The sequence below is a fragment of the Trichoplax adhaerens genome, genomic scaffold (assembly GCF_000150275.1).
Source record: "Trichoplax adhaerens TRIADscaffold_11 genomic scaffold, whole genome shotgun sequence".
NCBI classification, from domain to species: Eukaryota; Metazoa; Placozoa; class Uniplacotomia; order Trichoplacea; family Trichoplacidae; genus Trichoplax; species Trichoplax adhaerens.
Window position 1 is genome coordinate 1,870,582 of NW_002060953.1, and position 72,089 is coordinate 1,942,670.

A 72,089-nucleotide genomic window follows, 5' to 3' on the forward strand; every position below is an offset into this window, starting at 1 on the left:
AGCCTGATTTTCACCACTAGCAAGATTTAAACTACTAGTGGATGGTTATTTTCTGTACATTGTACAACTTAGAAACGCTTTATATTGATTTGAATGAATATTGCTGTTGGATGATTTGTTGTAATTCATCTGCTGAAGGTAGCCGTCCTGAATTTAATTTTGACCAAACATTGATACCTTCAAAGTATAGATTGATCAACGACAAAACGTAAATGATTAGCAAAGGTAAAATAATCACATCAGTACTAAAATTTACTGTCAACATGACACTTTCATATTTTATTACCAAGAAACAATTCATTAAACTTTATTGTGTACGCAACTTTATTAAGAGTCATGCTAAATAGCTAATGTAACAAATATAAAGCAAGTTAATCTGCAACATTCATTCATGAAGGTATCATCATTGTCGGTGCCTTGAATAATATTACATACTCCATATAAAAATAAAAGTAGTGCTAACGTTGACAGTATATTTACCATTTAATGTTACTTCAAAGGCCCCAGTTGATAAAAGCTGCTGTTCCAAACTGTTCAGTAAAAAAAATATGATCATGCAGGCAGTTATCTAGATAGAATTAAAGATAAAAGTGTTTAGTCTAATTCCCAAGCGGACTATTGTACTTATATAATCTGACTTGGAAGCGCAAGCAACCCTATTTTGATGAAGATTCTTCAAAAAGAGCAAATGGTTAGAAAACCTCCAAAAAACGAATATTTCGTGTGACGTCATTGATACATTTGACATGATAATTATGAAATATGCTGCTCTTATTTTACTAAACTCTATCGATTTCGAGGATATATAAATGAATGTATAAATTAGACTGAATGATAAAGACACTTGTGAAAGTTGAATGCTTAGACAACCTAAATCGTATATACTTTATCTATGGTCAATCGATACATTTATTACCCTTTACGATCAAAACATAACAATTGTGAAATAAGCTGGACTTATCCTACTAAACTCTATCGATTTCGAGGATGTACAAAATATTGTATTAGCTTACATGATGACGACTCTTCTAGATAGTTAAATCGTTACATAACCTAAACCGTATATTTGTCTATAGTCGATTAATGCATTTTACTACCCTTTACGAGTAAAACACGACAATATGAGAAAAGTTGGATTTATACTACTGAACTCTATTGATTTCGAGGATGTACAAAATATTGTATAAATTAGACTGAATGATCAAAACTCTTCAAGAAAGCCAAATGGTCAGATAAACTAAACCGTATATTTTGTCTGTCGTTAATTGATACATTTGTTACACTTTACGAATAGAACATGACAACGATGAAATACACTGCATTTATCCTACTAATAATATCAATCGATTCCGAGGCTATACAAATGATCTTATAAATCAGACTGAACTTCAGAAAAGAATATCCATAAATATACCTATGCAAACCTTTGTGAGTTACGTACTACCATACGTTATCGATACAATAGCAGCATAATATACTATGTAGTAACAGTTAACCGCTAACAAGGCATCACTTTCCATCCCAAACATGTCGTATCCTGCAACTGGGAAAAAGGAATAGTTTTACTTACTTTATTTTCGTTTGCCCAAAGGTAAATAGAGGGACGTCCTAAATTGAATCCATCTAACAAACGCTCAGCAAATCCACTGACTAGTAAACCAATCAGGGCTAATTTAAACGTGTTGATGAACCGCGATAATAGTACACGACTTGCCGGTGGGGGATAAACGTCTCCTTCTACATTAATGCTAGGAAAACTTGATTGCAGAAACTGAGAGTACTGCTGGAATGCATTCCGGTAACCTCAGGAAGCACTATCCATTGCAAATCGTTGATATCATTGGAACAGATGGTAAAAAAGGAGAAAAAAATAAGATTTTTGTCCTATACGCCGAAATGATATCGTTCATCACATCAAATTTACAATCTCTTACATAACTTTATGTCAATTTATTACTTTAACGAAAAGACGTAGTGGTTACATTACGTCATTTCAAACAGTACATCCTAGAGGAATTATTGTAGAAATTTTTAACACTGTTGGCAGCTATTTGATCCATAAGTCGAGAAATATGGATAATTATTATATTAATGTTATCATCTATTGCTCACTAATAATCAAAACACTAGGCATACACACAACAATAGGCAATTATTCAGTATTCATTAAACCATTGGTAAATTTCATGTCTATTTCCAAGATATCTATTAGAAAATCATGCTCACTCAAGGCTTACGCTAAATCCCCTCCAATCGATATTTCGTTTTATTTTATACAAGAACATCTATCAGTCATAAAACTTTCAATTTCATCAATAGTAGAGTAATCCATGGGAAAATATTGGGTTCTAGGATCCTACTTGTATTGTGACGACAAGTACAGTCTGAGGAATTAATTTGAATTCTATTTGATCAGCTCTCGCTTGAACGTTGCTATAACTATTCTATTGCTGCATGATGACAGGTGCTTTCAACTGTAGCCTACTGTATATTTAGGGTATTTATCTCTATCTGGAGCCAATTTCATTTCTGCACTCTAAAAATGTGATTATAATCATGACAAAAGTCTAACGTGGCTAGACGGCGTATTATTAAAGGCTTAAATGAATAAGACGGCGGGCAACGATATTATTCCACACCTAGAATAACGACACTGAAAGCAGGCTTTTGTTGGTATTGTAGTCTAACACTTTAATTAAGGGGAAAGAAGTGGCAAGTAGTAAAGGCCAGATATCAATTTATCAAGATTGCGGTAAATCTTTTCAGGCGTAGAATTCAATCTTGAGATTGTTGATGACTTGAGCCAATACGTTAACCTTGTATTTCAATTCATTCTAATGTTGGGCAAAGTCGAAGTAGACTGTTTACTCAATTATTCTATTGAGAGTAGGCTGTTAAAAAAGTAACCTAAGCAAAGAGGAAAAACTCTTTCTTTAGAACTACCCTTTGGAGTTGAATGCTTACTCTCGCCAAGTCTCTCGAGCACTAGCTGTAGTCGGTATGGTATAGGTTGACAAGATTTTTCTCCATCCTCTGTCCACTATCCAATAAACTACCCCCATATGTGTCAAGTTCAATAACAATTAAATTGTTCTATTGCGTGTAACCATCCAATTTACGTCTCATGATTGGGTCTATCTCCCGTGAATATCTAAAAAAGAATACTGCATCATCCATGCTGACTAAAGAGTGAATAGATACAAACTATCTATCCTGTAATTCATTGACAAGGCCTTGGTTGTCCCTCCATATTCCCCTGTCACAATGTCATCACTCACAACACGTTCGCTGGATATCTCCTACTATAAGATAGGATAGTACGATAAAATGGAAAAAGTTCAGCTTTGAACTACTGTAATTCATTGAAAAGGCCTTGGTTATCCTCAATATTGCCCTGTTCCAATACGCGTGTCATCACTATTTCTCTTGCAAAACGTTCACAGGAAATCTCCTACCATGGGATAGGATAGTACGATACAGTGGAAAAATTTCAGCTTTGAACTACTAGGACAAAAAATAGAGCCGATATTCATGCCATGAGTAGTGCAATGGATTTTTGATTTTTTTTATTACCACAAAAAATGGAAAAGTCCCTGGCAGCGCTTATGAAAGAGTCAATGAAAATTCTGGACAGGCTCTTTGAAAATTGTGGCAAAAATGACTCAAACAGGCATCTATGAACGACTTTTTCTTAGCTAAAACTTACCAGTATAAGATTTTAATGGTAGGTCCAACCAGTGAATGATGTCTTAACGTACTTTTCCTATCCAAAGTGTCCTGGCTTGCTACTATCGAGCAGCAAAGGATTAACATGGCGATCCATCTCGCTGGTCGTGCCATCGCCATGGCGAATCAGTGAAAATTGTCTTTGAAGATTGACTGGGGAGAGTAGAGTACCAAGACTAAATGGCGTTTACTGCGAAGGCTGACTACTCAAACAGGTTCGTTGGTTGGGTTGCATTGTATGAATTTTCTGCAAGCCTATTTTCATTACTAAGACTTCACATTGCCTACAGTGCATAGGCATTGTTGGTACTGTACACTCAGCAGTATAGGTAGGCACCCTGTACAAAATGAATGTCACCCTTTGGTGATACACATAGCACAAGCTTTGGTTAAGGTACAACTACGGTAAAACAAAAGTGATAGACCAAGCTGAAAATGGCCGCTACCCAAATCACGATTTCATCAAAAGAAAAATGAGTTGCTTTCATTTCGATTATGTCTAGTGGATAGGGATGTTTCATTGAGTTAAAATCGCTCTTAACAACATCGTCTTTGTCATGAAGAACGAACTTTTTCCATTGGAACTGTATGAATGAAACACATGGTGGCTCTGTAATCCTGAGCAAGACCTATTGTCAGTTAAAGGATACGCCAATATCTTGATAGTTTAATTTGGCATAGCTCCGTCATCTCCTTTCATCCTTTCAACTTTTATCGATCCATTGGTAGCTTTTCAACCGTTCCTCCAGTATTGGCCTACTGAATGGATTGACCAGTAAATAATGACACGATTTAAAGTAGAGAGCGACTACTCTACCTTCATCTTCCATGTTATAATTTGATACTGGTAGGATACTTTGCCACACCGGCCTCCATTGCTAGCGAAATAAATGTCACCTTATTGACGCACTAGTGGCAATTCTTCGTATACTGTACTATCAATCTATCTATGATGAGGGTGACGTCCATTTTTTTATATTGCCTACAGTACTTTTGTCACTTACAGTATTTAAAGAAAATAATATCGCCTCAGTACTGTACTGTATACTGTACTATAGGAGAGATGGATGTGGTGGAGTAAAGGTCGTACTGTAGCTACAGTGCAAAACTCATGACACTATCGTGCAAAACTCAAGGTGCTTACATTATTTTTAAAATAAAATACTGTGATATGGTGCCAGAATATGCTGGACTGTACTTCGCCATGGATAACTAGCCTGTCTGTATACAGTAGCTTTCTTCTAGCACTGTAGTCACACGGTACCCAAAAGTGGCGATAGATAATCGATACAGTCCTGTAGTGTAAAGCTCCTGTATGGCAAGCAAATAAGAATTTCAATTTGAAATGCTACTATACGTATACCCTCATTTACATGATCTACACTAGAGAGTAGAGACCTTAAGCTTAGCAGTAATCGATACCCTTTAATGATATGCTGAGTGCATGTACCATGGTGCATACTGTCATCACAACTTGCAAAGGGATCGGCTAATAGTCAATCGTCCACAGACTATCAATACTACTGTACAGTGCAGGCGGTAAGAAAGGCATTACTATCAATTTGATTATGGCAATAGCATCACCAAACATAAATGTAAAGACAACAATGAAAATGATCCATCATCACCAAGTCAAATAGTCCAACAAAGCCAGAGTAATTACGTCTGCCAATAAACGTACCTTCAAATGTGTAAAAGTATTGATTCCAATTGTTGAATCAGTACTGTATAATCGTTGTTGCTTACTATTTTTAATACATTTTTTTTTCAGCCTTACATTAAATTAGTGCAAAAACGTTGGGAGAACAAAATGAAGATGAAAATGCTTCAATTATTCCAACGACGCACTTGAATAAAGACTTATTGTAGGATAACGATTTGTTACTGCAGTATAGACTGTTCTATAGCTACCTAACTGATAATTTACCATGGTAACCCAATTTTCAAAAAATCTACATAGGTATATCACATTACATGTTGAAAATAATAATGTTATATTCAAATAGATTGTCGAATCCAAACCAATAAAATCAAGATGATATAATAATAAAATTTTCATGTACCTAATGATAACAATTTTTCCTTATACTGTAACACCGTAACAAAAATCAACAAATACATACTCGCTAAATGATATTCCGCAATTAATATATCTTTTATACAGTGACACAAAAATTGTTTTTATAACATCATGTAACCACAAATGTAATTAGTAGTATTACTAAGGTATCTAGCAACTAAAATTCAGTTAGGCATTTACAATGCAAATTGTTAACGTCTCTAGGCCGATCTTCTTCGTTATTGATAACAATAAATGAATTGACGGTTTAGCCTCTTGCAAGAATTTCTATTATTATACACCATATAGTTATTTATTTCATGTTGCCATATAGAAAGAACTACTGTATCCTGCATTAATTTCCTAAATTTCTCCTTGAGCCTCTATTTTCTTCATCAGAATTTTCGTGCCGCGTCGATTCGCTAGCAGCAAGATTATCGTCAGATTCCGGAAAGTAACGATTAGGGGCTGCGTGATAGCGTTTGTTACGCTCATTTTGAGCGTTAAGTTCATCGATTTCTTCAATATCATCATATTCACCCTATGGAAGACATCTATATTCAGTTATTGATATCATTGTCTATTGCATAAACACTCTAATACACAGCTACGTTGTCAATTGCACAACCCCATTGATATACTAGTATCTCACCTCATCGACTAATTCCAAAGCTTTCGCGTAAACAACACGTGCACTATTAGATCGTTCCAAAAGTGATCTAAAGCATAACAGAGTAATTCAAGTCGATTATTTTATTACTGATCATATACTTAAAATGGTTAACTCATCTTACCCAGCCGAAGTTTCGTTCGATTGTGCAGGGGGAGACCAATTTGTATAACCATAGCCGCTACCGGTAGGATAGGTATTCTAATGTCATAAATACAAGAATTTTATTTATATCGATTCTACCATAGAAGCTTGACGTAAACTGTAATGATAAATACAGTATATCAAAGAAAGATACTGCCGTCCTACATACCCTATCCAATTCGTCTCCTAGCCAGTTAACTGCTTCAGTCCACTTTTGCTTCCAAACATGATTATCTTGAAATAATTCCAATGCCACTCTATAGCTGTCGTTAATTAAAAATTCTTTAAGCAACTTCTGTCATCTTACCCTAATCCCAAATTGATGGCACGATTTCATGTACGTATGTTTACAAATGCTTATCTCACCTAGGAATAAATGATACAAGGAATTTCATACACAAATATGAGCGCTTTTGATGACGACCACGAGAGTTGATAATGATATCAAAGATACCAAGTCGTTCATCGGAAATACCTATAGGAAATTAAAGATATATTAAATTGTTATAAATATAATATAGCGACATAAAGGCATCGAGCTCAACTAGAACCTTGCATAGCTAGGTGTATACGCTGTTGTTGCCAAGAATCTTCTATGGTCAACACACTAACAAATAAATCTATGTAAGGCTTTAAACGATCCCCAGACGGAGCGTGCTGGATCTATTTCGGATAGATCAAGAATTAGCTCTAAGATTAATCTGACGACATCTATCTATAATAACTGTAATATCTGAAATTGAGGTGAAATTTAAGCGTGCATTACTACTAATGAATATTAAACACATACATAATAGAGCAGCTTGGAAACAATCAGCCTCGAGAAATGCTCATTTTCCCAAGAACAAAACTGAAACGATAAAAAGCGATAATAAATCAGATTCCCTAGTAAACATGGCAGTATTACAGTATATGTTATCAATTTGCAAAAATGTGCTCTAATTTTGAAACCAGAATACCTCGATCAACTTGGCGGTTTCTTCATTTCCAGGATATTCTTCCAAGATCTTCTTCAAATATCTACAAAAAAAATAGCAAAAATACTTTAACATCAGTGGGAGACAAATATAGCGTATCAATGCAAGTAACAATTAAAACAAATTTTCATATATCCTCACATTTTTCTGATAAATAACAACATTTCTACTTCTCGAGGTAACGGTAGAATCCATTTTTTATGATCATGTGGTGAGAGCTCGGTATATGGGTTTTCTCCATAATTGCCAGGCTAAAATTGCATCAGTAATCACGGAAAGTAATTCAGTATTTTATCACAACTTAATGAAACTTGACAATTAAAACGAATAGACTTTACTAAAAAACGTACCATGGTTTCACATTGTTTTTCTTTATTGGATATATCACAGCTGCGAATAAGTATCGAAGTAACTGCATGTAGTTTACTAAGATCCTGAGATTGGTATCTCAATACCGATCCCGTATTTTCGTCCGAACTTAAGTTCATAAAGACATCTGCAACGCCTAAGCGTAGCAGTTGAATTCTCTATAATACGTAATAGCAACATTATTTAAAGTTAGTAAGTGGCAAAAAATATACAAATTAACAACCAACAATTATTGGAAAAGTAATGCTATTTATTAACCTGGCCCATTCCAAAATTAGCATACATTAAAAACAACTGAAAATACTGTTGATAATATCGGCCATGTTCAGGCAAATCTCTATTAATTAGCGATAAAACTGCCTTAAGAATGTTATCACTAATAGAATGCGTATATTCGGTCTCCTCGTCATCTAAATAAGACATAAATGGAAATATTTTAATTAGCATTGTGTACATAAACTACTAAAAAAAACTACTTCAGTTAATGCTGTATTTGCCTCTTTTACATACCATTATCCGCTGATGATAATCTCAAAGGTGATGTCGGTGTTTCTATCAATGTCAGATGGCATAGTGTAACAATAATTTTGGCAAATGTGTACCGCATCTATAAAATTGAATGCACTAAATTAATTTCCATGTATAAAAATTGTCGAGGATCAGTTGAATTAGGCTGATAATAATTAACACAGAACCTCCCCAACTGGACATTCCAATAGATATTCTGTAAATCTTTGAGGATGCGCAAATAGCACATTCCGTGCAAACCATATTCTTGCATTTCTACTATGGCGAAATATTAACGCAATAGCATCGTACCAGTCGTTATATGAACCCCTAAATAAGGCAATATACAAAAACTATTGATCAAGCATGCACACCACTTAAACCATCAAACAATATCAGAGCCATACCTAATGCCCTTTTTCGTTCTAAATCCTATACTAAATAAAAATTTACTAGCCATCTCGATACTTAAAACACCAAATTCTTCCAGATCAGGTGGCTACAAATAATTAAATATTCATTAACAAAGTATTAACAAAGTTGAGAATTGTTGTGTATAAATGTAGTAAAGTTAGAAATCTTCAAGTTTACTCTTATACAACTCTACCGTACTACTTACTTGATTATCCCGGCTAAGGTGCTGAAAGTTGGCAATTATTAGCTTACGAATGAATTGAAAGTATTCGTAGCTATAATGCATTTGTTCGTGCAAAAAATAGATATTTTGTCGAATGACGGCACCGTGAATTTGTTTAGGTATATTTACAGCTTGCTGGAAACCATCTACAATGTTAGCACAACAAGAACTCTAAACAAATGGATCATGCTATTGACTCTGAAAACTCTGTAGTTTTTTGAAAGTAACAGCTTACGCATATTTCCATCATTATCTACAATGTCTTTTCTTTCATAAAAAAGGATATAGGAATTCCACCATCTTTTTTGACGTCGGAATGACATTCTGTGTAGATAAGATAATTGAAAAATATTATACACGTATATTAGTAAAGAAAGTAATCCCTTACGAAGACAGAAATATTCCATCAATATTACCTTTTTACTACTTGATCATATACCTCACCCATGTATTCACCACCAAAACACTGAGATTTCAATTCCTTAATTGATGTATACGCGAAGCAACATAAGTAATCAATACTACCGCTATTAAAATAAGGTATTGATAGAGAATACCTCGTCGTCGTCCATCCTACATTCTGTAACATCTCCGTCATCAAATTTAAACCACTGACCACCATTACCATCTTCACCCCTATATTCAATTCATCCTTAAATACATACTTCCAATACAGATAATAATTTATAGAATTTTTAAACTACCTTTTTATTATATAAGAATAATAGTGACCACCATTAGCTTGACCACTGTGTACAATCATGCCAACTAGCCGGTACTGAGTAACTGGAGAGTCTTCACTATCAGTTTCGATATCTTCTATGCTTTCATCTAAAATGGGCATATTTATAATGCGCTGTTATCAGAGTAAACTAATTATTAGCACTCCATGCTTTAAAATATCGAAAACGATACGTTACCTTCAATTTTAGCCAGTCCAGCCACAGTAAATGGCTCCATATCGAATTCACGTGGAAACTCAAAATAATCGTTAAATTTTACAGCGCAATCCCTTCGAAACAATGTGATATGCAGTTTATTATATTATTGTTGTTATCGTTAAAGCCAAGAAATAGAAACGATAATACCTTTCCCAGTCGTAATCAAATCTTTTCAACTGAATTGCCAAAATCTTTGGTAACTTTTTAATACACATCCTCTTCACGGTGTCAACCTTATTTAAGATCGAGTGAAGGCTGCTTATTATAACATTCAATACTCGATACTACTACTAAATTTAGCATGATCTAATGCATGAATATTTCGAGAAATATCAAAACATACCTTTTTATCGCATCTTTCACAATAATATGCATTAACGCCTTCGAGCAAATCTCCTTTAACATATTGCTCTAAAGATTCAACCATGTTCTGATGGTTACGAATATCAACGCTGATTGCGGTGAAAGATTCATCTCGCGAATAACGGTGAGGGCAACCCTTACAGATCTTTTGATCAGCAAATGTACCACCAAAAACATGCGACAAAAATGGCGGAAAACCTTGATCTTTCAATGCTTCATCCAGTGTATCCACTAAACTATTAAAGAATTCGTAAGCGTCCTGTTGTTCTCTTAAATTAACTGGATTACCTTGAAGACTATCGAAGAAAAGCCCAAAAAAATTAATTAATAATTATTCTAACAATCCGCAAATGCAGCAGTAAAAATTACAAACCGAAACATTTTCCAGAAACCACGAGGGATATAGTATTGTAAAAGACTTTCGGTTAAATGCGCAAATATACTCTGTACTTGCTTTAACAAACATAAATTATATTCTTTTATCGGCATATCTTTTCTACTATCTTGAAACCTCTGCCGATCTTCCCGGATATAGGGGTCAATATTCAACTGCAGGAGAATAAAACCATCCATCGAATGACCCACTGTATCAGTACTATCAATCCAATTGAAACAATACTCTTACCTCGATATCGCCTCCCTTATCAGAACCGTCGTAAGCGTCTACCTCTTCTTTTTCAAAACTTGTCTGAACGTTTAGGACACTTTTACATACCTCCGGTATCATAAATAGCTGAAAGTATACTTGGCATATTTAGGAACTGCATTTGAGTACAATAAGAAAATAATATAAGCAAAACAAACCTGCTGTAGCACAGAATTCATATAGCATGTAGCACCACCATTTTTTAGTCCAACATAACCATTAGAAGGTCTACATCCAACGGTAGGAGAATACTCCCAGACATCCAAAGCATTAGAAATTTCCGCTAATCAAAATTTTGATAATATTAGAATCAATAGTTCTAATAATGAATTAATCCAATTTTATTCCATTTATAGATAAATACTTACGGTAATTAAACAATTCAGATAAAATATTGCATACAAGGTGGAAGTTCGATATTGAACCGACACAGAATGCGACTAATAGATCCATTGCGGCATTAGTAGTAATAGGGGTATGACAAATTCGCTTCACCTGTTTCCAATTTATGTCGTCTATATTGTAAATACATGAATTTAAAGAATGATCTCCAATGATATATAAAGCAATAAAGGTTAACCATGTAGACATGTATTACATATACCGATCGTTCCTTAAGGAGTAAATTTTATTCAAAACTTTACTTATACGCGACGCTTTATCATCTCACCTTTCTTGGATCCAATATCATGTAGCAACTTCGAAGCAGGAAACAAAAATTGGTACATGAGTTCCTAAAAATGACATATTTAAAATTAGTAATACTATTTCAGAATGACAAGCCAACTAATGATATCTTTCGTATCACCTCTATGAAACTAATGTTGTCATATTTGCAGCCAATGTACGATTTCTTTTGACCGGAGATAAAGGATAAGAGCTCTTTGGTGACGCTTAGATGGCCGTCTAGTAATATTTGATCAATGTCACCAAGCACGTTATTCTTTTTAAATTTCTCCTGAAAGGGACAGCGAAATATCATTAATATGATTATAAATAATCATAAATAGCCGAATTAGAAAATCACACCTTTATATTTCGTAACCAACTAATTTCATTAAGAAGCAAGTTCTCCGCTTTAGAAACTGGGACCTTGGTTACATGGCCGTAATTTAACAGCCTACAACAAGTAATATCATAATCACACACGCAATCATAGATCGTAATAGGCTTCACTTTCACTGGCAATTAGAGAAATTGAATGTTTACTAAATAGCACATTACATTGTATATACCTGCATGAAAGCAAAAAGTATTCTCCAGAAAACAGCGCAAATTCTTCTACAGCAGTCTAAAAAATAGCATACAGTGATTATACCAACTAAAGATTACATACTCTGTAAATAATGGTGTTTAATATAAATCATATTATCTGAGTGAAGTCATACCGTTAAAATTGAAAAAAATAGTTCTAGAAAATGTAAGAGACATCTATTTCCAGGGCTACACTTAGTAGCGATCGTTAAAAACTGCTCAGCAGCACAAATTCGAACAGACCTAAATAAAACAGTAAATGTTGAAAGCATTTTGGCTAACAGTTAGCCTTAGTAGTGCATAGATACGAATGCATGTTTAGCGCATAATAATAGTGACCTGTTTCTGCATACTAACAACACGTCTACGATAAACAGCTGCCATGACTTTTCACGACTAAGTGTATCCAAAATTGAAGGACACAGCGCCAAGGATACACCTAAAACCTGTAGAAGAGTAAACGGAATCATTGTAAAAAGTATAACCAAAACAAGAGCGTTACATATTTCTACAAATACCTCAAGGGCTTCCATTGCAACAGGACCTTCGTCAATACACGATGTAACCGTCGAGGTCTAAAATAGTTTACCATTTATAATTAATCTTTATTATAGCTGATCAAAAATTAATATTATTTTCTTAGCGTAAAGATGACAGAATTTCTTTTACCTTTCCATGACGGAAAGCCTTCTGTAATTCGTCGATAGAGATATTGATGCAAGACAGGAGACCGCCAGCGGAAGTCCAAGCAATCTTGATGAAAAGCCGTATGTCTTCAATACTAGGCATGTACCTTGTAGCCTAAGTATAAATTGATGTATGAATTGATATCACTTTATACACTTATTACACGTAAATATTTTTATTTGTACCTTCTCTTTCATAATTTTCCCCATTTTTGCGGCGATATTTATTAACATAAACTCAGATTGAGGACATGGAACTGTCTGCAAAGCTTGTTGTAAAACTAGAGCAGCCGAGTGTGCAGCAGGCGTAACAGATGAATTTCCATTTTCACGAACAGCATCAGCAACGATTGCAACCTGGGCATGACCAGTTACGGTCAGCAAAAATTTTCCTATTTTCAAACACAGATGGCATAATTGCCTATAAAAAAAAAAAATATTAAAAAGATACAAATCCACGCGTATTTTTCCTTTACCATTTATATATTTTACCTCTGTATCATTCTATTACACGATTGCTCAGATATATTTTGCCGAAGAAAGCTAAAAATATAGCTTAAACCACCAGATTTAATAAAGGATTTCTAGATCAACAAACAAAATGCATAAATATGATATATCAACTGGGTTGTCTAAAATTTAGGCTGCTTAACATAGGACAGTACTGAAATTTAAATAGTACAGAATACTTTATTGATCTTAACCTGAAAATTTTCAGTGCTTTCACTTTGTGGTAAAAAAGCAGGCATCAACATAGCGTAAATTACCTGCAGTAAAACACAGAAGATGAATATTTTTATTAATATCACAAATTTGCAGATAAAATGCCTACCTCTAACGAATACAGACTGCGTAGAGAAACGGTCTCCCCAAGTTGGTTTTTCAACATTCCTCCGTCATGAACTTCATCATACTGTTCAACTATACCTTTACACACCGTTTCTACGTTCTTTGTAATAAAATTTGCTATATCGCAAATATAGAGATAATTAGTAAATAGAATATGAAATAATGCACCAGAAATACACAATGTAACTTGCGCACATGCCATCAAATCATAGCATCTTATGGGCAACCTACCTGAGGGTAATCGTTGCAGCAAATCATAGACACCATTTACTATGCCATCGGTTGCTTCGAAAATAGCACCCACATCAGCCAGGTCGAACAAAAATTTAACATGGTTTTCCATTCCAGCAAATACCTAACACCATAAAATAGTTAACGATAAAAAGACAGTACTCATATAATAATCAATTTGCTATAAATGACAAACCACTCCTGGTAGGCATTTTTCTGCATCAATATTTGGGCCATCATAATGCCCATTAGGATAGCCAGAAGAAGATTCTGAAGAACTGTCTGGCGACGACGGTACAGAATTAATTCCTTGATTTACTTTCGCATATATGATCTAAGCATGAGCAGTTAATGAAAATTACTTAATAAGTCATTAACGCGAGTGATGATGTACTGTATGTATAAACAGTAGAGGACTGAAACTAAGAGAGTATTTTTGCTTACCGATCTATCACGTATTGGCATATCACAAACCAATTTGTTATCATCAGCCGGATTTAAAATTTCATTATTTACATATAAATCCGTACGATTATTACCACAAGACCTTAACCTAACATACAATATTAGCCATTTGCGTTATGTCCTTTCCAGTCGTAATAAAGAAGCTAAAAATGTTATCAATACATAGAAACGAAATCTTCACCTATTTAAAATACGTCGGCGAAGGGTTCCTACGGACTCGTTAGAATGAGTGTAAAAGTCACTATCTTCTACACCTCTAAGATGATTTGGCAGCCTAATCTGAAGGGTTATGTGCTTACCGCGACAAGCTCTATCACCGTAACAACGATTTTATCCATTATTGCTAAGATCGGTATAATTATATCAATATTTTCAATATACATTTTATATTTACCTCCCATGCGGTAAGATTGTCCTATCTCCAGAAAATTCATCATCACAGTCTGCAAAGTAATCCTTTATTACTTTCAGGACTCTAACGTTACGAGTAGCTTCTCTGACAATCATGTCTTGACTTTCGGTGGAACTACTTTCGGTCATAGCAAAAGACCTTAAATTGTTGCATGACACTTGCAAGCGTTTCATGCAAGTCTCTATAAATTCGCTATCAGCCAAAACCTACACCATAGAGTCAAAATTAGCATAAATTGATTGGCTGTTTAAGTATATTAGCTACGAGCTTGGGCATTTGCATCAACTATTCGTACCTGACTATTCTGTACATCTGGATTTAAGGTTATATAAGTTTCCTTCAATAACTCAATCGCTTTATTTGCCACATCCTCTTCGCTACATAATACAACCTAAACAACATAGTTAGTTAGTCAAAGAAGGTGGATTTACAACGAAAGTCGATATCATTTTAAAGAGTAAGAATTAACTATCCTACCCTCCAGATATAATCTACACCAATGAGCTCTTGGTCATGTTTGTATATCGGCTTTGTTTCATTATTAATTTTAGTACCTCCGTTAACAGCACGAAAAAATAATTCAAAGCACCTAAAAGCATTCATTTCCAAATAAAATATCTGATTAATAAGTGCAAAAAGTACAATAACTTATATAATATCCATAGATACCTGACGCCGTTTTCTGTAAGAAGGCTAGGGTCGAACGTCAGAATATTTTTTTCAAAGAACTTCTGACATGTCTCAGGTTGCATTACAGTGGTATCTTCTAAAATCTATAACGGATCGTGTGTTTAGCTTCCATAATCTTTATTGTCGTAGTCCACTAAGAAATATGTGAAATGAATAAACAAATACTACTACTTACCCTAGAAAACCAAGTAAAACAAGCTTCTCTATCACTTAAGTGGATTCCTTTTTCAGCCAAGCAAAACCAAATCTATAACAAGCAGACGTTGCTGTTATGAATACTACTCATACATACTGAAAATCAGAGCATATTAAGTCGCTTACAAGTTCGGCTTCAGGCAATTGTAAAATTAGATGGCCGTCTCTTAAACAATATCTTCAGCAAATAAAAGTATGTAAGGGTTACCCCAGAATTAGTATACGACAAATAATTGCACTTATTATAAATAGACTTCTACGATCAACGTAATAGCATCTCTACCTCAAAAATGTAAGTCTTTCGTCAACTTGTTGAGAATGGGAATAGTGCGAAGCAGGCATAACGTCTGAGGTGGAATTCTCTCGAAAAGCTGTTAAGGATAAGTTGGAAATGAATATTGATCATCTATAAATGTAATCCTTAACAAATTCGACTAACCTTGAAAATGTGCTCTGGCCTTATTCATATAAATCGATAAGTTTTCTGCGGTTACAGAAACAATTTTGTGTTTCTGTTGTAACTGATTTATAACTTCATGGCGATAAAATAAATGCGATAATGGCTGAGAACGAGAATAATCTCGAGGTGCCTAGGTGATCGTAACGATAAAATCAAAATTAAAATTCAAAAAACAGTTTAAAATCATTACAGGGGTAATAGTACCTCATAAAATAGCTGACAAATTTCTTGGATGTGCTTGACAGCTGGAATGACCCAATTACTTTCTTTCAGCTCTTCTACACATTTATCGATCCAATTTGTCTTTTGTACATCGCGATCCTGTTATAAGTTAACTTTAGTATAATCTTGTCTAATTATCACAGTCATCTACAAATAAAAGTAATTACCGGTGAGCAATTGTAGTCCAAAATTTTAATATGTGCAGACAAGGCTAAATCCATAATTTCAATAGGGACGTCCCTGTCGTGAACTAAATTCCACAATAATTCTAAAACCTGTAATTTTTCATGTGATACCATTAGAACTCCAGCACAGTATATTCTAAAGATCAATAGGTAACAAAGTCAGTTATATTTATTACTAAATTTACTTTTTGGGCCATGAAGCCTTCTTTATCATCTTCTGCAAGACGTCTAATCAATTCAATCAATTTCTCTCTTTGTTTATTAGATGCATTGGTCCAACTTTTCTATTTTTGCAATAATATGTAGAAGTGTAAGTACGTTACCAGACTTTAAAAAAAAGTTGTAATATCAATACATTACTTGAAAACAGTCGAATAAATAATCCAGTTGTTGCGCGGAAAAATCCCAAGCTAGCTTTGCTAGCAAATCATGCACATTTTTTACAATGGCTTCGTGTTTTCCAGCCTAAAAGTATAGAATGTCATTTTTTATTTCATTTTCGTACAAATGATAATAAAATAAGAAACAAAAATTTTGGCAAACCTGGGCCGCCCATATTAAATCAAGATCACGAAATGTAACAGCCTTTTCTTTAATCGCAAAACGAAGGATTTTCTCTAATTTTTCAACGTACTAATTATACAAAGATGATATCCAAATCAAATGGTTGCACTCTAACATACATGTAATTATATTAATTAAAATGAAGCAGATATTAGCATCAATTTACTTGTGGTTGATGTAAATTGTCCCGTAAAACTACATTAAGAACATCATTTTGTTGTATCCATTCCTGAAACATCAAAGCAATTTTAGAAAAGCAAATAAAATTTATAGTATTATTAGCGAATCATTCCATAACGCAAGAACCCAGTAAATCCAACTTACAGCGATTCGATCCGCTGTTAGCCAATCATCATCTGGATATGAAGAGCCAGTATTACGATGAGTAATGTACGATACGTTCATTATTAATCTGTTCATCTGCAAGAATAGCAATGTAAGGAAAGATCAGATTTATTCTATAATGCCTTGTTCACATAGTACCTTATCTAATTTTCTTACCTCGTTTAAGGCACTCATTTTGCCATTGAAGGAAGACATCTGTAATAACCTAATCGGCAAAGAATAGGTCAATATGGTAAGTGACATTAAGAATAACCTGTGATTAGTATTTGAAAGAGTACCTTAATACAATCTTAAGTCTAAACAGTTCAACAGTTCGGATTACTTCTTCTTTGCCTGGCACCCTAACAGACAGATTCTTCAAAGCCTAGCGAGATATATAATTTATCAGCGTGTTATTTTTTCGCAATCTATCATACAGCTAAAATATTAGGGTTTAATGAGCGCTACGTTTCAGTGAACGATAGAAGAAAAGAGGCACTATCGACATATCATACCCTAATAATGCTAGATATTGCGTCACTTTTCGATTCACTCTTGGATTCTTTCTTCAACTCGTCATCGCTGAGCTTATCCAATAACTTGGTGATATGATCCTAAAAAAATAAATACAATACGATCAAGCAAAGCTCTACTCCCGTCAATTAAAAAGTGAAGCAAACCTCACCACAATAGGCATCATGTAATTCCGAAGGGTAGTTTCCGTTAAGAAATCGGCACAATTTCCGAATGGCCTGTTATATGTTAATAGCAATAACTAGATCTTTTTCTACGGATTACAGTTCTCTAACAATTTGGTTAATGCTACTTAATAACGTACATACCTATAATCATAGCTATCGCTAATTACCTGATCAAGGACGCAATGATTGGCACAGTTAGATTGGGTCCATTCAGCACGCGATCCACTACCGATTCAAAGCCACCCAACATTCCAAATTTATTAATGACATCAACAAGCCAGCCCTGTGTCAGTAAAGCAATTGGAGTTTAATGCCGTTGAATACATACATTAAAGGGTATAAAAAAATGTTCATTTTATTAGTTACTTTTGGGAATTTTGAATCAACAGATCTAGCGAATAATTCATCGGCGTTATGGCAGGATGCAACGGTTTCAGACGATTTTGTGCTGTTATGCTGATGAAATCTGAAAGAACAGCATTAATTTAGATATTGGGTACTTGACAGAAAACGATTACTAGCAATAACAATTGACAGAATTTACCTTGAGCTCGGATTCATTGCTACAGCTAATAAATCAAGTAACGGCAAAATATCTTGATGAAACGTTACAACGCATAATTCTACCAGTTTCTCAATGTTTTTCACAATTGATCTCTAATCAATACAGAATTGAACACTATAATAAAACGCCATATCCAACAAGTTGTGTTACGAGGTCAATATTGCCACAACTTGCCTGAATCTCGAATTTCCATCCACTCACGGCATCATCGCATAAAATTTTAGTAAAGGATGAAACTAGGCCATCTTTAATAAATCTCTGACAATATTGATGTGCTTCATCTATGATAGTGGATAAGAGAGCGTGTGACGGTAAGTTCAAATGTAAGGCAAATACTGTAGATAATATACACAAATAGAGTTCTCTGCCAAGTAAGGCATTACCTGTACATTCAAATATATCACTTTGTTGGCCAATTTTAATGGAAGACTCTAATAACACCAGTAATTCACCACCCGGTAAAACTGGAACTACCCAACGTGTTTTATTTATCATTTCCTCCAGTTTATTAAGTTCAGCGATTGGAAATGTGATTTCTACCTTTGTCATTTCATCACTATCAACTAAGTTGAAAATTAAACAAAGACAATCAAGCTCCACAGATCAATTAATGGTAAGCGCAGTGAGTAATTTATGCAGCTTGACTAACCTGTTTCGGTATTATCTTGTTTTTCACCTGAAGGAGATTGGATAGTGCTAATGGTTGTGTTACTGCTGCTCATGGTTGTAGTAGTTGTTGATGTTGTCGTAGTAGTAGTGGATGTATCACTGTTATCTTCCGTTGGGACATCACTAGTTGTATTATTCCCAGATGAGTTGGCAGGCTTTGAATTTTTATTATTTTCTGAGCCTGTTACAAGTACTGACACAGTCATGATGCTTTTAATACTGAATAAGCAGTGACTGATTGCTTAATTTACAATCAAACACAACCAGATCCTGATAAAAGGTGGTCATGAAAGATAGTTCAACAAATTCAGTTAATAACTTGGTGTAGAATACGTTGGTAATAATTTTCCAAAGATCCCAAATCCACTATGTCAATTCTGCTAAGTCTTTACCTATGATTGAGAACATCACGAGACAAGTTAATCAAGCCTGTGCAGATATTGAAAAAACAGGTTTGTATCACACTATTTGTAAAGGTTAGCCGCTCAATAGTAATTAACCACCAGGCTATACACCAGATAGCATAACAATAAGGAATATTGAGCATGGATAAGAAATTAAGAAGGTAATCGATTTAACACAATTGTCCAATTTACAGGCATAGCAAGACATTAGGGGATAATACACCTGTAACTGCATGTAACCACAACGATTCATAAAATGATAGAACATCTTTCCCGTTAGGGCATGGAAGACAATGGAATGATGAAGAAAGATGTACCGAGAAATGTAGCTCTTACTAACTTTTAAGCTAAATTAGTCAGCAACCAAAGTGAATATACCATTAATTGATTGTTAAATAGTATGCATCGTTTCCATGATATATACCTACAAACTACCTACGTCAATGTACAATGTTTAAAGGCCAAGATAGCAGCTATATTGCAAGGTCAATAAAAGATTCTCTAATTATGTCCAAATCATCGCTCGTCCAGGGGTGTTTATTGGCTTAATTTAGCACCTATCGGTTGCTATTTCTCAAACCTTTGTAGATGATAGCAGGGGATGAAAATATTGTAACCTTGACAACTCTGCAAATCTTCAACATTACTACAACTTGATTGATCACTTGAAACGTAAGAGTTGTAGCACTAAAGTACGCTATTGAAATTTTGTAGTCTTGTCAGAAGAGTCTTAATTATCATTAGCCTTGGCTAATGATTATTACTCCATGTTGACATCACTATACTTGACTTTCAAAGTGAGAAGTATTACACTCTTCACTTTTTCCATCATACTAAACAAAACTAAGAAAAAAAAGAACGTGAGAGAAGCATTCAATCCTCCTGTCAGTCTCTTTCATCTACTCCTCATCATGTCAGTAGCCATCTCCCATGATTATTCGTTAATGATGAATTATTCTTGATCGATCTCTTCAACGTGACGTATTGTCCTTCATGAGAAAAACTGTAATCATTGCCATTGGGAGAAATTGGCGTCTTGTAACTAAACTTCATCCGCAAAAGGAAGAATTATCCAATTACAATACTACTCTACTTGGTCATCTCATATTACCCAAGTAAAAATTCATCATGATACTGATTGTCATGATTTGCTTGATTGATTCATTCGTTGCAACGTATTTGTTGTATGCAATACTAAAACACGACGCCTATAAGGTAGTGGTTTAACTTTTGTAATGTACACGATTGCAATGACTCTAGACTAGATCATAAAGAGTAGAATCATGCTAGGCAAAAAAAGAAATACTTGTCGATTATCAAGGATATCAAAGTACTGGTTGGCAAGGCATAAAATAATTCAATCCGATGACGAAAACACTTCTTGAGGCAATGGGCAATTTGTTCGGACTAGACGTTACAGTCATGATGGCTTTGGGGTACCAACATACGTACACTGAATGGGATTCTCTCTCGTTACTACAAGTTTACGTCGGTCTAAACTAACCTTTCAAGTTTGTATTGCTGGGGTTCTACTCCGTTTAAAGTAGTTGGTTGGTAGGAGAATTGCATCACTAAGATCCATTCATTGATCGAAGACTTAGGCCGATGTTGATGGAGGAAGAAAACAACACTGCCCCATGATGTTGGGGGTAACCCTGCAAGTACCGTTGTTGACACGGTCGATGCTATCGGTGACTCTATGGAAGCGAAAGAAAATAAAAGTTGAATTGGAAGTGGTTCTTCTTCATTGGACAGACAGTAATGGATAGAGACTATTGGAGAAAAGAATTGACCCTTTACTATGGCGTCATGAAGACGAATGAAAAGTGAAATTAGAATAAGGCTTAGGACGAGTTGCGTCAAGATTCACCAACAATGTTGGAATCCCAATGGAAAGCAATGAAAAATGGCTGCAGACGAGCCAGTCGATGGCCTATACCACCATTGACATGAATTGAAGAAGGTAACATAGTATGGTATTTCAATCACTACGATAATCTTTATCAAGCGTATTGGATACTTTATAACCTTGATCCAGTAGCAGTAAGAGGATTATTTGGGGGTAAAAATGGACAATCATTGATGCAAGGTATTGCAAGTTGTTGGGCCATGATCAAAAAATGATCAACTCATTTAATGAATCGCTTAGCGATTGATTCCTTTTCGACAGTAGTCGATGACTACGCTCCATTTATCCTATCTTTGGCCTTGCTGCCATCAACTCCAGGTCGATACCCTGTCTTTCAAGGCAAAAATAATGGCTAAATGCAATGGATAGCATGTCAAAGCAGCCATTGCTTTGGCTGCATCTAGCGCCTTGAGAGTGTCGAGATCGCCATTCGTATCGATTGCCGTCGTTTTGACTCTCTGTTATCCTGCCTACGTCAGTCAGCGCTGTATGATACATTAACCTCTTCCTGCAAGGCCATTCTGAGTCCGACTGCAGCGACAAGGTCGGCCCATGGTTTGATACCCACTGTTGGGCAACACTTTCAACGGCAATCTACTCCTTTTTCAAGGTGCAACTTGAAATCAAGGCATAACGTGAAAACTTACCTTTAAAATAACATCAATTCTCTTCAACAACGTCGACTCAAGCCAAGCAATGGAAAGGAACTGAATCTCCAGTCGTCATGGAGGTGCTCGTCGCTGACAAGAAATGGAGGAAAAGTAGGACAGCAGTCAGTACAAGCCCAATTCAACACAGCGATTGTCCAAGGGGCCGGCAATGGAAACAGCCCATTTGTATGGCTTTAAGCTATGTCTTGCGACATACCCCTATCGGCCAGTCGACTACAGTCCACTCATAACAAATGAATTCTACAGTCCATATCAGTGCTGCACACTGTAAAATGATAGTACATTGTACTGTGATGGAGGTACTGTAGACTAGGAATGGACTGACCGCTTGCTTGCCCTACAATGGTACAGTACTAATATCCGTGCTGCACACTGTAAATCGACAGTACATTGTACTGTCGATTTAGGTACTGTAGGTTGACTTGGAATGGACTGACCGCTAGCTTGCACTGCTTAAACAGTGATACTGATATCAGTGCTGTACACTGTAAACCGACAGTACATTGTACTGTAATGGAGGTACTGTACTGTAGGTAGACTAGGAATGGACTGACCGCTTGCTTGCCCTGCTTAAACAGTGGTACAGTACTAATATCCGTGCTGCACACTGTAAATCGACAGTACAGTACAGTACATTGTAAATTGACAGTACATTGTACTGTCGATTTAGGTACTGTAGGTTGACTTGGAATGGACTGACCGCTTGCTTGCACTGCTTAAACAGTGATACTGATATCGGTGCTGCACACTGTAAACCGATAGTACTGTACATTGTACTGTAACGGAGGTACTGTAGGTAGACTAGGAATGGACTGACCGCTTGCTTGCCCTGCTTAAACAGTGGTACAGTACTAATATCCGTGCTGCACACTGTAAATCGACAGTACAGTACATTGTAAATCGACAGTACATTGTACTGTCGATTTAGGTACTGTAGGTTGACTTGGAATGGACTGACCGCTTGCTTGCACTGCTTAAACAGTGATACTGATATCGGTGCTGCATACTGTAGACTGCTGCACACTGTAAACCGACAGTACTGTACATTGTACTGTAACGGAGGTACTGTAGGTAGACTAGGAATGGACTGACCGCTTGCTTGCATTGCTTAAACAGTGATACAGTACTGATATCAGTGCTGCACACTGTAAATCGACAGTACATTGTACTGTAACAGAGGTACACTAGGAATGGACTGACCGCTTGCTTGCACTGCTTAAACAGTGATACTCTGACAGAACTATACCTAATTTGAACCCTGGTTACGGTATGGTTTGCGATGGTGTACCGTACTACTGTCCCGTCCGTAGTCTACGGTCGAGTTGAATGGCCACAAAGAATCATCAGCCTCGGCACTATTTGACACCGAAGGTACCGTCGTTTTGCCCCGCTCTCTTCCTTTCTTCCTTTTTTTTTGAAGAGCCCCTGTAAACAACTGCTGTGGATTTTTCTCCATCGTAATACTGCAATGGTCCACCATCAACTTATTGTGCGCCGTGAGCAGTACTATGTGCATTTTGAGAGGGAGGATGCAGTTGAAATGACGAGCGGCAACGAGCTAGTCGGCACATCCATCATTGAAGGAGCAAGCGCTGGCAGCCGCCTTTTCCTTCTTTTTTCAATGTTTTATATACAGTACTGTACAGTACAAGATATTGCTGCATGGAGTAGTCCCTACACTCCTGTATTAGACCGCATCAGGATACTGAGTAGGAGTAAAATGGACTGGATTAGACCTGAGAAAGGTTCGGTGCAAACCCTTGATGATCTACAATTCTACATGCGTACAGTACTGTATATCACTGGATCCTTTCAATTTGTTTCTGTTTTGATCCATTTTGGGATTTTTTTCTACAACTGTGCTAGCAAAATGGACTGATTGTTTTTCACCGTACTGGTACCGTACTGGTACCACGGACTTCCAACAGTGCTCTACTGTTTCGTCTGTTCGTACTGCTTACAGTGTACAGTGTACAGTACCAACAGCACTTTTACGTTTTAGTACTGTACTCGACCGAAAGAAGACAAACTCAAATCCTTCACTCGAACAAAGGTGACGTCAATCTGACTCAATCATCGACGAAGCACGTACTGTACAGTACACTCGTACAGTCCAAGGTGACGTAGTACTGTCGTATCAACTAGTGCGCAGAAGCACGGATTCGAGGCAGCTGAAATAGCGCTATTGCGCCTTTTTCTCCAAGAAAAAATGGCGTTCCTCGACGATCAATAGCGCAGTACTAGATTGCTGTAGTCAAAAAAATAAACTAACAGTAAAATTAATCAAGCTGATTTCCCTTTGCAGATTCTTTGCAGTACAGAAATGGACTCAGTAGCTAAATTTGGTATACATTATGTTCAGTAGTCTACTCAAGGACGAGCAGAACAAGACTCGGTCTCCTCAATAAGCTCAACGTTGAAGGAATGATTATGTTCTACTTAGTCCATCATCACTCGCCCTCGAGACTGTACTTTTTACCTTCCTTCACTTTCCACTGTCTGTGTAGAATACAATAAACTGAAGACAAAAAGAAGTCTATTATGAGTCTCCTTCTTGTAGTCCTTAAATGAATTCCATAGCAAAGAACAGAAATATGCATCCATATAAATGCATTCTTCGATTTTAGGCGTTGTTGTGCATACCACGATGGATGCAGCACTCTGTCTATCATCATAAAGCCATTCAGAATCAGGAACGGACAGCCATAAGCCAAGGCTACTAACAGAACTCGTCGTCTTCGAGGTCTTCCATTTTAGTAGTCTTTCAGAATGAAGCTCAATGTCGGAATTATAGGATCATCGTCTTCTAGCGATCCATAAATAGAGTATGGCCAAAATAGCCGACACTCCAATACTCTACTGTACAATACTTACGATCAGGATGGCCGCCTAGTTTGACTGCGATGTACATGGATTGATTATTTCTTCGCCACAGAGCTCAGCCTACAGTTTGTACAGACTTTCCAGCATAGCATGTATTTGGTATGCTTCAGTCCAAAATAGATCATGACCAAGGTTGTAGGTCTCCACAGACTCCACTGCTTCCCCAATGTACGTGAATATTACCTTAGCCTCTGCAAAATTTCCACGACCGGATACATCATTGAGGCGAATAAAGCAGAGATGACTAAGAAAAATAGGATAAAGACCCACTCCTTAAACGAGAGCACTTTTATAAAAATAGGCTGGTAGCCTGCTCCAAGTCTCTCCCTATCGCAGAGTCAAATTTTCGTACGCCAAAATGGAGTTGGCTTTTCAATAACGACAAAAACCCGCTCATAGAACGAACATTTTTATAAAAAAAAATAGGCTGGTAGCCTGCTCGAGGTCTCTCCCTATCGCAGAGTCAAATTTTCGTACGCCAAAATGGAGTTGGCTTTTCAATAACGACAAAAACCCGCTCGTAGAACGAACATTTTTATAAAAAAAAATAGGCTGGTAGCCTGCTCGAGGTCTCTCCCTATCGCAGGGTAAAATTTTCGCATGCCAAAATGGAGTTGGCTTTTCAATAAGGACAAAGACCTGCTCGTAGAACGAGTACTGTTTATAAAAATAGGCTGGTAGCCTGCTCCAAGTCTCTCCCTATCGCAGGGTCAAATTTTCGTATGCCAAAATGGAGTTGGCTTTTCAATAACGACAAAAACCCGCTCGTAGAACGAACATTTTTATAAAAAAAAATAGGCTGGTAGCCTGCTCCAAGTCTCTCCCTATCGCAGGGTCAAATTTTCGCATGCCAAAATGGAGATGGCTTTTCAATAAGGACAAAGATCTGCTCGTAGAACGAGTACTTTTCATAAAAATAGGCTGGTAGCCTGCTCCAAGTCTCTCCCTATCGTAGGGTAAAATTTTCGCATGCCAAAATGGAGTGGGCTTTTCAATAAGGACAAAGACCTGCTCGTAGAACGAGTACTTTTAGAAAAATAGGCTGGTAGCCTGCTCGAAGTCTCTCCCTATCGTAGGGTAAATTTTCGAATGCCAAAATGGAGTTGGCTTTTCAATACCATCAGCCCGTTTGCATAAACAACACCTAAATGAATGGCTGCTATTGCGTAAGAAGGTTGGCAGTTGGGCATATCTGAAAATACTTCATTGCCATCGATAGTTGAATAGTAATGTAAATAAAAAATTCAGCCACGGCTTCGTCTACTCTATGTGTAGATGGGCAAGATCTCGACTCACGTCAATAATAAATAGATACCAGTAATTAATCCATTTTTATGGTCGAGGAAAGCAAGGAAGGGAAACATGAAGTAAAAATTCGCACGATATAGAAAATTGGGCATAGACCGTACTGGACAGTGTACAATATTGAGCTGGAAATTGAAAATGGATTGTTTTACATTAACAGGGTTGATGAGCTTCATTGAACCGAAATACGGTCATGACTACACCTGGAAATATCGCGTTTTATCCAACTTGAATTTATTTTGAGCCTATCGAATGAAAGGCTATTAATATCCTCGACTACGCCGAAAACAATCATACCTAGTCATCATGTATTGTGTTATAAAATCTTGCCAAGCAATTACATCTGTAAATACGAGCGAGTATCTAAAAAGAAAAGAGTTTATGGATAACGGATTACGACAATCAAACATTAAAGTGATTTTATAATCAAGTGATTCCTAGCTTGCAGAATGTGTCCCTTAGTCACAGACTAACAGCATTGAGTTACAAAAGTAAGATTACGATTTAGTCGCAGAAAGGATCCTATAAAACGCCAGGCGCAAATTTTAATCTTAGAAAATTATAGGAATTAAAGCAGCACAGCTGAAAGGAAATAGATCACAAATAGTAATGCAATATTGACAGTTAAGCCGGAAGCACCATTGGGATACGCTTGACTGTCGGACATGGTCATTTTTTGAGATTTTTCATCAGGATAAGCATTGCAGTCCCAAGCCAAAGCAAGAACATTTTGAGTGGTAGTCGGTAAGCTATATATATTATAAAATGTAACGTTAACTTTTTCTTTCTATCTCAACAGCATTTAATTTTAGATACGGTATACTTTAGCGAAAGGATGGCAATGGCATCAAGCTATAATAGACGTTATCGCATACTGTCTACCTAGAGCAATTGAATACGTGCATTATGTCACATAATGCTAAAGTTTAAAGATAGAATTCTATTCTGTCTAAGCTTGAAAGTGTGATCGAGTTAGAATCTAAAAGTGTTCGCTAACAAATAGATAAAACGAACATCTTCTGCTTACAGAACGCCGGCAAAGGTGGCGTTAAAATAATAAAATTAGAGTGAACAAATGGCATGAAATGATGCATCATTTCATTTTACTTAAAATCAACTTTTCATGAGCGTATCTTCCTCAATTAACTACGGAAATACTACGAAACTAGAATTGCCAACAATCACGCTTGATTCAGGACAGCAATACAACGCCTTAGATGCAAAGTATTTCATTCAACAAATTAAAAGTAATATAGCAAAAGCATTCTGCATTACTTACCAGGATATAGCACTTTGACATTGTTGCTTAGTTACACTGCTAACAATTTTTCGGCGATCAGTGCTACAGAAAGGGATGGTAGTACACGACATCTTGATCCATTTGTCACTGCAAAAGGCAGAAACACCAGCGGCAGCATAGCTCGATTTCATTGAGGCAATAATCGCACTTTGTTGATACAAATTAGGTACAACCCACGACGGAAATGCAATATCCTTTGGCAATGGGCCGCAATACATGGAATTAATGCTAGCCAGAGATGATTTGACGCAGGTTGATAAAGTAAACTGTTGACCAGTAGATTGGCATATCGCTTGCGTATTTAAACCATTAACATTGACTAATTTACTACCGCATGTTTTTAAGCCACTACAGGAACGACTAAAATCCAGATAGGTAGCCGATTTGGTATCCGAAGAACACTTTGGCAATGTTCCCTTACATAAGACATCTTTTAAAGAATTTTGGCATGTAGTGGAAAGTTGTCGTTGCAAAATGTTAAAGTTGCTAATGATGAAATGTAAAGTTTTGGTCGTTCTCTTGATGATCGTAGCCGGAACCAGATAATTGACATCGCAAAATGACATAATGCTTGCACTAGGTTTAACGCACTGATTAACATCTCCTTCAACCCAAACAGTCACGGAACCTGGTGAAGCTGCCCGACGTTGCTGAAATAGATATGTAAAAATAAAATATTAAAATGGATAGAAATGCCTTTGATTAAGCAATGTCTTTCCAAGCAATCCTTTCAATATTTCTCAAACTTTAAATTTTGCTTCCTATGGCAATTTATACTACTGTACAAACCAGTTGCAACTTTCATTTAATTACCATCGCAACAGATAAAGTAGTTTTAAAGTAAAACTGAGAGTAAATATAATATACTGAAGCCTTCAACAACATTTATTTGAATGACTACAATGAGATTTTCAGGTCGAGCATAGTTTAGTGCCCATATTGCAGTCGATCATAAAGTAGTCACCAATCATACGTGCGGTTACTACTACGTTAATCTTACTATAATATGAAAGCTTTCATACGGGTTCTTATAGGCAATTTCCTCTGATGCTACTTTGCCTGAGTCTTGCTTGATAATATCGATAATTTCTTGAAGCAGTCCATGATGACCACTTAACGCGCTAAGATGGCTAGAATGGCCTCCATCGACTACACACATACTTATTGCAATCCCAACTAACAAGATGATCGATGTCGAGCCTACCATGGTTTTTCCTTTGTCAATGAAGTAATAACTTTGTTATTATAGCATTCCATAAATTGATTCAATTGAGGATCAACGCGTAAATTATAAAACAAAATAAATGTGTGCATTAAAACCTTAAATATCGACAGAGAGAGTGCTCAAGCATTAATATGAAAGCATCATAGATGAATTTAAATGTATCTATGGAAAGACTTGCATCTACTCTGAAATGCATGCCATGTCCGCCTTACTCAAGGTTATAATAAGCATACTAGCGGTTGGACTGCAATAAAAGTAAAAGCATCCGTTCACTTTTATTTTTACTCCTGTATATACTCGTGCTTTTTTACCAGCATTACAATTGTATAAGGTATGAATTCAAATATGTCTATGGAAAGACTTGCATTCACACTGCAATGCATACATGCTATCTGCGATTTACTGAAGGCAGTATTAAGTGCATTGCATAACAGCATTTGAACTGAAATAAATTACTGATAGGTTATAGAAGTACAAGCAACTATCCACTTTTATTCTTACTTTCTTGTATATATTTTATCATTAATAGCGATGATGAACATGCAATGAGTGAAAGGTCTACTAATTTAAATGCACAATGTATGAATTCAAAGATATCTATGGAGAGACTTACATCTACACTGTAAGGCATGCATGCTAAGCGCACTTTACTTAAGGTTTCATAAAGTGCATTCAAGCGCTTGGACTACAATAAATTCAGACGAAACACGGCAAATATTGCTACAGGACTAGTAGGTTATAACAGGAAATTCATAGCTATAGATGTAAATTAGCAGATAATGTTAAGCCGAAAGTTATCGTCATCTGTAAGTTCAAAGGCCGCAATAGCAGAATTAGCGAAGCCAAAGGGTAGTATTTCAGGGTAATTTGAAGCTAGTTTAAATCCCCTATTTAAAAGTTTATAGGACAAGGTCGTACTTAAAAAAGACATTTTTAAGTCTTAGTCCTTCATTTTAATACTAAGCGAAGCAGTTAGCATACAGAGCTAAGTCCATGTTTCTCAAGTAAGAGTTGCAATAACTTCATGTGCAGGATTTACTGTTTTAAAATGCGATCATTAGTGACATCACTTTATACTATCAAACACGAAGCAAAGCAGAATGTAGATAAATTTCTGAAATGGCCGTACTAAACTCATAGCATAAAATCGAACACGATATTCTAACTAGGTAACGAAATTCTTCTAGCAAAAAGTCAAAATAGAAAACTTTACAAGTATATTTGCCTGATGGTATTAGCTCGAAGTCATAGAAGCAACAGCGGACTTCTGAAATTCTTAAGTAACAACATTTGATCAAACTAACAGAAAACAAAATTCAATTCGTAAATTAACTATGGCATTGATACACCCGATCAAGTTACGTGCCTATATTATTTTAAGAACTGTCTTAACTATGCTAAGCAAAAAAGTAATTTACGAGTGATGGCTTATTCAAATACTTCAACTTTCTTTTATCTATTTACTTCTCTATAATACTTCAACTATCAAACATGTTCAGTAGGGGTAACGTGGGAAATACGATAACATAGTAGAAATATTTCTTCTATTTATCAGCATGAACAGCTATAAGCTCTTACTAGTCAATGCTAAAATGCAGTTCCAACTGAATTTTACAATGTATGTACTATTGAGTAAGAGTTCGAAGTGCTGAATAAATAGCTTGGAAAAGTTTCAATTTTGCACCGACTAAAACCATTATTCCAATCGTATTTCAACTAATGCTTTGTGTTAAACGATCAAGTTATTACATGAATAAGAACAACTATACAAATATCCTTATTCAAGGGTCATAGGCAATTCTGTGGCAACTTTGCATAATAAATTCCATTAATAGTTTCGTTAGTTGTACGCAAAATAAGTATGTTGTAGTCACAAGCGACACCAATTAGACAGCAGCTATCACTATCTTAATTTACTTGATATACTTACTTTTGGGTGAGAAAAATTAAACTTGTTTTCGCTATTAATGCTCCAAACTCTACTGGTACAAGAATTGAAATAAATCTATCGGTCAGTCAATTCGAAATAAAGATAATTTCTAATAAGTTGCAATTACAATAAAATGCATATACCATATGTTTCTTCCTATCCACATATGCAAGGTGCTACAAGAAATTATCGGATATCCAGTATTATCTTTTAGTATTTTATATGGATATTTAATGATTATTTAAACACATTACCGTAAAACTGCCATAAAGTGCAAGTAAATACAGTATCGAACTGTGAACAAACTCAATCATACTGCTTACCTAAAAATCATATGGTGATGCTTTTATTCGTGTTTTCGTCATAATTACAACTTTATGCGGACGCAGTACATTGCTTTCGTAACTTTACTTGTTTGGCGAAATCGATTTGTAGCTAGAACTACATACTAATATATAATATTTAGGAGGAGACTAAAGTAGGATACCGTGGCCTCTGATAAAGACCTGGAACACTCTGCAATAACGAATATTCAAAACAGCAAGATATAACATAGTAGTCTAGATCATCTATCATTCTTGTTGTAGCAAAATAAAAAGAAAGCTAATACAACTTCTTTTATCAATAAAATTATACTTTAACTACTACTAGTATAGGCTGATTCAAGCACTTATTGTTATTAATCCAAGATCAAAATAAAGCTAGTTTTCTCCTCTTATTTAGCACTTCCTTTCTATTTAAATACCTATCTTTGTTAGACACAGTCTGCACAGTTAGTAGCAGAATAACTTCATTATAACTATTATAAAACCCATACATGCTATTAGATCTACGATTGCATAATCGATTAGAACACTTAATAAGTAACTTTTCTTGATTCATTTCCCAAACCTTAGTGGTATGTATTAAAATTGTCAAAGTAATTACGGATTCGTATAATTTTGAAAGTCGAACCTGATATGTTGCAAGAGTACATAAGACATACCAAGAAACATTTCTTGCTTTGCATCCTATCAGCAAATTTTGGAGTTTATGAAGGTGAATTTATAATGTATGCCATCGATAAAAGTCCCAATCTACCCGTAGCCCTATAAACCAATATTTTTAGTAAGAGGAAGCCGATTAAGAAAGCACAAAGTTGACAAGGATCAAGTTTAGACAAATTCATATTATGGTCTATTTTAATACCGTCAATCCTTTCAAGTTTAATAAATATCTTGAAACTTGGAAAATTTAACGACAGTGTGGTACGGCATGATATGCAATTATCCAAGACCGATTTTCATAATGTTATGCATTCTGAAAAAAAACCAGCATAATATACAGCTATGATTTTATCACGGTTTTTGGCCTAACTTGTTCATCATAACTTTCTCATACCGATTTGTGAAATGTTGTACAAACAGCGAGTCTGATGGTATTTTATACCGTTTCTTCGAGTAGACTGTATCTCAATATGATCAAGGATTAGTAAACTAAAACCTTCCCAAAAAGGAAGAAATATGTTTCTCTTAATCTTAGCTATGCATCTGATTCTCTACCACTGGCTTAACTATAAAGGAATTAGCAGCCTTTATAACGTTTCATACTTTGAACATACAGCAAATAGTATTCTATTTTTAGATATCTTTCCTTTAAAGTATGGAAACATACCGTAGTTGCAAGATTACCAGTTCTTTCTAAAAGAGTGCGAGTATATCTCGATATAGTTTGGACTGAACTGCTTCAACCTCCGGAAAAAGAAAGGAATATATAACCTCAATCCCGTCATTCTCAACGACTGGCTTTGCTACAAATTGACTAGCAATATCATAATATCGTATATTTTAAACATTTAGCTGATATCATCCTATATTCAGATATCTTTCCATTAACGTTTAGAAACCTAGTCGTAGGGCTTTTCGTTCTAAAAGTGATGGTCCATGATTCTAGCAAATAGCTTTCGATAATAGTTGTTAATGCTATAGTTATTTGATCCAATTCAAACAATTATAAAATAAGGTAATCGATGCTAAAGAGTATTAAATTTAATTTGAGATACTCGTAAATGATGATTGTGTTTGGTGTTTCAGCGATATTGAATGATATTCATTTATTGTCAATTCATATTCTTCTAGTACTGTCGTTCTTGAATAATCTAAAAACGATAATGAATTCCTGTATTTAAACTGCATTTTTATCATTCTAGATCTTACCTTATGATTTGAATACATGCACAGGTGAAAATTGATCGACAACGAGCTATAGTAACTATATAGATATAAATAGACATAAATATCTGCTTTGATAATGTAAACGATAAAAACCTACATAATGACATGGTGTAGAATAATAAAACTTATTATATGTTGGAAACAAATTCTTTGCTGATGACATTTCCTAATTTAAATTGGTTCTTACGATCTCAGAAAATGCCATCGCTCGTACACCATAGCTCGCTAGATTAGAATGTGAGCATTATCAGTATGTTACATATTAATTAAATATAGCTATCTAAACTATAAGCTCTTGATGGTATAGATGAGGGCCCCTTCGTTGTAATAAGAAATGAGTGATTTAGTAAATAATTGCTGTTATAAATCTAAGTTAAATAGGCAATATGGGGTAGAATAATTTATGTCAGAGATAAATTAGGTAATAATATAGGTAGCTTAATACATCATTAACAATAGCTATAATGTACTTCAGATGATACGAGACAAACTGCTATTAAATCGATATTAATTCTCGCGATTAACTATAATAACTGGAATGTAATTATTTTCAAGTAAGGGCTACCCTGTAAGTATAGTTTTTTAACCACCACATTCACCTACTTAATTGAGAACAGTAACCGTTTAAAAATACAAATAATCACAATGATATAAGAGTGAAGTCTTTGTAGTTTGTATTCGTGCGCTGGAATTATATTCGAAATCTGCGCAAATAATCTAATTAAGGTAAGGTGAATAAGTGACAATCATTTTTTATTTTAAGAATAGAGTCTATATTTAAGGATACTTTATCAATTCATATTTTTAATAGCATAGCTGGTATAATGAGTCGATATAAAGGTAAAAGGAACGATTAAATTTGATAGATAATAATAAAAATGAAGGAAATACTTGCATTTGAAGGGTTAAGATCAGCTTTAAAAAATTTATTACCCTCTGCTTTTAGTCCATTGATGTTACGCAAAAAAATTCCAGTAGAAACTCTTATTTTGCATATCTTCAAAGAAGAATACGAATATAAGTTAGAAAATTCGTTGCCTTGCGAATTTAAAGTATTGATTAAGAAAATAAGGGATGAATTCTCACTTTTAAGGCGTAAACAGAATATTGCATAATGGACGATCACTATCGATTCCATGCGGAAAATTTCTCACTTTTAAAGCGTAAATAGAATATAGCATAATGGGACGATCACTGTCAATTGTATGAAAAAAATTTGTCACTTTTAAAGAGTAAATAGAATACTGTATAACGAGATCATAAATGTTAATTGTAAGATTGAAATCAAGAAAATTTGTCCATCCTCAATTAACGGGGGGGGGGAGTGCTATTATCAAGGAATTGCTTCCGCATCGTTTTCAAATCAACGATTTTAAAAATAACTAATATAGGCAACCCTATATATTTCTGTAATTAACCATTTATAGACAGTATATAGTTATCCTTTATTGGTTTCCAGACTAGTGGCGTATAAAACCAAGACAATGTTTCTGTCTACTGTTATATTAACTAAGAGCATCTAATTTGCTTCATATATTTTAAGTTCTATATTGGATGGCACGAGAAAATAAAAGGCCATTCCTGACTACTGTTGTTGTTAATAAAATAGTTCCATTGGCTTTATCGTATCGCTGTGTGGCATAGCGCTTCAGAAATTCAATCAATAGCTAGTCCTGTTACTATATTCATTAAAATCTTCATTTTTATATTGTTAAGGATAGATTACAGTCTTGGAAGACAACTCTCTTCGTAATCCTTGAAATCCTGTCATTTGCTTCGTTATTAAGTTTCTTCTTTCTTCTATTGATAAACTTCCTTTAGGCATTGCCTTTATTGACATGAAGCTGAATTGTCCAATATTTGTATCCTATTTGAATAGATTTTAAAGTGATCTCTATTTATTAGGTTCCTTTGATATTGGCTTTATAAACGTAAAGCAATATTGTCCAATACTTGTATCTTAAACTAAATTATAGAGGGCTAGCGAACTATTAAAAGGATAAGACTTACACATATTTATCATCTTTATCAATCCAGAGTTATACAACTAAGCTAAAAGTAACTACAATTTCTTTGACGACGTCTTATAATTATCCTCGGTAAATACTTGTAAAAATATTTTTGTAAATTTTATTATATACTTTTTATTCATCATTTTCTATGTATTACCTTCTTTACACAAAATAGAATTGCCAGGTATTTGTATTCTATAGAATTATCAATTTTAAATGGAAGTACACCTTTGAAAAGAAGAGATTTAAAATTCTAGTAAACCTCATTTTATTCAATAAAATTCTATATTAACGCCATCATTAAATGTAATTTTTTCGGCAATAATTCGTTTCGTCTTGGTAAATAATCTATAAGAATATTTGATTTAATTCAAGAATATATTTAGATGAATTTCAATATTAGTTTACCTCTTTATAATTATGTAATTTAGCCATAAATGGTTTTAGGCTATTGGCTGTTATTTCCATCGGTCTTTAGCTAACAATCTTGTCGTCATCTTGTCCTTGCATTTAGCTAGCTTGCTTCATTTTTTCCTTTTTAATATTGAAAGTAAACCGGTATTATCCTTGCTGATTATTTCAGACGATATATTATACCATTAATTACGCTGAAATAGTGGTCAATGCCTACAGCTAGGCATCATCTTATTCGACAAGTGATCTATAAGACCTATAGGCAATTAAAGATAAAGGAAGCGGGCAATATATCAAGAATAACTTTCAATTGGTTCTCTTAATCTGAAATTACATTAAACATAGTTACTGTATCCGATTTTATCCAACAGTAATCATTCTGCGACAGAATCAATCATTTTTCTGCCGCCCGATATTGCAATTACGTCAACAAATATCGTACAATCATATTGAAAACCGAAATTAATATAATTAAATCAATTAAACGAGGACATGAAAGAATAATTATAGAACTAAAATACATTTCTATTCATATCATGGAATGCGTTACTTGTCGGCGAGATCAATTTTACGTAAGACAGTGACAAATGCTTAATCTTTCAAATTGTAGAAGAAAGATATCTTCAAGACATAAAATTGCTTATAGTCACATGGTTATATTCCTTGATTATATCATCCTAAGGCATCCATTGTCTAATTAATAGCTTAATAAACGAAAGATAAACGAGTATTATGATTTTAAATACTGACACTAATAAAACTAATCACAGGTGCTGTTGAAATAAATGCCAAAGGCATAGCTTCTGCTTTACTATTGTTATCATTATTTACCGTAATTTATCATGTCATGGCATCCCTAAATCGGACTCTATCCGAGTGCTAGCGATTTATTAGTTCCTTTATTTTGCTCCAATACAATAGTGTCTTCGTTTCGCCTATGCCATTTATCATGCTAAAACTATTTATAGTATTTGGTGTATCGCAATAAATTCAACAATTCACCACAGCCTACCACTTATTTCCGTTGTATCGTGAATTGAAGACGTTATCTCTAAAGTTGATATATACCCAATTCGAACGTGAAAAACGGATTTCTTATTTACTTTAGGTAAGTCTGGATTAAAATAAGGATGAGTGAGTAGAATTTTTTTGATCATACGAGTAATACTGTTTGCTACTCATTATCGGACTTGAAGTTGATCTGTAACAGTATAACTAAATTTGGATTATTTAAGCACGTTAAATGTGATAATAACCAAACAAGTAATCACGGAAACTATACTATAAGTATCTATATGACAGATAAAAGTTATTCCACTGGTGTAGTAGCGCATATGTTATACCATACGTGTGGATCTATTGGGAAGATTAATACTAATTTGCCTACAATATAGCAGGATATGAAAAATTTTCTGATTGTCAACTAAAATGTACCGCTTACTAAATATTTAATTATGAAACTAAATTATAAGTTATTACCGATACCCAAATGTAAAAGTGATTACCGGAGGATTTAGAATCGTACTGAAACGTAGACCAATTTGGCTAAACTAGATTACAGGTCGTAGGATAAGAAAGCAATTATCAATTACGAACTGAAATAATATTCTGGGGATGCATCATGAACGATCTTATTTGAATAGCTACTGCTATGATATTCTAATAATCTGTTATATTGTATTAGAGGTTATTTAAAGATAATACGTATCAGCAACACATATTCTTGCTTGTAGAAACACAATTCATTCATGGATTGATTTCTATTTTGTATGTCCTACGAGGACAAAAATAATAATGTCTAGTATAGGCTGACAAATGTCATGTAGTAAGATGTTTTAACCTAGAAATAGATTTTCAACTGATGATATCGTCCTAGGTGCTTTCTATGATTTGATAATTGGAGTTCTGATAAATTTCCGTTAGCTAGTTTCAAGTGTAATGAAATATCTTCTAAGTATATGCTAGTTCGATTGAGTATGATCTCAATAGCTACTTATGATTAATTAGTAATGATAAAATCTTTACAAAGTTAAGCTTAATGTACACAAATTCAGGTGTCATAAATAAAGCTAATTTCTTTCTTGAATAATCCGACAATTCAATACTTATGCACGCATCGACATTAAACAAATAATCTTTCTTATTTAAAACTCGATCAATTTGGCATACTTTCTATTAGGTATTATGCTACAACGATAACTGATTAATATCTTTACATTCATTTACAATACCGTGTCATAAAATCTAGTAAATTTCAATAATACAACTGTTAAACTAGCCAAGATAGCGTTAAAATAATCTATGCTTTCAAGTTATAATTTACATATTTCCTGCGGACCAGTTCGAAGTGATGATATATCTTATCGAGATGTTTCAAAGTAATAGATTTGATGTTGTTACTAGTCATCGCTAATAACGATAGATTGCGTTAAGAAGCTCTGTTCAGCATACGAGTAGTGCTAAACAACGTCGATTTAATCGACATGGGAAATTCATATTTTAAACTGGATCATAAATTAAATGCATCGTTCTTAAGTAGCTTGTTACGAATGATATCATTAATTTTGGAATCTGAATTAAAGGACTCATTTCTTGTTTTTAACCGAATGAAATTTTTGGAAGTCCCTACTAATAACAAACGACTGTTTGCATTCATATTTCCTCCTATTATACTTTTCATATAAATACTGTATGCTCCTTTATGCGTACAGGCGAATTCAGAAATTGTTTGATGATGCAAATAATAGCATAGGCTCCGACATTGTAACGTTTCCTTTCGATTGATTTTGAGGTAAATGCATACATTATCCACATCTAAAGATTGATTCTTTTCTTCCATTTTCTCTATTTATATTGCGTATATTTTATTGCTATATAACAGCATGAATCAATTTGACTTTCACAAGAGCAGTTAAACCGAGTGTAGCCATCTTGAGATATTTGTATATTTATTTCTATAAATTTCATGCGTGAGCTTTTTTGATTTATTTATAAAAATGGTGGTTACGCGAAGTATAAAAAAATCAATTCTAAATAGCAAAATACTAATTAAAATTAACCGATAATAATAAAGCAAGATATTGATTTTGCAATTTTAGTTCTATGCCAGCTACTATAAATTAATATATATTACATCATATGATTCAAGTTTTACGTTTAAGATAGTAGGTATTTCTAATAATAAGTAAAGTATTGGTTATTTTATATAATCGTTTTTGATATTTATGGCATATGCTGTACTAATACTATTAAGTGCGAAAGTAAACATTCTAGCTGATATAATAACATTATGCACTATCAGATCTTTTTAGCTTTCATAGATCATGCAATCTTTTCGAACGGATTACTTCATGTAAATTTAAGAATTTACTCACTACTGAAAGTTTTAGTTAAGATATTTCTATTCACCTTTTTCCATACTTTATTAGCACTAACGATGGATACTAGTTGAACAGTGGTTAAGAATAAATTATTTAATTTAAATCACTTTTTTAAAACTGACATCAAGTTTTAAGTGTTTTTTTTCTATCATAAGTTGAGAGAGATAAACGCCTCGTATATTGTACGGATGAACACGTTAATTTCTACAAGTTTCAGTGTACCTGAAAATTCATAATCAGATTTTTGAATATTAATCTTGATAAATGCTTATAGCAACCTGGAGGATTACAAATTTTTATCAGTCAGTTTCAGTACTAATTGAGGATTAAAAGCAGAATAATATGTACTAGAGTATATATATAATTCCTTACATTAATTTTCCAAACCGATTCTACTCAATAAAATAATAAAGACCAATGAAAGAAGGATAGTACCGTATATCATTTCCATCGGAGTATCGCACGAAGAAAGCAATTTTATTCTATTATACAGCTGTCAAAGATATTGTATTGCAACCATAGTCCATCGCAATGACGTCGCTAATTCGCTTTGGATTCTTTCTCATAATCCTTTATTCTTGCTCAACAATCATTAACTTATAAAATATACATACCTAAAAATAGGATAAATCAATTATGCCGTTCGGTAAAAGACTCTATATTCTCTATAAGATATCGATCTATTGATCCATAATAACAATAGTGAGGGTTATGCCTGAAATTATAGCATTGTTAACAAATAGCCATATTATTATGGATTTGATGAACAAAAAGTGATCGATAAAGGTTACAGGACAGGATCTTCTTTATATCTGATATTTATTAATCACGCTATGATTACGAGTAAAGCGATATATTATAATTGAAAGCGTAATGCGTTGATCATTTCTAAAAATGAAATTTCACGAATTATCAAGAGTATATTAATAATTATAACTTAGGGTTAAAATTCATATGAATATAATCTATCCAATAAATGTTAGTGCATTATCAATTACTCTCAGCCGGAATTTGATGGACATTTCCTAAACTGCATGCCGAACTTGCATAGGCAGAACAAATAAAGGTCTATATATATTTACTTATAGTATTGTGTCATAATTTATATTATATAATTAACTCCTCGGCTGTCATCAAACACAAGACGAGCCCTGTATTATTCATATTTCATTACTCATTACTAATCCATCATTTAATTAAGTACTCTGGTCGTAGTTTTTGCTCCCTAAAATAACTTGGCTATATTCTTAGGACCTTTTCTTTGATTTTATGTACAATCAGGCAGCCAAGGTGAAAATAAATGTCCTTCAAAGATCGTCTCTAACGTACCATGATATAGCAGTAAAATTGCTTATTCGAGCATAGCATAGATTTACAATCTAACTTATGTCTTGTTCTTACGGTGTTGCCTTGTCATTAGGATAGTTTAATAAGAACAGTAGTAGCTGGTATAGAGAATATCCATAGTTGTAGTACTAGGTAAGATAAGTAATGCCTTAACGTGAATGTTGTTTGTAATAGTTCATTACATATTTGATATTGATTGTTATTGTGTGAAAGTTAGCAATATGATGATTGAAGTTCTAGTTGATGATAGTTGAATTAGACAACCTACGAGCTTAGATTAAGATTAAGTATGAGTAAGAGATTTAAAATATTTACTGATAGAAAAGCTATGTAAGGAACATCTCAGTTCGAGATGTTTCTCCTAGTATGGTATAATAATAATACTGTTGTTGTTTACAAATTAGAGAAACGGGAACATTTGAGTTGAGTGGTGTGGTAAAAAGTTGTAGATGTATCTTTGCTGATAAAAGTTTCATCTTGACTGTATTTTGCTGTGTGTGTTTAACGCTAACTAAAAGGGCGTTTAAGTCAGTAGCTACTTATAGACTTTTGCTGTACGTTACCTTGCCGTAGAAGTGAAATTGTGACACTTGTCCGCTATGCAATATATCAACCATATGATTGGCGCATTACTTTCAATGTTATTTCAGAATGTACTAATGCGTCTTATATAAGATCATGAACTTATGTATACCTGTTGTTGAAAAAACAGGAATATGCATTTTAAGCTACTTCTGGTAATCTTCCGAAAGAAGAGATCATACTAAAGATAAACTCCGTTTCATTTACTTAGATGACAATATTTCATATATGGCTATCTTATATTTGACTAATGTCCTTGCAGTAAATATCTAATTGTATTTTTAAGCAGATATTCAAGTCAATCACTATCCATAAGATACAATAATGATTTTGCACTCTAAAATTAGCTTGATTCAACTATAGATCATCTTTACATACATTTCATTGATTTCCTTTGAACATGAAATAAATTATTATCATGTTTACGCAATCGATTAATGTAAATATTATTCCAGTCTATCAATGCTAAAATATACTTAACTGTAAATAACTTTCTAGTAAATACTTCTATTCATCGCTGATATAATTCAATAGCTCTCTTTGCTACAATTTTATTTATTTTCATCCACCACTGGCTAGATCAACTATGTTCTTCACCTGATCAGCCCCCTAAAATATATGCCTATTTTCGAGTATAAAAGTAATTACTTCAGCTTCGAGAGTATTTTTAAATCTGTTAACGAGGTTTATCTTGCTTTATTATTCACTCTATAGCTCTTACGTACCGCTCTAATGAAATTATATAAATGTAATATTATCTCGTCTTTTGTAATTATTTTACTTTAAGCATATTTGTTATTTTCTGAAATTAATCAGCTATGCTCGTATGCTATTGAACTTAGGCTTTTCGCTTCGCTATATGCGTGCTATTCATTCATTAACAATAGTAAGTTATTAAGGATGATATGTTGCGTTGCTCTTAGATATGGAGACTATCGACTAAGCTACTAAGATTTCGGATGAGTGAGGGGGTACTGTATCTAGTAATATATAGCAACCATAAATTCATACAGCACGGTAGTATTCTCTAAGGTTTCTCAGTAAGAATTAGAAATAAAGTTAGTCATTCAGTACACTCTTATATTGTAATGGAAATTATGCTGACAGCATCCTGTTTTTAGACATTATATTATTACATGATCATGATATAAGGCATATACTCAATTGCTCACGAAGTCGCGATCAAGCAATAAAGTTCAAAGCAATGTTCACAGGTCATTATGTCGGTATTACTTGTCTTTTACAAAAATCTCATAACTCACAGCATTGATAAAACCTATCATGGTCTCAATGAAATTCTCTGTTTTCTGAGAAAAAATATTCCAACAGGTATTTTTACATTACGAGTCATATGTTCATAATTTCGTATTTCTATACATTAAATGTTAAGGGTGCTATTCATTCGTTGATGGATGGGTAGTAATCGATTCGATCTGATATTATAAAATTCTCCGCTCAAAATTGAATGATAACATTATCAAAGGTACCGTTAAATAGGTTATATTAACGATTGGATTTACCATTTCGCTTACTGTGTTAATAAATACTTGTTCAAATCTATCAATATTGATATGATGATAAGACCTAAAAACTGTAACAAAGCGTTTTTGCATTTATTTAGTGATAGTGATACATTGACTTATCTTTAGCCATTCCACACACAAGAAATTAATATACTCCAATATACCCGATGTTGACTGACTATTTATATTTTAATTGTTATACAGATAATTCCCCTTCATTATAATTATTGCATATACATGTTCAATAAAACCCATAGAAGCGAAAAAAGTTCTTTCTTTTTACCTCTAAAGATGAAACGATGTCTTGGAATATTTTAAGTAAACCTCAGCTCATAATGCTTCATTTATAATTTATGATAAATTGAGGTCATGTGCTTCATCTCTTGCATTTTCCATAATATATTTCTTGATCTATCAATATTGGTTTGTCGAGAAAGAAAGAAACGGATGTGACTATTTACCCGATGTTAGATAATAATATTAATTCAGATAATAGCAAATACGTGACTCAAGGAACTTATTATTCCTCACAATATTCCTGGATTTGTCCATGCACTCTCTTTGATGTAATATGGGAAGAGTCCTACGCTATTTAACACCAATGTTAGCTAATAAGTTCAATACTCGTTTAAGGAAATGATAAGGAATGGTAACTTGGGATTTATGCGTATACGCTAATCTTAGCTAATGATATTTATTCGTTGCGATTATAACTATGTGAGGGATGAATAATTTATTCTATGAGATATTCCTTGCTCTGTTAACGCTTATTTGATGAAATAACAAGTGATAGAAACTAATCCTTTTAAATTAAGCTTGCTCATACTAATATGCCCACTAGTGCTGTTTAATCTCTATGGTAGAGGAAGTTTTGAATTTCTTTCTGGACTAGGATTGCAGAATGCTAACGTAATATTTTGTGAAGCTTGCAAATTATGCTTATTCGCGCTTGGTATGCTTACTAATACTATTAATCTATAGCGTAAAGAAGTTCTTATAATTCCTTTCTAGACTGGGATAGTAGAATGTTGACGTAACATTGTGTAAGTCCCATTAAATTAAGCTGATTCACCTTTATATACAAACTAATGCCGTTTAATTATTAGAGTATAAGAGGTCTTTCTAGACTAGTACAGCAGAATGCTAACATAATATTGTGTGAATCCAATTAAATTAAGCTGATTCACCTTGATATGCAAACTTATGCCGTTCAATTACTAAAGTATAAGGAGTCTTTCTAGACTAGCACGGGCAAAATGCTAACTTAATATTGTATGAATCCCATTAAATTAAGTTGTCCTCGTTGATATGCACACCTCTACTGTTCAAATCACTCTCTGGAGTAAAGGAGTTTTTCAATTTCTTTCTAGACTAAGAGAGAGGAACGCTAAAGTAAAATTATGTGAAGCCCATTAAATGAAGCTTATTCACCCTAATAGGTCCACAAACGCATTTTAATTACCAGAGCAAATCATTTTTTCAATTCCCTCTTAAACTAGGAGAGCCGAATGCTAAAGTAATACCGTATAAAAATCGGATTGTCCAATCTGTGTACGAATGTTAATCAGCAACCATCGATTAATTTGATGAATCGATTTTGACGAGTGCTAGCCTGTTTTTATATACATAGCTGTCAAAATAGCATGCCTACCAATCTGATAATAGTGATTACAAAAAGAAATCAATCCATTCAGTACTGCTGTACTAGTTATCTACTCTGTCTTTTCTTAATTCACTACTTTGTACATTGCCTACCTTTTCTCTTGGATCAGGAAGGCTATTATTTGAATATTAATACGTTATTGATTTCCTCAAGCGTCCTTTTATCCCATTTTAACCCGTAATAGTATAGATAAGCGATTGCCACAAGCTGTCCAGAATATTCAATCTTTCTTTATTAGCCACTGATCCAAATAGGAAGCGCCATTTTCTATGATGTTTCTGTAAGCCAGGGATGGCCTACAATATTCTCCTCCACGATGCATTCTTCTTCCTAGTGCCTCTTTTCAACCAATTTCAGTCATCTTTATCCACACTTTTCTCCTCTTCAAGTATTTTTAACTAGCTACTGCCTCCAGTATTGATAATATGCATTTATTTTAAATCAGGCCAAACCTAGCTAGAAAAAGCATTTCGTCAGTTCTTCTAAACTATCCAAATGGCTTCATTGATTTCCCATTTGCCGGTTTCTGAGTATCGTTAAACTGGCGTCATCAAAACCCTTTGCTATTGGTTCGCTAATTGATTTTATGATGTTAATTCCTATTTTCGTAATCCCTCCTATTCCTATTTTCCAATAGGAATGCTGTTCTAATTTCAGGAAGACAAATTATTGTCCATTTAAGTGACGTTATTGTGATGTCATGATGATAGACGTAATCGTAATATTGGCATGATAGAAATTAAATGGAGTTGCTCTTGCATCATTGCCAACCTATACTAAATTAGCATCATGGAGTAGTCGCGACAATATTGAATATATTCTCACCTATTACTATGACCAAATATGATAACTGTCAATTTATTAAGTATACATATAGATATTACTCGAATAATATTCAATAACGTGAGCTTTTATAAATAGCTACTATAATTGGAATTGAGTATTGAAAAAAATCGTATTTAAATAAATACTTTAGCAGCTAATCAAATCGTTGGATGATTTTGCAGGGGAGCAGTTTGGAGGTAGGAATGACTAGAGTAGATTGGTTCTAGGTCAACGCTATTTCAATTGATTGCAGTCATTGCAAGTATTGCTTACGCCATTTTCTTCGATCCGATAGGGCATACAGTTTTTAATTCTACTTATATAATTAATTGACTTGCACTACCGTCTGTAGCTAGCTTTTAAATACTGTCGATCAGAAGAATTGTTTTGTTAATGAGATTGTGCATAGCCAATGGGCTAGCCGATGTTGGTCTAATGGACTAGAATAATTGCAATTAGTATGGATACTATTAATTGAAGACAAATATTGCCGATAGAGTTATTAATAGCTTGTTCTCATCCTCTAGCTGATCCAACAAGAAGAACTATCCGCCCACCTCAATCTATCCAATCCTTAGCTAGAAAACGGAAGATACAATCTAAGACAGATTTCCCTCTCGCTGGTTTTTGAGAAATTGAAGAGAGATTACGCTGTTGCAATGAAGTATGCTTATTAAGTTCGATGCAATCTTGTCTATTGATAGTATCTTGAGTCCTTAAATTTTCATATCGAGCCATTAAAATAATGAATAATATGCACTAGAATGGCCAATTGATGCTTATGATTCTTAAATTATACTGTTAATTTATGGAAAAAAATATTTGCATAGTTGTAAAAATCACTATCTCGGGCATATTTGATTTTATTCTCAACTGCATGACTTTCTTTCCCTTGAATGTTCACTTTTTCGCATATTTTTGAATTGAAATACTCTAAGGGAACAAGTCCAGATAATTTGCAGGGTGATGCTTGTCAATTTATATTCCATATTCATTATAACTATTAAATAAAAATCAATGCCATTCAATTTTAGATTGTCTTTCGGAATGGCTTCGCAAAACTGGATAGCGGTTATTTTAATAGCGACATTATTCTTCAGCAGCATTAAAGGGCAAATTGGCCACCCCTCAACTATCTTAAGCAGTCATTTCAATTTGCTGGATAATACAGTTCATTTAATGATGCAACAACCAGTCGCTTCTAATTTTACCATGGAAAAACGCTCTTTAGAGGTAAGATTGAGTCTCAACCTTAAAAGTTGATTACCCATGTTGACAGCTTGACGAATGATTTACGATTCCTTATTGATTAGCATGCTGCTTGATTCTAAGGTTGGTAACTCAAGTTTAGAGCTTTGATGGATAATTTATGATAGTTTATTGATGGGCAGGCTGCTTGACTCTTAGATTAGCTGCTCATGTTTAGAGCAATAACGAATAATTTAGGATACATAATTGATTAGCAGGCTGCTTAATTCTACTTTTCTATAGATCTCTTTTTTCATACAAACAGTTTTGATTCTTTCACTTTTATGTAACTAGCAGCAATGAAAGGATTGCATGACAAATTATAAATCAACTAAGATACTAAATGTATATAGTTAGATGAGCTACTAGAATTGCAATTCAAAACTCGTATAATCTCAAATACCAAAATAGCTGGAAAACAGAATTTTCAATACATGAATACATTCATTTTAACTTTGTTTCTTTGTAGCAAACAAGAGAAATCGCCAAGCCAAATGTCACTGTCTGGATTGCTGGCGATATCGATTCATGCAGCCTACCTGATGAGAACATCAGATCCTTTTGCAAGATCGAATATAAAGTTCCCACAGTCATAGCCAAGAGGACTTCTCGACTTTTTCAGTTTATTATCAAAAATTTCAAGATTCTAAAATCGCAAATGTTGACTGATTGTCTGTACAGCTTGAAGGAAGTGCTCTGCAAAGGAACCCTACCTCAATGTTCTAAAGATACTGTAACCGCTTCCTATTCAAATATTCAACAAGCTTGTGCACAAGTGCGTTGGTGTACATCGTCTTTTACTAGTCTTACAGATCAAAGTTGGATGCAATCTTGTCAAGTTTCTGGTCAAACATTTGATTTAAAAGTATGTAAGAAAGCTAATGTAACCTCTATTAACCTACAAAATTGCGGTCCATTACCCAAGCAAATTACATTTCCTACATGGATTATTCCAAATATTGAGCAGAAATCAAAAAGCAAAGCTCTAATTCGAAGAAGCTATAGTCATGAAGGCGTAAATTCGCGTTGCATTGATAAATGGGTTAATATGTATTGCTTAAGTGCTCCATTTTGTAGCAGCCATCACAATAAAATTGTAAGTGGAATTACGCAACAGCAATGCCAGTCGGCATTAAACTGGTAAGGGATACGACAAACTAATTTCTACTTTCTGACAATCTTTCTGCTGTTGACAGTTTTCCCCTTTACCCTTAAATATCTATCATGACAGCATTCTAATTCCTGCACTTCCATGACAACATTTTAGCTTACCTGATCGAATTCGAAAATTTCTACTCTTAACGGTCGATTGCAATGCGTATCCAGACGAAAATTCCGAAAAAGAAATTATGTCAAGTGAATGTGCTTATTCAAATGGTACAGAATCGATCGAAGGCGATAACTTGCGATGGCTTCTTTTATATTTTACAATCGTTTTATTAACCTATATAATTTTGTAAAGGGAAGCTCTTTCGTGTAGCAGCTTACGCGTAGAATTAATTATTTTTCATCACTTAAAAAGATAAAATTAAAGTAATCGCATATAGGAGAGAGAAAGTAGCATAGTATTTTTATAAAATAGAGTAGGTCTCGTTGTTATTTCTACTGAGATGTGACATGAAATATTTAAGCTAATACTCAACTGTTCACACTATTAGTCAGCTAGGAATCGTAGCTATCAATATCTAAATTCGTCGTAGACATCCATTTAGAGTCAACTTATTGTCGTAATTTTCCTCTATATGGAAAAAATTACGAAAAAAATAATCTAGTGAATTTTATCAGATACATTTGATCTATTGGAGAATAATTTTGAACTAAATTAAAGTAAAGTTATTTAAAAAAAGTAAATGTTTACTCTAAATGCACTTAAATCATATCTTTGAATATTGAAATAGATTCTGTTTTATATCGAATTTACTTTGCGTTTGCCCTTAGTTAAATTAATACTCTTGACAGTCGCTATGATAGCATTTTCTTGGCTTCTGCAAATGCATTAATTGACAAGATATCTATTATATTAATAGCTATAAGATGTAGACATATCTTAATGGATGAATCTTATTTATTAATTTCCTATTAGTGACTTACTTAACGTAATAGTCTGATGTATTGATAGATGAATAAATGACATAGACAACTTCTATCTGATTTTAAAGGGCATTGGATGAGCAAGGAATATTGTAGACTTCCATACTCTACTCTTATTTAACAAAATGTGCTACTTATATGCTAGTTTCCATTATCGTTCAATGCGAACAGTATAGCATAGTCTAAAACGTGAGAGAAATATTCATGAACTAAGGGAGAATAAAAATATCTATAGGATTAGCTATTGCATGAGAAACTAGTAGTTTATCATAGGAAGATTAGTATAGGTGCGAATTACAAATCTTTGAACACCCGGAAAACGATAGCCTGATTAATTTGCTCCGTATATCGCATGAGTTGATCCTTTTGCTAGAATAACTATCTATCATTACTAACTTATAGTGATAATTTCCAGTTGTATGGATATTCTACGCCATCATCATATCAGTTACTGTTTCAGGATATTCAACTATCTGAACATAAGAATACTTCAAAATAACACTGTCTACATTTTATTCCTTTCCGAGTAGCTTTATTACTTTACCAACAACATTTATAAATATCCGGCATTGAAAGACAATCTATAATATTTTTTTGCAGCGAAAGAATCTGGCTGAAATAAATTGTACACATGGCATTGCAATTAAGCAAGTACCCAATATTATGCCTCGTAATATTGATAGCTCCCTAATGAAATTAGTTGTGGCCTTTAAATCGATTCAGTATAGAAAATACAGGCTAAATGGGCATCCATGAATGTAGGCGTTTCGGAGCATGAATATTTACACTGCTCTAATCTTAGATGCTTTTGCAATATTAATCAAACCTTGAGTATTAGTTATAGCAAGTTTTCTTTTTCATTAAAGTAAGTGAGGATATTAGTATTCTAAAATCATAGCAATACTTATCGATAGAAAAGACTTAGGCAATAAGAACGATACGGTAGCTTGAACGATCATTCACGAAATAATGTCAATGTTGCCGGCTAGAGTTTGTCCGAATGCTTATTCTTAAAAAACATGGATTGAGAGTAGCACTAACTTCTCGGAATGTGGATTGTAGAGGCAATATCTCATAAATTAGGAGTAATACAAATCATGAGGTAAATTGAACAAGATATTAAAAAAATACCATGCCTCTGTTACCAATTAACATTGAATTAGCCAACTAACGTGCAATATACCTAAAAAATATGCTCTACTAAATAAATTAATAACATGGGTACCATCGTAAATTATATCTATTGCGAAGAAACTTAAAGCATATGGAAAGATTTCACCTAGAATCTATAAAGAAGTGGAGATAAAATACCCTGCAAATAGTAACAGCAAATTCATCATAACTCTGAGAGCACTATTTGTTGCTGAGTAAGCCTGTTGGCTAGACATCATTAACTTTGTGGACTCTGCTTCAGGAAAGTGAGCACAGCTAAATGATTGCTCAAACCCTTTTCGAAAGACCGCTGGCAAGCCAATGCAAGAGAAGGAATTGTCGTCAAGAACCAAAACCTTAACAGTTGATAAATACTACTTCGTGTTTCAACTAGAATAAAAATAATAATCATTTACCATTTTATGCCTTCTTGGCTTTGCTCTTTGGTGACTCTACCAACAATCTTCGAGCCATCAGCGCTACAAAACGGAACAACATTACAAGTAATGTCAAGCCACTTTGTCGTACAACTTTTGCTTATAATGGCTTGCATGAAACCGGTCTTTAGGGTAGCAATATTTAGTCTTTGGTAGGGTATATTAGTTAACATCCAAGTAGGAAATTGAATATCTTGAGGTAAATGACCTCAGGATTGAGCTTCGATGGCTTTTTCTTGTGTAGGTACACATTTAGCCAAATCGTAGCGCTGATCGGCATCAAAACTTAATGTTCCAGTGTAACTTTTAGAGTTGTAGCCAAAAAATGGCCAGCAAGAGCCGACTGTCGTGCAGTCTGTGGTATAATTCTGATAGGTAAAGGATGTTGCATCAGCAGAACATTGAGGTAAAGCGGATTTGCACATCATATTCTTGACGGCTTCAGCACAAGCCTTGGGTAACTGAGCCTGGATCATGACATAGCTGTTCATTGCAAACATTAAAAATCGCGATATTCGATTAAGGATAATGGTGGGAACTTTATAACTGATACCACAGAATGTTTGGATGTTACTGCCAGGTAAACTGCAAGAGTTTAAATCAGTTGCTACCCAAACTGTCACTTCATGAGAATGTCGTTTAGCCATCGATCGAGTGGTCTAAATAAGTAATAGTTGAATTCTTTAAGGAAGTTTAATGTAGCCAACATTGACGAGAAGTCGAGATTTAATGAAATTAAACGTGTAACCCTCTACTTTACCCTATTTTTTAATGCACATCTGCAGATTAAGGTTGTAAAATTGTATAAATCGAATTTTTGCCGAAAAGACACTATATCAGTAAGGCAATGTTGTAGTCGGCTTAAAGTCGAAATTATCTACGAGAATGAGTTATAATTTGACACTGCTTGACCACAGTAAAACTATGAAATTATTGGGTCAAGGATACAAGTTTTGGCATAGGAAAATAGACTTGGCTGAATATTAGATTTACACTTTGCAGTAGTACTTTTAATTTTGGAATGTTAAGATTTGGATTTGTTTTACAGAGGTCGAAACGATCATTTTCTTCCACTTAATCATCCCAGTCCTTCATTGTCATGCATAACTATCAACTTCTAAATTGATAATCCTCGAAAGATTATAGCTAAGACTTTCATCGATTTCAAGGATTATCAACGATGTTGATGAATAATGCTCATTTTACATTTATTACAATTTTACGAGCATGTCAAAATTACGGAAGGAATACACGTAATCATTGAATAAACTGTAAGTGATTGGTAGACTCGTTCTGAGAGGTCTAGATCGATTTAGCATTGCACGCCTCAAAGATGAAGTAGAGAATAGATTACTTTAAATGACATGAATGGAATGTATAGCGAGTAGTTTCTGATATATTAAGAAATGGATTATTTTAACCTATGAGGATGAATTATGCTCAGTTTGGATCTATTAAACTTTGACATGTAGACATGAAGATTACCGAAGGAAAAGAAGAAATCATTGAATAAAATGCATGCGATTTGGAAACTCGTTACGGAGTAATCTCAATGAATTTAGATTCCATGTTTCATTGAGAAAGCTACCTCTGCTTTGCAAAAGATATAAATGGAAAGAGATAATTTGAGCCGATGTTGATGGATGATGCTCTGCTTGGATTCATTAAAACTTTTACGAACACATGAGGATTACGGAAGGAAATAAATGAAAGAATTCAATGTAGTAAAATGCTTTCGATCTCAAGACTTGTCGTTGAGTAGCCTCGATCAATTTCGATGTGATGCTTAGCTGAGAAGTTAGCTATACACTCGTTATAGACGAAATAGATTATTTGAATGAAATTTAGTTAAATGGGAGTTAGAGAAATTTTTAGTGTATGTTTAACCTGCAGTATCGATCCCATTTCAATTTTATGATTATATCAAGAGTGTGTAAGATAGACTGAAATGAGTTCTTCTCTCTTGTGCAAAAATCATCTTTGTTAATCGGTACAACTTGACTAGTCTCTTTGCAAATAGTTTTGAGAAAATTAATCTGTTATTGCACCTAGAAATATTCGCACTGGAATAATATAAAGTAAAATAGCACCATTTCATACTAATTAGAATGGTGGCTGCAGTGGTAATTCTTGGCTTTAGAATGAGACTTTATAGGTAGTACGTAAAACTAGCAGTTTGCTTGTCATATAGACTGCCATCACTTAGCAGACTTTACCTAAAATGATTACTTTGCTCTTCAACAGAACATCCTTGACTGAATTTAATAACATAGAACCGCCATCTTGGAAATGATCCTGACTGGAAGCACGGGCAGGATGGCTGCCAAATAAATTAGATATGACTAGAACAGAATGAAGTATTGACTTGAACATGTTAGTCAATTGGTTTCTTCTCTTAAAGCTTTCCTCCTGCTAGTCAATAAAAATCACAGAGGTAAGGACTTAAATGAATACGCTGTGAAATGGTTTAAAAAGGACTTCTATGCTACCTTGGGTCACCGAATATCTTTTAATGGGTCAGAATCTTCTTTCGCGGCCGTTAGATTACAGAGGATGCAAACTAGAAATTGATGCTTGTAACCATTTCATGGATTGAATGGTTACCAGTTATTATTGGATATCAAGTTTTTGTTTATGTCTGTTTAGCAAGCCTCTGTTTATTTATTTGATCTTTCCGATATTGCTTGAGAAAAAGTGTGCTCAACTTTTCAATGATTGGGTCGTAGCTCTGTCACAATAAGACACCGATTTACTTTAGATTAATAGTCTAGGATTATGAAGCAGAGAACTGTGCTATCAACTTTGTTATAGAGGCATTATTGGTATTTTTCGCTCGTCACTATTCGTTATTATAAAATGTTAGAGCAGAAATTATTCATAATACTTGTTATACTGCGCAATTTGGAGGCCAAAATATATCTAATTCAAGGTTTTAGCGAGTGTATGCTTTTCTGTTCATCATTTAAATTTTAGGTTATACTCTGCTATATTGACATGTAAAGCTAGACAGGAGGCTTTGCCTTTGTGAACAATTTTATATTATGATAACGAGGAGTGTGAAAAATTTCGATCATATCTTGTTAGATCAAGCTATACCCTAACGTTATCATTAGGTAAGAAATAATCGCGGCATCCGTAATTTTGGTGTTACTATGCCGAACTCATAATAAGAGAATTCTACGTAGTTGACAACTTCGTGTTTAAATTAAAATTTGAAGAAAGCTTAGAATATCATTGCAGAATTCATATCCACCTTGCCATACCCGCCGTAGCATATCGAGTTATGCCATGCAAATAAGAGCTAATGGGAAATTTTTGTGTAGTCAACAAATTGGATAAATCAAATTCTGTAATATAAATCTTGTAATAAAGTGTCTTCTCAAAAATACAGCATGAACTACAGTTTCTTATAAATTTCACTTTATTACATAAGATTAGGTTCGTCCCCTAACTACCAAGGACTATCTAGTTTCAATAGGACTATCTTTTACAGCGAAAGTTCGCGGTTTATATACTCTTTATTACAGAATGAATTTTACACATTGCAATCATATCTTGCTAATTAAGTCGCAAGATAGCAGTCTTTCATCGCGCAAGCTATTCATTATTCACGCGTCTAATTAAAGCGCCACAAAACAACTCTCTGAGCACTTACATAATTTGCACTATCTATTATTATCATGAAATCTTAATATAAACATTTCAATAGTATCAAGGTGATACGCATGTAAACCTTTGCTACAAATAGATATCTTCAAAATCATACTGTCTAACAAATGAGTACTACTACTCTCGTAGAGTCTTACAATCATATTCCAAGCAATATTTGGGGATGCACGATAAATTTAAAGAAATACCGGTGGCGGTCAACAATTGAGATAGTATACTCGTTCTTCTAATAGTTTTACCCTTTTATGGCCTCTATGCATTGCTTTTTACTGGCTACGTTAACTATTCTTTTCTAGTCATGGCCGCAAAATGAAAAGTTTCAGACAAGTGCAAATAGCCCAAATACTTTTGCAACGTTGAGAAGGTCCAACAAGATTTGCTATGTTGTGAACTCTATTCTATACATTTATGATGTGATCTAGAATAGTGGGAAAAATCCAGGTAGGAAATGTGACATTCTTGGAAATTGCTTGCATGTCTGATGTAGGACTGGCGAATTTAATGAAAGACAGTAGCTATAATTATATTGTCGGCTTGTAGTCGCTAGACAACTATTCTCGTAGCCAGCTAAATAACCTTCCCCTTGATGGAGGTATTTCTTCAACTCGACGCAAGTTTTGGTCATATTTTGGTAAGCAAAGGCTGAAGAGTCAGCTGAGCATGAAGGTAGATAACTTTGGCAAAGGCAGTTTTGAGTAGTTTTTTTATACTATGGTGATAGTTTTCGAATCACCATCAATTCATATGTGCTTTTAACAAATGAATAAATATCGTTCAAAGCTTAAAAGGTTGCAACACTGTATGTTTTAGGTAGATTACAATGTAGCCGGAGGATAGCTTCTGGTCGAACACAAGATTCCCATTTCTCCAAAGACCAATATACTAATGTTATATTCAGTTCGTATATTATACTTGCGAAGAGGCTACATTGAGGCAATTGAGAGCAAAAGGTAGCATTAATACTATCTTTAAATTCAAAGTACACGGCAAGGAATAAAAAATATACAAAGCCAAAGAATTTTTGATTTAGAATGATTTTAATTAATTATTTAACTATCACATACAAGTAATATCTTTGATGATAATATTGATACTCTGCTTTTACGTGAAGCAAATTAATTACTTAAACTAAACCCGCTCATACCACTTTGCCAACATATTAATTTCTGATGTCCAGGAAATGAACTATTGCAATCAAATTATGATCATAATACAGCAATGTAAATAATTTCAGTGGATGCAGCATTCGTAGGATGAGTCTTCATGATAAACACCTAGCTATTATTTATGTTTTACTATAATTAGTGATGACTTTGTAAACATAGCACATACACACCAGTGCCCACTAAAACGAGCATTTTCCCTCCTTATGATAGTAAGGAACAGTAAAACAAGATAGAAAAATTGAGGGAACAAGAACTGCTATTTTTAAAGATGGGCCAATCGATACCAACCAAGATTATGTACTCATTTGCCACGTGGAAAAACTGCTCAAATAGGAATACCGGTTGTAATCAATTTTATATTTCAAATTTCCTAATCCCAACACGATCATATCCTTGTAAGAGTGGATTAAGGAGGAGAATAGAAAATGTTTCAATAATGAGAAATGGCGATACTACCTTCAGCCATCAAAGAAAGAAGTATTGATAGCCAGATGAGCTGCTAATAAATAAATCCTTGCTGTTGGAGAAGAATACCTTAATTGGATGTACAAAATTATTATCGTGAAATTGAGCAATAAACTTGCTAATATTCTAAGGTCAATCCTAATGTAATAAAAGTGTCTCACAATAATGGTCTTAGTCAAATGGCGTTTTCTAAAAGGCTTTTACTACAAGGTTTTTAAGAATAGTAGAGCAATAATCAACCACAGCAAAAATCTAATCTAAAATTTAAAATATTCCGAGCTCAAAGTGAAGTGAAGCCTCTCTTTCCTATGTAAGCTCATCTCCACAGTTCCTAAATGCATTTCCATCCTTGTCAGCAATATTGCTTATAGGATTCTCAACTTCTTTAGAAGCTGTAAACTACTTTTCAAATCTACTATTATGCAAACTGTAAGTTCTTTCAATAGAATAAGAAATTCAATTTAATGACTGATTTCAAGCTGAGCTACAGTCTACATTTCGCATGCAGGTGTGCAATTCAATCAAGAAATTCTGATCTGTTTAATAATCAATTTTAGACCAAAATAGGACCGATTTAAGTCTGGGCATAAATAGCGCTTTTAAAAGCAGTGTTATCACTTAGAAATGAACCATTATAACTGTAAAACTTATAATTTATTCAATCCCTGATATTTCGTTGGATAACCTTCAAGCTTCTTCGATATCTTTGTAAAGTATCGGCCTTAAGGCTTTGAATAATGTCGATATATTTTTCATCATCAATCGCGTCTAAATTTCCATCGGTAAACTAAACGATTCTATGATAGCAGTTAAAATTAAAATTATCTTTATAGATACCATTTATCTATAGACAGTATGAATGCCTTCGGATTAACGCTAAATAGTGTCAATTTGAGCTAGATATAGAATTTTCTCTAAGGTTAAAGTGCTTTTGGGCTTGAGTTTTTAATTATGAACATTATTCAATATCCGATTAAAAGTAACCAACAAAAATAAGTTGCAATCGTAAAATTGTATTTAATTTTGAATACTTTCGAAATTGAAGATGTATTGATGTAATGATATAAGGTTGACAAAGAATTTCAGCAAATTCCTTAAATTAAAGGCCTTGTATTTTCATAGAAAAGACTTCAGTATTTTATAAAAAGTAAAGTGTATGTAGAAGAGTAGGCCACAGCTTGATAATAAAACGGTTATTCAACCCTAAACAGGCTTAAAAATTTTAGCAGATTACTTAGAATTCCATAGTGTTTATTTTTCTGGCAAATAATTTATAACTTATATTTATATTTGTATTTGTATTTATATTTATATTTATAATTGCATGGAACATAATTTTTATGTTGCCTATTGGCCTGTGGTTTGATTATGAATAATTTATTAGATAAATGGATTACGAAAAAATTATAATCGATACTTTTGAATTGCGTAGTATTTATTTTTCTTTACTGATTAAAAATCGATTCACATTCTGATGCTGAAAATACTTATACCCAATTAAATTCAACTGATCTCATTCCCTACTGGTAAAGTAAATAGGAGTCAGTTGATGTAATCTCATTAAGTATAGCACGATACAATTTGGCTCATTTTGCATCAATTCCAAGTTTTAATCGCTTCTTTCCATGATAACTATTACGGTAAGAAAATATTATGGGTAATAAGAACTCACACATCAGTGATGGAATCGTCTCATCATAGAATATCCATAAATATTTTTTAGACTTTAGCATACTTGTAAGTGTAAATAATAAGTAAGTAATAGCTATTCCATTATTGTACTTATAATGGCATTGAAAATAAGGTAAGTTCAATTTCAGGAATGAAATAAGACATACTATTGACAAGTCATTGCAGCGATAGAGATGCAGACATGAATTGGGCCTTAGTAGCGGAAAAATATGAGATGGTAAATAAGTATATGTTGCCTTTTCCAATGCGATATTCATTATGGCACAGTATTCAATTTCAGTACTAATACAATAAAGGATCAAATGGACAAATTATTACAAAAATAAAGGTGTGGATGTATATTGCTTATAGTAGCGTAAAATATGGGATTATCAATAAAAAGTATAATTATACATATTCAATTCTCTATTACTGTAGTTTTATTGATATTACATCTAAGTAGTAGAAATATAAGAGATCATCTGTACAAGTTACTACAAAGATATAGATGAAGATGATTGTCCTTGATAACCTAAAAATATCGTAAATAATGTAAAGATACATATTAGGTACTCCAATATACTATACTACACGTGTAATAGTATTAAATCTCGCTGATAATATGTGTATCCAAGGACAAGCTACTATAGAGAAAGAGTTGTAGATTTCGACTGTTATAAGTAGTATAAAGATATAGCTATCAAATAAAATGTATATGATAGGTATTTCTGTATTAAACCTAAGAAATAATAAGAAATCAAGTAGTAATGGACGAGAAACTATTGAAAAAATGAATACCTTTGAAATCGAACTTATATTGGGTTTAGGGTAGAACACTAGTTTATTATAATTTGTAACACCCAGTTTATCTTTATTACCATGTTTAAAAGTATTATAAAAGGGTAGACTACGAATTTGACCAACTAAACTATTTAACTCGAAGGAGACTATTCTTAAATCCCAAAAATGGCTTAATTCTAAGTCTTCTTACTTCATACTTTCTTGAGCTACTTGACTACTGAGCCACATTTTCTTGTAAATGCTGCTCAAGCATTTAGTGATATCAGATATTAAATTTATTACTTTAATTACTCTAAATCAACCAAGCTATTAAATAAGTAGGATTAGATAAATGATATCCTAAATATGCGAAAAGACATATGCGAGAAGACCTAATTAATGAAAATCTTTATTGAACTTTAAATTGTAACTTTTTGCTGTTTATAACAACTATCTATAAGAAAAATAAGACAGAATCATAATTTCTTCGATATGATACTCGGATCAAAATTTTCGGGTTTATACTACTTTCAATAGCAAAATAGTGTAATTCGTACTGCACTTTAGAATCAAAATTAGCTTCCAGTTTTATCAAAATTGTAGCGTATATGCTATGCAGATTAAATACACATATATTCCTTCAATTACAAACTTACATTACATCCTTTTTACCAAAATGAATCTGCTGATTGTTCGGCAGATCCACGCGAATAAAGTAGAAGTTAAGTTTGTAATATACTAAGATATCAAGTAAAATCGAATGCAATCAAATCAAATTAGCTATTTTAAAGATATGATACTTATTATAACGCTAAAGCTTAAAGAAGTATTCTAAAAATTAAACCTTCATTACGATGCTATGGAAAATTTATGACTGAAATAGAGATGTTGGTATAGACTATCCTTACTGAAGTAAGAATACGGATAAATATTATAAAGACGAAATTGAACGACGAACAAATCTATTTCTCAGGTAATTTTTCAAATCTGTAGCGAAGTTATCTTTTAATTTCCAGTACAATTTATAAGAAGATGTATTAATTGATGTGGTACTAAGAATAACAAAATCAAAGCGGTAGCATTGATTAACCCGATTTGGAAGGATAACGAAGATGTTCCATTGGTTTCAGAAGTTACATTTGGATAGTAATTGCAGAATTGACGTTTACGTAAATTGATTCTTGTCTTTTCTGGCAGACTAATGATTAAAAAAGCAAGATTAGATCAATAGCTAGAGTCTAAGGAATGATTGGAATACACATAGTATGAGTTTACAGTATTTTATCATCTAGAGTTATTGCCATGACATTGAATGTGGCGACTTAAGTAGGAAGTAGTTGAATAGCAAAATAAGGATAAAAGAATTTCATACGTAATCAATTTAGAAATGATGAATTTTTGCAGTTCTATACGATGAAGTCAAATCCATACTGTGGTTTACGAAACGTTATAAAGCTGGAGAAAAAAATTATAAGTCAACATTGAATTTGGTTTCTTTCACTTTCTTATAACCACCAGTATTTTCTGAATAATCAACTAGCTTCCATGAAAGCTACCCGAGGTATTACAATTGGGGTTGCTCGTGATAGCTTATAGTTTTTAAGCTTAATGGCGGTCTTACTATTTAATGATATTCAATATAATCAATGCAATCCACAATGATCAATTGGCTTTCATTCAAACCGTCTGATAGGGTGCAATTGAATTTTATTTCGATAGCTTTTAATTGTTAATTTAATGACAGCAATATCGATCGGAATGTTCATGCAACTTGTTCACTAATATTCAATATAATCAATGTTATTTAGAAGGCTCAACTTGCTTGCATTAGAGATATCTGATATACTAATATTGAACTTTATCTTGATTACTTTTAATTTTAAAGCCCATTAACAGTCCCTATTGATCGGTAAGCTCTTGCAATTTGTTAGCTAAGGTAATATTCGACATATTTAATGCGATCCAGAATGATTAAGATGCTTCCAGTTAAGCTATCGGATATACTACAATTGGGCTTCATCTTGATATCTTTCAGTTTCAAAGCTTAATAGCAGTTCTATCGAACGGCATTTCAAAGTAACTTATTTACGAATATTCAATACGATAACGCAATCCTGTAAAGAGGGGATCTATGGAATACCCTAGAAAAGGCTATTATTAAGGTAAGGCATTGCTAATAGAAAGGCTTTGGTTAGTATGAGTAATCATAATGGAGTTGATGAATTCTTCTACACTATTAATGACTTCATTTCGCTAGTTGCACAAGTATTTTACATTAAATATAAATAAGTTTATGATGCCTGCATAAGCTATAAGAAGCTTAAATTAATTTTTTTAAACTTTACATGCCTAAAACGTCTCATTTTCTTGATAACTAGCAAATTGTTTCAATTTTGGATCAATTACTCCATCTTTAGTTATTAGCGCCAGAATATGTTTTAGTCACCATCAACTTGATTCATATTCAATTTATCACTGCGACAACTAGTAGAAATGGAATATGAAGTTATTCACTTACCAAGCAACAGCATTTTGACATTGCTGCCAGTCAAAAAATACTTTAATATGTTTTCGATCCTGATCACATACTGGAAATCGATGGCAGAAGAACTGGGCTGCCGTATCCATACATCTTTGGGTGATACCATTGGATTGGGATATTATACTCAAGAACTCTTCTGTATTATCAAGTAGTTCTGGCATCTTCTTAGCCAATGCAACAGGAAAAAGGAATCCATCTGGATATGGACTGCAATAATGATGCTGGATATTGGTTCGATTATAAGCAGTACAATAATCAACTACCACGTATCTGTGACGTGTTGATTGGCAGGCAGCGATTAGATCAGCAAAAGGCAGATTAATTTCATTAGAACATTGAATCAATTCATGGCATTGATCTCGTAAATCGAACGTTATGTAATGGGATAAATCATGAGAGCATTTTGGAAACGAAAATCGACACCAAATTTTACGAATGATAGAGAAACATCGGCCTAAAATTGGTTTTTGATAATTTAATGTTCGTATGAAGTCATACACATAATGTTTTTTGTAAAAAGAAAGTAATACATTAGGAACATAATAATGTAGTGAGCAAAATTGTTGTATATTATTATCCGGTTTGCTACATCCTTCTGTTTCGCCAATTACCCATTCTTGTGTTTTATTTTGAAATAGCTCGTTGTCTTTATTAGCCTAAAAAAAAGAATTGTCAATTTTTATGCCTATATTTTGTCAATGATTAAGGTTATCTAGTTATATCATCATAGTCTATTCCAAGTATTGTTGTCTTGGATAGCGATCATTACTGTTGCATTTCATTACCACTTCTAGTTCATTTTAGAATGAATAAGCAAATAACAAGAATTCTATTACGCCAACGGACGATTTTATTTTAAAGACATTGAGGAAAATAAGCTCGATTCGATATCAAGTATACCATAAATGGGATTAATCTTCAGTGTGAAGAGTTTTCAAATGCATGTGGAGATACATGAAGGAAATGATATTGTTCTTTTCTAACATTAAATTTGGCAATATGTTTAAAAACGAGCTAGTAGTCAGAATATATTTCGTTTGCCGCTTAGATTCTTTTGCCAATAGGTAAATACATACTGTAATATCGCAGAATATTGGGTGCATGTATTAAAATGCTAGTACCTGTAGTATCCGAAATATTTACAAATCCATGGATTTCCAGTTGGCTAAATCTAATCACCCTGGCCTTTTCGATTTTGATTCTTGACTAGATACTACCTCGATAACTACCGTATAAGGAATACTCAAATAAAACCTATGAACTATTAAACTTGAGCCTTCATATTACAGTAACTAGATAGTTATTACTAGATAGATGATAGATCCCTTTACATAACCCTTATTTTACTGCAAAGTAGCCTATTGGATAACTATTGAGAATTGGATTGGTATAGTTCAAAATTGCCTAGACAAAATATAATCACGCTGTTATACAGACTAAGCGCAAATGCATTAACATCAACTATTGTAAGCTGGTATTAGATTTAAAATCAATTTGTTTACAAATCGCAATAGCCATTTTATAAGAACGTTTTGTAATTTACATGTGATTAGCTAATTGAATCTCTATGAATTGGATTAATATAATTTAAAATCGAGAGAGATAAAATGGGATGTTGTCCTTTCAAGAGCAAATGCAATAACTGTTGTAAATTGGTATTTGGCACTTTCCACTAGTGATAAAGTAAGTCTGCACACGTCAACGCTTACGAAGAACGCATCTTACTGACTTATAGAGACGAGATGAGCTATATCAACAAATAGTTCAGTTATAACGAACGAATACTGTAGTCTACGTAATAGTATTACATCAAAATCAATTTTTACGTGGATCACAACTAGGCTTATTATAAAATAGTTTTGTAATTTACCACTAATGAGGTCATTGGATATTAATTAAAAATTAAATATGATTAAGGACTAAAGAGAAAGAGAGAAATAAGATCTAACGTTCAATGGACTAAGCGCAAACAGGATAATTATTGTAGATTGGTTTTGGATTCAAAATCAATTTCATCGTGGATTACCATTAGCCTTTTCGATATTATGGATAAGGTACTTGATTTGATTTATCTAAACCATTAATAATAATAATTATCACTAATAACTAAATGTAAATAATGAACTGAAGATACCCCTAACAAAATCGTTGAATACCGAAATTAAAAATTTTTTTTTAATTGTTATAGATTTTAAATACGAAAAGTCAACTAACGTGATTGTAAATGTGCAGACTTTCATTGATATTTTTCATTATATTAAAAGTTGCTTCTGCAAAGTCTCCATGGTGGTCGCCTTTCTTCAGCATAGAAGTAGAACCAGCGACAAATGGAGCCATGTTTAACCCTTGATAGCTGATCGAAGATGGTATCAATAAGGTCAAGTTGACGAAAGTGATGGTCATCAGTCGTACAAGGGACATCATCTTAGGCAGCTATACAATTTAAGGCAATGCTTTGTCGAAATATTTTCTTGAATGAAATATTTCAATCTTGACTCAGGTATTTATTTATTGCAGCGATTTAATGTAGCCCATCTTGCATCATTGGAGCTGTTGATTCTGTAAATAAATATGTAATGATGACTATTGGAATCCAATTAGAATATTTATTTAATCATTGAAGGGTAAAATGTGTTTGTCATCTTTGATTGTATCTTAACATCATTGGCTTAATCTTTAGACGCTAATCAAAATGTCGTAATTATTTCTTATAATTAATTTAGCATCAGTCGAATTGTTGATTCTATGAATAACACTGTACTGATGACTGTTAAAGTCCAATTAGAATATTTATTTAGCCATCGAAAGGTGAAAATATTTTTACTCATTTTTGACTGAGTCTTCTAAACATTGATATTCCAATCTTCATAACTTACGAAAATAGATAGACTCTGAAGATGCAGTAGCTATTTTCTGAAGTCAATGGTGCATCAATTAAGTCATCGATTCTATGAATAACATTGCACCAATGACTTTTGAAATCCAGTTAGAGTATGAAATCGTTGAAGGGTAAAACGGTGTTTCTGATCATCGACTTTATCTGATAACTTCAGCATTCTAATCTTCATACATTAATTATGAAGAATGAAAAAGCTATTTCCAACCCTTATCCCTTACTTTCAGTATTGCAATCTCCACACATTTACTTAAATGTTGAAGCTATTTTCTCTAGTTAATCTAGGATTAATGATGTAATCGTTTATTATCTATAGTATTATTGTTTATTTTATCATTGATCGCTAAAATAGTGTTTCTTAATATCAATATTCTAGTTTTCATACATAAATGTAAGCCTGACTGTCGCAGCGATTTCACTTACATCAATGTTGTATCAATCGAGCAATCAATTTTCTAAATAAGATTGATGAATGGATGTTAAATTTTTAAATCTAAATAAAATATTTATTGAATCATTCAAGGGTTAGATGTCTATCTCATATTTGATTCCATCAACTTCTTAATATTAATAATCCAATCTTCTGAAACTAACCAAAATGTAGCAGCTATTTCCTATAATCGGTCTTACATTCATGCTATTGATTCTATAAATAACACTATGCTGCTAAATTTACGTAGAATGTTTATTAAGTCATTGATGGGCAAAACTTTTTTTCTCATCTGGACTATATCTTCATAACATCAATATTTCAATTTTCATACTAATCAAAGCGTAGTAATTACTTGTTGTAGTCAATCACATATCAATCGAGCTATTGATTCTATAAATACCATTACATCGATGACCATTGAGATCCAATTAGAGTATTTATTGAATTGTGGAAGGGTAAAATGATGTTCCTCGTCATCAACTTTATTATTTCCCTTGAATATTCTAATCTTCATACATTAATCATTGAGGGTGAAATGTGCTTTTAATCCTTGACTTTATTTTTGACCTTCAATATTCCAATCTTAAGATATTAATCGAAACGTCGCAGCTATTTCCTCTAGTCAATCTAGTATTAATCGAGCTATTGATTCTATAAATAATATTTTTGTTTATTGAATCGTGAATGGGTAAAGTGATGTTTATCATCTTGGACTCATCTCTTAACGTCAATATTCTAATTTTCACTCATATACGTAAGCCTGACTATCGCAGCAATTTCCTGTAAATCAATGCTGCGTCAATCCTGCTATTAACTCTATAAATGATATTATGTTAGTGACCGTTGGAATGTGGTTAGAGTATTTATTTAATTATTGAAGAGTAAACAGTGATTTTCGTGTTTGTTTGTATACTGACAGTAGATGATAGCAGTCAGAACTTTATATATAACTACAAATGTCGGATAATTTGGTGCTCTTGCTAATATTAATCATGTTGATGATGCTGTTATCGACGTTTTGTTACAAGATTTCGGACTTCATTGCTCAATAGTGATTGATCTCGGTTGATGATGCTAGATAGCTACATGAATTTTGTTCGACAAGACTATCGAAGTCTGCTTCTTGAAATTCCAATCTTCCTTGATAATGGTTTCTATTCCATTGCAGGAATAATCTGCTATAAACATGAGAGTTATTTTCGATTAACTTGTTGCCATAGTTTCATCTTGACAAATCATCTCCAATTTAATTCGTAATCGATCAACAACTCCTTACCCTAGCAAAAGATGGTGAGTTAGCTTAATCAATCCCATTCTACTGTATTACAGTAATCACTTGCAAGAATTTGTATACAGGTAGATAGATTGACGTTGACCATAGATGAATTAGAGCTGCTGATCAAAAAAGTAGGGAAATCGTAAATACTAATTTTGCTTTACTTGATGCTATTAGTAATTCAGTAGAGTAATAATTTAAAGACGTGATTAATGAAGTAATAAATACAGCCAGCGGTTTGAGGAAATATTCCAATCTACGATGATTGCTTAAATTATTTATACTTTACATATCGTCAATTATCCTAGAAGCCCAATGACTATCGATTCATTTTAAAGAAACATCAAAGATCCCATGTTACCTTTGGTATCAAGTATTTTGTATTGATAATAGCTTATAATAGTCTATAAGTAGCAAAAAAATGTTGCTATTGAGATAGTAAATGGAATTTTCTAACGGTATGCTTTCAAGAAGATATCATTTCCTCTACTAGCTACTCTAGCCTTTTTCATCATTTCTAAATTATTGTATACCATTTTGATCTTTTATTAATTATTTCATAATTATAGACTATAATTCATAGTGCATCGTAGGATGAATTCAAATCTTCCCTACTTTTGTCTAAACTTTAAAAAATAAACTTCCCTATCTTCAAATTAACATGGTAGAAGTAGCTGTAAAATTCCCTTATACGGTAAATAAACTGAAACAGCATGGCATCATAGGTTGGAATAAACAGCTACGGCAATATAGTTTTTTTAATTTTCAACTTACTGGTTGATGATAATTAGCGGTTGGGAATTATGTCAATATTATCATTATCATCTTGATCGTAAAATAGATTGGGTATCGCGCGAGCAATCATAGCTTTAGGTGCACCCTTCATTATCATTTCTTTAATCACAGATTTAATTAAATGAAAGACTATTCCTTCAAATGTACCTCCAAAAATGACATATGAGCCGTTGGTATATTTAGTACAGTGTAAGGTTGATAGATCAAGAATCTTCAAGACTTTAGAAAATTAAGATTTATTGAGCAAAACCTCGTTTACAAAGATACAACATAATCGATCAGCCGAAGACCTCTATCAACAAAGAACTATTTTATTGTACTAAACTATTCGCTTATATACTGAAAATTTCCACGTTAACAATCTTAGCACCTTACTTACTACACTCTTCAGTATTAGCATCTCAAATACAGGATAGTTTACACCTTTCATGTGAATCTCTAGTGAGAGCACTGTAACACTCCTCTTCAAAAGGATACATTTACTAAGCTAGCTATATTCAATACTTAAGCCTCTAATGGAATATCTATCGTACATTGAACACGATAATTACAGTAGACATTACTAAATATGTTATCAGCTTAGAATACAATAGTACAGTGTTTTACATACAAGGAAAGGAAACTATTCATATGCGAATATATATAATGAAAAATATCAAGCACGATGGAAGTAAGCTTCTCTTAAACTAAAACAATTTGCGTTCATAAACGCAGTATAAGTAATTCCAATTGTATTTTTAAATGATAACTACAAATTCAATTTTATACGTAAATCTGCTAAATAATATCTATCGTGATGGGAAGTAAATTAATCTTCTATCAAGACAATATCCGTTCATAGAGGCAACATCAATGCCACAAGTTGTATCGGAATAATATTTAATGGATAAATTTTATAAGTATAGATGCCGAATAATTTCTAGCATAATAGGAATTAAATTACTCTTCAGCAAAACCTACATGCATTCATAGCTGCAACATAAATAATATGAGTTGTATCTAAATGGCATTCAATATTAAAATTAAACGAGTATGTTTGCTGAATAATATTGAACATGACAGAAAGAGTGTGACTGTTACATTAAAATTGCATGAAGTTTATAGTCGGAGCATATTTATCAATTTGAAACATGATGGAAAGTGAATTACTCTTCAACCAAAGAAATTTAACAAAAGTATTATACCTACACAGATACAGTATAATCTACTGTAGCTGTATCTAAGTGATTGATGTTTAATGATTTAAATTGGACGAATACACAAACTGAATAATATTTAACACGATGGGAAATGAAAAACCAAAACGAAAAGTACTCAGCTCTTCATAGACGTTGTTGAATCACTCTTACTCTTGTAGGGTTTAAATGTTCACTTCTAAAATTGTACCTTCATTTTCTTCACTGGCACTCCCTATAGATTGAACACTGGAAGCTTCAAGCTTAGGAAATTTAAGCAATATTGCCTTTTAATCAAATCGTTTTGCGTGTGCTTTGGTAAGCTAATTATAGAGAAAAGAGTGCTGATTAAGTAATGTTGTGATTGACATAATAAATTCTTCTCGTTCAAGAGTTCGAGTAATAAACGATGCTGTTGAGATTAAAAACGGTGTTGATCTGATTGTATCACGTTAGAGATTTGCTCAACTTTAATAACTCTAATTTAGACTGTAAGTTCCTCTCCGATAAGAGTCTACTAAATAACCAATGCTGTTAAGGTTAAAAGATGTGATGACCTAATTAAAGCATGTCACGTTAAAGACTTGCTCAACTTTAATAACATTGATTTCGGATACAAGTTCTTCTCTAATTAATTTCAGATTAATACCTAATTTTGTCACGTAAGAGATTTACACGACTTTAATAACTCTAATTTCAAGTTATTCAATTGCGAGCCTTAGGGATATGAAATCAATTTACTACAGATAGCTAATTTAACTAGACAAGACCCTAATTAAATACACCATTGTAATAGCATAGCAGGTTTCCATAGAGAACTTAAATTGCAAATTCTTAATCGAAACAGAACAGTACACTGTTATTTTGGATTTTCAAAGCTATGAAAGATTATAATAATTGGGCAACGATGGCATCAGTTTTAGTTACTTATAGTCTATCACACAGATCTTTTGCTACAGCATTGATTCTATGCAATATTTTTTTTAATACCCAGTTCAGATGTTAATATTTTTCTTCAAAAGGAATCAGAATTTCGAACCATTTCAATATGATCTATAAACCTGCATTTCTAATGCTACACAAACATAGCATTAGTATGGTAGATACGTAGAAGATGATGATATATAATTCTGCATTGAGAAATTTTAATGTTTGCAGTAATTCATTGCCCGCCAATGCGTTAAATAAATTGAATGTATTTTTACGCTCAAGCAAAAATGGCCTACTATTATCATTAAGCCAACCTTGTTTGCAACGTTTCAACTATAAAATAACCTGATGTTGTTCATTTTTAACATTAAAAAAGAATGCTTATTTTAATATCTACGGATGAAAAACTTTATTTCCTGTTCTTTATTTTTACATAGAGTAATTTTGCATTCAATACCACCCCTATAATTCATTACATCGAATAATTCTGTGCGGTAAGGAACCTTATTTTGCGGCTATTACTTTTCCTATTAAATCCTTATCATAGATTTCTGACAGAATCGCCTAACGGCGGATTACCTTGCTTATTGATTTTAAATGGCCAAATGAATGCAGTGGTTGTAACAAAACTGCCTCACAAACATTCCATCAAATCTAGTCTAATTCTCGTATAATAATAGTCTCAAGCGGATAGACTTAACATAAAAGGTTTTACTATGACAGAGTTAAGAATAGTGGAGTGAGGCAGAATGGGCTAAGGTAAAATGAATAGTTCCCAATTCGATAGACATCATCGAAAACAAATATCAATTGGATTGAAAGGCTGATGGGTAGTATTTATCGACAGATCAGCAACAATTAACAGAATGCAAGCTTTAAAGCCATCAATAATTGTAATTGAAGTTAAGCTTTTATTTTTTAAAACCTGACTTGAATAAACGGCCACAATATCATTTTAGGTTCTAAATCTAGGATTACGATTAAAATATTTTATAAAATGCTAACATTAAAGGAGGAATGGGTAAAAAATGATGGATTAATAATCAGTAGGAACTGAAGCTGTAAAAGCATCAACAACTGAAATTCAGCTTTTCGATTTTACTTTAACGCATGACTCGGATAAAAGGCCACATCATCATTTTTCGAGATTATATATTTCCAATCACCAGTAAACTACTTCGAATAGGTTACCATTAAAGGGAATAGGCAAATAATAGACCGTCAGAGTAATTATTTTAATTCGTCGTCTGTAACAATAAACTTTTAATATGACGATTAGAATAAGAAGGTCTTTGGAAGCTGGTAAACTATCTAAAATTAGTCAAAGCCGAAAGGCCAAGTCTCGATTTAAGTTCTATTTGGAAAGTAATCCAGCATTTTTTACGTTTACCTTTATTAGAACTACTTTATGATGGAGTAGACAGCAAAGAAATGAAAAAAGAAGTAGGGTTGCACACACTAGTATCTAGTTCGAATTCTACTATCATGATGATGTAAATTGAAATCAAGAGCAATTCTAAGTTCATCTACTTCCTGTCTTTGAGAGTAAGATAGATTCCTCCTTTATTTTTTAATACCCCAGCAGGAATATGCTGATACGTTGGATTGTCTGTTGATAGCTCAAATCGTTGTAATATTTTTGCTGCGATGGCCTTAAGTTCCTGCAAGGCAAAATTTTGTCCAATGCAATTTCTTGTGCCAACGGCAAATGGAAGATAACAGAATGGATCGCGATCTTGACTATTATCTGGTGTAAATCGTGAAGGGTCAAAATCCCATGGATTCTTCCACCATCTTGAATCATGATGATAATGATAAATGGGTAGCTCAAGGTCCATTCCTTTAGGAAATGTATAGCCGTTGACCGTCGTCTCCTCACCTAATGTCCTCCCAATAAAGGGGACAGTAGTATGCAATCGTTGTGATTCTTTCACACATAATGTCGTGTAAGAGAGGGCGGATAAATCATCCCATCGGATATCATTCCTATCTTCAGTTACTTTTCGGATTTCTTCTTGACATTGTCGTTGACATTGAGGGTTACAAGCTAAGCTGAATAAAAGCCATGACAGCGATGTTGATGTGGTATCATGGCCAGCAAAGAGGAAAGTAATCACCTCATGGACAATTTCATCGACAGACATGCCTGTACCATCGCTATCTTTTGCTTTTAACATAATATCCAAGAAATCATAATGCTTCTTATTCTCATTGTCTTCTTGACTGTCTAATTCAGCTTTACGTCGCAGTATAATATCACGAGCAAACTGCCGACAATAAGCGACATTACGATGAAATTTTCTTCCATTTTGGCTTAACTTATATAGAAAACTACTATGATGGAATAGATTAAATATCCTCGATTCTCCTAGGTAAGTATTTTCTCGACAAGCAATTAAGAATTGATGACGAGATCCATGAGTTTGTGTATTTAATTCGGTAGAGCAAGTACAACGTATAATAGCATCAAAAGCACATAAACTCATATCGTCTAGGATTTCAATAGGTTTGCCATCTTTGGCTTTATCCACCCATTTGTTGATTAAAATGTCGGCGCATTCATTAAAGACTTTCATATAAGATTTTAAAACATCGAAATGGAATGCAGGTGTTAATAATCTTCGATTCCTTGACCATTGCGGCCCATTAGCTTGTAAGATTCCTGGGCCAACCCATTCCTCAAAGAAGCTATGGATAATTGTTTCTTTACTGATACTAGGCTTGAGAAATTGCTTAAGTAAGATAGGATTACTGATGCATAACTGGAAATTAGCTACGTTATAAAACATGGGAAACATATCTTGATATTTTTCGCATAGTTTGGAATGAGCAGGGATAAACGTTTCCAATGTGCCAATATAAGTGCCAGTCAGCCAGTGTGCATAAGGACCGGGAACTTTGCCTAAAGCCTTCCATACGTTGGAAATACGTGAAAAGAAGCTATAGGCAGATTTAAGTAGGAAGGCAACTGCAATAGCAATAAGTACTAAGACCAATGTATTCATGATAGTATCAATAAATTTGGGTAACAGTCGGTTAGTGTTGTTTCCTTTCCAATCAAATTACAAGCTGATCTCGTAAATAGACGACAATCTTCCTCACCAATTAGTATCAAACTACCATAAAATCTTGGCTTTCTGGATCACCAACTACCAGCATCGATTATGGTGTTGATAGGACGATTGCAGGGTACTTTCCATATGTCGCATGCTTAAATAAGCGATTATGGCGTAATTCTACTGTACAATTGCAGTCAATCAAATTGTCCATCTCTCAACTTGTCAGTTGCCTATTCTTTATTTGCCTAACCAAATAAAGGTTACGATAGACAAAGACATTTATTCACGTCCTCGGTAGGCCATTTAATTTATTGACCAGTAGGAGATTGCTCCCACCTAGAGGATGCACTTTTTCTCTGTCGTGTTAATGGAGGAAGTGGCTCTTCTTCTGTTATGTAAATTCCTATCCTTGATCAGTGTAATTGGCTTCCATTTGTTATCATTGCCGAATACAATCATAAGGAAATATTGCATATCAGGAAGAAGGATGATACGCCTTAGTAGCTGGGAATGACGTTTAATGATGGAAATGCACTTTACTTTGTTCAAATGAAGGATAACACTAAGAGGAGCTTTGTGTCATGAATAACCTTATGAGAATCGATATCGACGTAATTCATGGGTGATTATGTAGTCATATACACTGCTAGGATTTGGGTGCAATGAGTTTCATAGTACTTTGATGGTTAATTAAATACGAGTTCAGTAGAAGTTTTGTGAATACATAATCAATAGCCGATTAATTTTTGTTTACAGATTAATTAGGTTATGCTCATTATTATGCTGATTCTTATTATTAGGTAATGCTTCCCGATCAAATCACACATAAGTAGATTAATATAGTAGATATGCGCTTATAATAGAACATATTGGTTATGGTAAAATGAAATACTTATTCGCAATGGATCCGAGAAATCACTAATACCCATATATGGAAGCTTATAATAGAGAATTAATTACAAGATAACCGTCAGCAAGACCAATTTAAATTAATGTATGCTTATAAATTGACATATTCAATAATTAAGCCAGTTTGCATTAACAAACTAAAAGCATAGAATGGTAGATTGATGAACTGCGTCTTGCTGCAGCATCGCAAGCAGTTACAATAGAGTTGCAATTGAAATGCTATAAGCATATAGCAGAAATAGAGATACAAAAATCGGGTTGAGCGTCATTTAACGAAAATTGCATTTCTTTATTCTTA

The 72,089-nt window shown here is 33.6% G+C and overlaps 7 protein-coding genes across 7 annotated transcripts; 1 reads left to right on the forward strand and 6 right to left on the reverse strand.

Moving 5' to 3' along the window:
- Positions 1-79: 79 nt before the first annotated feature.
- TRIADDRAFT_29882 (uncharacterized protein) lies at positions 80-1,804 on the reverse strand (the record flags this gene model as incomplete). Its single annotated transcript, XM_002115625.1, has 3 exons — positions 80-177; positions 481-568; positions 1,571-1,804. Coding segments are annotated over 3 exons (420 nt in total), but the record flags the coding sequence as incomplete, so codon positions are not given.
- A 4,336-nt stretch (positions 1,805-6,140) lies between these two features.
- On the reverse strand, positions 6,141-19,564 carry TRIADDRAFT_59589 (uncharacterized protein; the record flags this gene model as incomplete). The annotated part of the gene is made up of 65 exons (XM_002115626.1): positions 6,141-6,326; positions 6,438-6,504; positions 6,580-6,656; positions 6,769-6,862; positions 6,966-7,074; positions 7,151-7,262; positions 7,390-7,449; positions 7,559-7,619; positions 7,718-7,827; positions 7,927-8,103; positions 8,204-8,355; positions 8,456-8,552; positions 8,641-8,782; positions 8,860-8,951; positions 9,072-9,235; positions 9,325-9,413; positions 9,506-9,570; positions 9,647-9,725; positions 9,794-9,920; positions 10,010-10,101; positions 10,178-10,263; positions 10,374-10,689; positions 10,767-10,942; positions 11,019-11,108; positions 11,198-11,322; positions 11,408-11,554; positions 11,710-11,773; positions 11,848-11,997; positions 12,069-12,159; positions 12,275-12,330; positions 12,428-12,536; positions 12,651-12,739; positions 12,812-12,868; positions 12,963-13,094; positions 13,166-13,400; positions 13,472-13,563; positions 13,684-13,746; positions 13,812-13,945; positions 14,060-14,183; positions 14,256-14,393; positions 14,504-14,612; positions 14,919-15,142; positions 15,232-15,327; positions 15,414-15,525; positions 15,606-15,709; positions 15,802-15,873; positions 15,948-15,999; positions 16,105-16,192; positions 16,261-16,411; positions 16,486-16,602; positions 16,671-16,778; positions 16,874-16,972; positions 17,049-17,153; positions 17,232-17,321; positions 17,419-17,481; positions 17,577-17,672; positions 17,754-17,802; positions 17,876-17,961; positions 18,092-18,190; positions 18,257-18,328; positions 18,445-18,502; positions 18,822-18,934; positions 19,044-19,123; positions 19,226-19,405; positions 19,492-19,564. The coding sequence occupies 65 exons, from the start codon at positions 19,562-19,564 to the stop codon at positions 6,141-6,143; spliced, it is 7,122 nt and encodes a 2,373-aa protein (XP_002115662.1).
- Positions 19,565-27,251: 7,687 nt separating this feature from the next.
- TRIADDRAFT_59590 (uncharacterized protein) lies at positions 27,252-29,190 on the reverse strand (the record flags this gene model as incomplete). Its single annotated transcript, XM_002115627.1, has 3 exons — positions 27,252-27,432; positions 27,963-28,633; positions 28,984-29,190. 3 exons carry the CDS (start codon positions 29,188-29,190, stop codon positions 27,252-27,254), a joined length of 1,059 nt encoding a protein of 352 aa, XP_002115663.1.
- A 16,954-nt stretch (positions 29,191-46,144) lies between these two features.
- Positions 46,145-47,805, forward strand: TRIADDRAFT_59591 (uncharacterized protein; the record flags this gene model as incomplete). The annotated part of the gene is made up of 3 exons (XM_002115505.1): positions 46,145-46,330; positions 46,815-47,485; positions 47,613-47,805. The coding sequence occupies 3 exons, from the start codon at positions 46,145-46,147 to the stop codon at positions 47,803-47,805; spliced, it is 1,050 nt and encodes a 349-aa protein (XP_002115541.1).
- A 2,429-nt stretch (positions 47,806-50,234) lies between these two features.
- TRIADDRAFT_59592 (uncharacterized protein) lies at positions 50,235-54,319 on the reverse strand (the record flags this gene model as incomplete). Its single annotated transcript, XM_002115628.1, has 4 exons — positions 50,235-50,684; positions 50,786-50,856; positions 52,242-52,367; positions 54,271-54,319. 4 exons carry the CDS (start codon positions 54,317-54,319, stop codon positions 50,235-50,237), a joined length of 696 nt encoding a protein of 231 aa, XP_002115664.1.
- Positions 54,320-60,214: 5,895 nt separating this feature from the next.
- Positions 60,215-62,655, reverse strand: TRIADDRAFT_59593 (uncharacterized protein; the record flags this gene model as incomplete). Its single annotated transcript, XM_002115629.1, has 3 exons — positions 60,215-60,260; positions 60,295-60,974; positions 62,533-62,655. 3 exons carry the CDS (start codon positions 62,653-62,655, stop codon positions 60,215-60,217), a joined length of 849 nt encoding a protein of 282 aa, XP_002115665.1.
- A 6,694-nt stretch (positions 62,656-69,349) lies between these two features.
- Positions 69,350-70,828, reverse strand: TRIADDRAFT_29701 (uncharacterized protein; the record flags this gene model as incomplete). The annotated part of the gene is made up of 1 exon (XM_002115630.1): positions 69,350-70,828. The coding sequence occupies one exon, from the start codon at positions 70,826-70,828 to the stop codon at positions 69,350-69,352; it is 1,479 nt and encodes a 492-aa protein (XP_002115666.1).
- Positions 70,829-72,089: the final 1,261 nt, after the last annotated feature.